Raw genomic sequence first — 72,089 nt, forward strand, 5'->3', positions numbered from 1 at the left:
AAATTATAGATATGACGGAGACGTATCACGCCGTTTTGACATCCATCTGCCAGATTTCATAATCGAAAAATGCAGCTATTGCTAACATGATTCTGACAGACTTAAGCATCGCTACGGGTGATAAAGTCTCATCGTAGTCAACTCCTTGAACTTGTGAAAACCCCTTTGCAACAAGTCGAGCTTTATAGACGGTGACATTACCATCCATGTATGTGTTCCTCTTAAAGATCCATTTGTTCTAGATAGCCTTTGGACCATCAGGTAATACTTCCAAACTCCATACTTTGTTTTCATATATGGATCCTATCTCGGATTTCATGGCCTGTAGCCATTTGTTGGAATCCGGGCCCACCATTGCTTCTCCGTAGCTCGTAGGTTCATTGTTGTCCAACAACATGACCTCTAAGACATGATTACCGTATCACTCAGGAGCAGTACATGTCCTTGTCAACCTACAAGGTTCGGTAGCAACTTGATCCGAAGCTTCATGATCACCATCATTAGCTTCCTCTTCAACTGGTGTAGGCTCCACAAAAATATCTTCTTGTATCGTGTTACTCTCTCGTTGAAGTGACGGTTCAGTAAACTCATCAAGTTATATCTTTCTACCACTCAATTCTATCGAGAGAATCTCTTTCTCGAGAAGGACCCGTTCTTAGAAACAAACCCTTTGCCTTCGGATGTGAGATAGAAGGTATACTAATACGTCTCCGTCGTATCTACTTTTCCGAACTCTTTTGCCCTTGTTTTGGACTCTAATTTGCATGATTTGAATGGAACTAACCTGGACTGACGCTGTTTTCAGCAGAATTGCCATGGTGTTGCTTTTGTGCAGAAATGAAAGTTCTATGAATGTCCTGAAAATTTACGGAGATTTTTTCTGGAATAAAAAAACAATACCTGCGCAAAGATCCACCGGAGGGGGCGTGCCAGTGGGCCACAAGCCCACAGGCCGCGGCCACCCCCCTAGGTCGTGCCGTGCAGGCTTGTGGGGCCCACGTGGCACCACCGCCCCCAATCTCAGCTCTATATCTTCTGTTTCTCTTGGAAAAAAAATCTGAGAGAAGGTTTCATCGCGTTTTGCGATACGAAGGCGCCGCCACATCCTGTTCTTCATCTGGAGGGCAGATCTGGAGTCCGTTTCGGGCTCCAAAGAAGGGAAATCGTCGCCATCGTCATCATCAACCTTCCTCCTTCAACAATTCCATGATGCTCTTCATCGTTCGTGAGTAATCTCATCGTAGGCTTGCTGGACGGTGATGAGTTGGATGAGATCTACTCCCTCCGTCCGGAAAAAATTGTCCCCGATGACATTTTGTGAAAACCCTCTCTGATTTCCTCCGACAAACCACTCGCTCCCCTGCTCGTCTCCCTCGAGCTAGAGCTTTCCTGCTCGTCTCCCCCGAGCCAGAGCTCCCCCGCGCTAGAGCTCCCCTACTTTACTCCTCCCTCACAGCTCTCCCGCGCATCGCCGGAGCTACCCCGACCCACGTCACCGCCGCGTTGCTCCCCCCTCCTCGTTACCCATGGCGAATCCTGGAGGGGAGAAGCTTGATTTTTTAGATCTGCTATTCAACGACGTCCTTCCCGAGGGAGGCGAGTCGGAGCTTCCCCTGCGCGTCGTTGACCACCACCTCATTGTCTGGATGCCGTCGATCGTAAAGCTGACACTGCGCGTCCCCAAGCACGGGACACGCCGACGGCCTCGATGTCGCCGCCACGGGCTCGCCGGTACCGCGCGTCCACGAGTGCGGGGCACGTCAACGGCCTCAACGTCGCCGCCACGGGCTCGCCGGTGCCGCAGCTAAACGAGGATGACGCTACCCTCCGCTGGCGACGCATGTCACCAAACGAAAACCTCACGGTCAGTTCCTTGTGACTCCATTGGGCGGGCTGCAGTGGCAGCAGAAGGTGGTAGGCGAAGGACAGTGGTTGCAGCAGGTCTGCGTGGTCGTCCCGCCGCCGGGGAACATCTGTGTGGTCCTGCGTGCCGAAATCAGAGAGAGGAGAGCGGCGGCCGGGGTTAGCAGCGTCAGCTGTGGTTGTCATTGGCGGGAGGAGCCGACCAGGCACGTGAGCAGGGCGACGAGGTCGAAGCTCCCGTCGAGGTGGCCGCCTTGGAGGAGCAGCCGGAGGTGGGCGGCGGCCTGCGGGGCAGCTGGGTGATACGTCTCAAACGTATCTATAATTTTTGATGGTTTCACGCTGTTATCTTGTCAACTTTGGATGTTTTGTTTACCTTTTGTATCTTTTTTGGGACTAACTTATTAACTCAGTGCCAAGTGCCAGTTCCTGTTTTTCTGTGTTTTTGACTCTTTTCAGATCTGATTTTGGAACAGAGTCCAAATGGAATAAAATCCCCAAAATGATTTTTTCCAACTTGGCTTGTATATTCCAATGATAGGCTTCCTCAAATTTGCCTTAGGTCTTCGTGAGCAAGCAAGTTGGATGCACACCCACTAGTTTTCTTTAAGAGCTTTCACATACTCTTAGCTCTAGTGCATCATTTGTATGGCAATCCCTACTCATTCACATTGATATCTATTGATGAGCATCTCCACAACTCATTGATATGCCTAGTTAATGTGACCATCTTCTCCTTGTTTTTCTTGCACCATCCATCACACTCCACACCACTTATAGTGCTAAGACCATGGCTCACGCTCATGTATTGCATGAGAGTTGAAAAAGTTTGAGAAGTAAAGGTGTGAAAACAATAACTTGGCCAATACCGGGGTTGTGCATGATTTAAATTTGTTGTGCATTGATGATAGAGCATAGCCAGACTATATGATTTTGTAGGGATAACTTTCTTTTGGCCTTGTTATTTTGAAAGTTCATGATTACTTTGCTAGTTTGCTTGAAGTATTATTGTCTCCACGTCATTAGCAAGCTATTGTTTTGAATCTAATGGATCTGAACATTCACGTCACATAAGAGGAGTTACAAAGGACATCTATGCTAGGTAGCATGAGAGCATCAAAAAATCATTCTTTATCACTTCCCTACTCGAGGACGAGCAGGAGTTAAGCTTGGGGATGCTTGATACGTCTCAAACGTATCTATAATTTTTGTTGGTTTCACGTTGTTATCTTGTCAACTTTGGATGTTTTGTTTACCTTTTATATCTTTTTTGGCACTAACTTATTAACTCAGTGCCAAGTGCCAGTTCCTATTTTTCTGTGTTTTTGACTCTTTTCAGATCTGATTTTGGAACGGAGTCCAAATGGAATGAAATCCCCAAAATGATTTTTTCCAGAACGGAAGAAGATCAGGAGGCTTGAGGGCCAAGCAAGTGGGCCCACAGGGAGCCCACAAGCCCTGTTGCCACGGCAAGAGGGAGGCCGCGGCAACCAAGCTTGTGGCATCCCTCGCGCCCCCGTGCCCTAGGTCTTTGGCCTATAAATTCCCTAAAAATCCAGAAAAAATCAGGGCGTCCACGAAAACACTTTTCCGCCGCCGCAAGCTTCCGTTTCCGTGAGATCTCATCTGGAGACCCTTCCCGGTGCCCTGCCGGAGGGGACTTTGGAGTTGGAGGGCTTCTTCATCAACATCATCGCCCCTCCAATGACTCGTGAGTAGTTCACTTCAGACCTGCGGGTCCATAGTTAGTAGTTGGATGGCTTCTTCTCTCTCTTGGATCTTCAATACAAAGTTCTCCATGATCTTCATGGAGATCTATCCGATGTAATCCTCTTTGGCGGTGTGTTTGTCGAGATCCTATGAATTGTGGATTTGTGATCAGATTATCTATGATATATATTTGAGTCTTTGTTGATTTCTTATATGCATGATTTGATATCCTTGTAAGTCTCTCCGAGTCTTGGGTTTTGTTTGGCCAACTAGATCTATGATTCTTGCAATGGGAGAAGTGCTTGGTTTTGGGTTCTTACCGTGTGGTGACCTTTCCCAGTGACAGTAGGGGCAGCAAGGCACACATCGTGTAGTTGCCATCAAGGGTAACAATATGGGCTTTGTCATAGATATGAGATTGTCCATCTACATCATGTCATCTTGCTTAAGGCGTTACTCTGTTCTTTTGGACTTAATACACTAGATGCATGCTGGATAGCGGTCGACGTGTGGAGTAATAGTAGTAGATGCAGAAAGTATCGGTCTACTTGTTTTGGACGTGATGCCTATAGACATAATCATTGCCATAGATATCGTCACGACTTTGCGCGGTTCTATCAATTGCTCGACAGTAATTCGTTCACCCACCGTCTACTTGCTTTCATGAGAGAAGCCACTAGTGAACACTACGGCCCCCGGGTCTATTCACACCTATCGTTTCCACTTTCGCTTTTACTTTTCTTTGTTACTTTGTTGCTTTCAGTTCTCACTTGGCAAACAATCTATAAGGGATTGACAACCCCTTCATAGCATTGGGAGAAAGCTCTTTGTGTTTGTGCAGGCACTTGTGATACTCCTTCACTGGATCGATACCTTGGTTCTCAAAACTGAGGGAAATACTTACCACCGCTGCGCTACATCACCCTTTCCGCTTTGAGGGAACACCAACGCAAGGCTCCAAGGCCGCGGGGAAATCATTTGCATAATTGCCTAGGGAGTCCCTAAAGGCGTAGCCGTAGCAGAAGGATTCCTGGTGCCGTTGCTGAGGAGTATCAAGACAAGAACAGTCTCCCGTCAGCACGTGTTTCTGGCGCCGTTGGAAGGTATTTTGTTGCCATAGCACTGGGTGGCAGGGCAATGGCGTAGGTGGAAGGTGGGCGGTGGGGCAGTGGAGTAGGTGGGTGGTGGGCGGCGGGGCAGTAGAGTAAGTGAGCGGTGGGTGGCGGGGCAGGTCGCCCGCCGTTTCTACGGCGGTTGGTCTAGCCGCGGGCGAAGGAGGAAGAAGCAGAGGAGGGGGATTAGCAAGAGATTTTAAACCACAAGGTTTGTTTTCCAAAATTAGAAATGAACTAGGCTGTGGACATCTTTTTCCGGACGGAGGGAGTATCATGTAATCGAGTTAGCTCTTGACGGGGATTGATCCCTAGTATCCACTATGTTCTAGATTGATGTTGCTACTACTTGGCTATGCTTAATGGTTGTCACTAGGGCCCGAGTGCCATGATTTCAAATCTGAACCTATTATGTTGTCGCCAATATATGTGTGTTTAGATCCTATCTTGCAAGTTGTAGTCACCTACTATGTGTTATGACCCGGCAACCCCGGAGTGACAATAGCTGGAACCACTCCCGGAGATGACCATAGTATGAGGAGTTCATGTATTCACCGCGTGTTAATGCGTTGATCCGGTTCTTTATTAAAAGGAGAACCTTAATATCCCGTCGTTTCCATTAGGACCCCGCTGCCACGGGAGGGATGGACAATAGATGTCATGCAAGTTCTTTTCCCTAAGCACGTATGACTACATACGGAATACATGCCTACATTAGATCGATGAACGGGAGCTAGCCACATATCTCTGTGTGTTATAGATGTTACATGATGAATCACATTCGTCATACTCATCCATCACCGATCCACTGCCTACGAGTCTTTTACTACTGGTCTTCGCTACATTACTTTGCCTAGGCTTGTCCCTTTCTACAAGAGGGATTGGGTCACTTTGCTGCTGCTGTCACTACTGTTGTTACTTGTTACTTTGCTGTTGTTGCTGCTACTGTTCCTTACTACTTCGCTGTTACTTGTTGCAAGACTTTGTTGGCGCCGTTGCTGAGGCTAGGTAAGCGGCACTAACATCCCGTCAACAAGGCTTTTTCTGGCACCGTTGCTATCGTACTACCTTGCTACTGATACTTTGCTTGCAGACACTAATCTTTCAGGTGTGGTTGAATTGACAACTCAGCTGCTAATACTTGAGAATATTCTTTCGCTTCTCCTTGAGTCGAATCAATAAATTTGGGTTGAATACTCTACCCTCGAAAACTGTTGCGATCCCATACGCTTGTGGGACATCAAGGCTTTTTCTGGCGCCGTTGCCGGGGAGGCACAACTATATTCTCTGAGTCACTTGGGATTGATGTCTGCTGATCACTATGAGGAATCCGAAGGATCCAAGAACTAAAATCCTACCTTCCACTACAAGGAGAGGTAAGGAATTGCCATCTAGCTCTGCACTTGATTCACCTTCAGTTTTGAGTAAGTTTGCGACTTCGCCTCTTGCTAGAAATCTTGATATGTCGCCTGTGCTTGATGATGCTACTTCTGCTGTCCATGATGCTATGCTAGATACTATGCCTGATGATGCTATGCTTGATACTATGCTTGATGATGCTATGCTTGATACTATGCCTGATGATGCTATGCTTGATACTATGCCTGATGATGCTATGCCTGATACTGCTTTGCCACTAGGTGCATTCCTTGATGCACAACTTGCTAGAGCTGCTGCTAGATGTGATGATACTTCTGAAACTGCTGATACTATTGAAGTAGAACCTGCTACTATGCCTGAATTGCCTGATACGCGCTATGTTATGGAGGGAGAGATAGCTGAGGAATTTCTTGCGTGTAAGGATAGCTATGATGTTGAGAAACTTCTGCGCAAGTGGAAAGAAAAATCTCTGAATGCTAGGATGAAATACGACCCGAAGTTTGCCACTTCGCCTATCTTTGTGACCGATAATGATTATGAATTATGTGTCGACCCTGAGTTAATCACTCTGGTCGAATCTGATCCTTTTCACGGTTATGAATCTGAAACGGTTGTAGCTCATCTTACCAAACTGCACGATATAGCCACCCTATTCACTAGTGAGGAAAAGATCCGCCACTACTATATGCTCAAGTTGTTTCCTTTCTCGCTAAAGGATGATGCTAAGACCTGGTTCACTTCTCTTGCTCCTGGTTGTGTGCGTAGCCCCTAGGATATGGTCTACTACTTCTCTGAAAAATATTTTCCTGCCCATAAGAAGCAAGCTGCCTTGCAGGAAATATACAACTTTGCTCAAGCTGAAGAAGAGAGTCTCCCACAAGCTTGGGGGAGGCTTATCCAGCTGCTGAATGCTTTGCCTGATCACCCTCTTGAGAAGAATGAAATACTTGATATCTTCTATAATGGACTTACCGATGCTTCCAAAGACCACTTAGATAGTTGTGCCGGTAGTGTTTTTAGGGAACGAACCGTAGAAAAAGATGAGATTCTGCTGAATAATATCTTGTGCAATGAGAATGCTTGGACTATTCCCGAACCACCTCCTAAGCCAACTCCGAAGAAAAGAGGTATTCTATTCCTCAGTCCTGAAGATATGCAAGAAGCCAATAAATCTATGCGAGAGAAAGGCATTAAATCTGAAGATGTCAAACATCTACCACCTATCGAAGAGATCCATGGTCTCGATAACCCGATACACGTAGTAGAAGTAAATTCTCTGCGTAGGTTTGATGAGAGTGATATTCCTTTTGATAAACCTGCTAGCTTATGCATGGATGAATTTGATAACTTCGTTGCCAAACAACAGAGTTTCAATGATTATGTTAGCAGACAATTGGAAAAGAATGCTCGTATGCTTAGTCATTTAAGTGCTTGTGTGGACCGAAATGTCAATGATCTTAAACTTCTGAGTAAACATGCCTCTATGGTTACTACTCAAGTAGAACAAGTACTTAAAGCTCAGAATGACTTTCTCAATGAGTTGAATGACAATGCCCTCAGAGTCGTCACTAGAGGCGGTAGAATGACCCAGGAACCCCTGTATCCTGAGGGTCATCCGAAGATAATTGAATAAGATTCTCAAGGAGTTAGCACTGATGCACCTAGTCATCCTAGAAAGAAGAAGAAAGATGATAGGAACCTGCACGCTAGCAACCCTATTGTTTCTACCCCTGAGAGTCCAAACGATGCCTCTATGTCTGATGTTGAAACACAATCTGGTGATGAACATGAGCCTAATGATAATATCAATAGTGATGTTCATGAAGATGCTCAGCCTAGTAATGAAAAGGATGTGGAGATTGAGCCTGTTGATCTTGATAACTCACAGCCTAAGACTAAGAGATACGATAAGAATGATTTCACTGCTAGGAAGCACGGTAAAGAAAGGGAACCATGGGTTCAGAAACCTATGCCCTTTCCTCCTAAACCATCCAAGAAAAAGGATGATGAGGATTTTGAGCGATTCGTTGAGATGATCAGACCTGTCTTTCTGCTGATGCGTTTGATAGATATATGCTCAAGATGTCTCCGTATGCTAAGTACATGAAAGATATTGTGACTAATAAGAGGAGGATACCTGAGGTTGAGATTTCCACCATGCTTGCTAATTGTACTTTCAAGGGTGGAACTCCTAAGAAACTAGGTGATCCCGGTGTGCCCACTATACCTTGCTCCATTAAAGGCAACTACGTTAGAACTGCGTTAAGCGACCTTGGAGCCGGTGTTAGTGTTATGCCTCTCTCTCTTTATCATAGACTTGAACTGGATAAGTTGACACCCACTGAAATCTCTCTGCAAATGGCCGACAAATCAACTGCTTTCCCTATCGGCATTTGCGAGGATGTGCCTGTTGTGGTTGCTAACACCACTATCTTAACAGACTTTGTTATCTTGGATATTCCCTAGGACGATGCCATGGCTGTCATCCTCGGAAGACCATTTTTAAACACTGTAGGGGCTGTTATAGATTGCAACAAGGGCAATGTCACTTTCCATGTCAACGGTAATGAGCATACGGTGCACTTTCCGAAGAAACAATATCGAGTACATTGCATCAATGCTATAAAAAAACTTCATTGATTCTTATCGGGAGCTTTGAATGCCCTATTCCTCGTGCCAAGATGAGGTATGATTTGCTTGTTGGGGAGATACACATCCCCATGAGGTGACCTAGGGACTATTTGGAAATTCTCCGTTCTCTTTTGCGATTCGAGAAAGTTATGTCGAGGGGATTTGATCAACCCCATTGACGGATTTCTTTCGATGACCATGAGATAGATGAATCGAGGAGTCACAAACCTCTGTTCCAAGCTTTCACCTTTGGATGCTTAGAAGAAAAATGATAGATTTAGTTTAGTTTTCCTTGTTTTCTGTTTTAGCGTCCGGTGGAAAAATACCCCGAAAATAGAAGTTCTCCAAACGCTGTGAAAATCTAGTATGATTTTTTCTAGAATATTTGAAAAATAATGGGACAAAGAGTCTGTCTGGGGGCCACACCAGTGGGCCACAAGCCCTAGGGGCGCGGGCACCCCCCTGGCCGCGCCACCCAGGCTTGTGGGGCCCACAGGCACCCCCTCCACTCACTCTTGCTCCCATCTGCTTCTCCTACCTCCAGAAAAATCGTTTCACAGCTCAAACCCGTGTTCTTGCTCCTGTTGCTGGGACTTTCGATCTCTTTGCTCAAATCACCATTCTCCGAACTGTTTTGGGGAAATTACTCCTTGGTAAGTGACTCCTCCATTGGTCCAATTAGTTTTTTGCTCTAGTGCCTTATACTCTGCGTATTTTTGCCGCCTTGGTGACCATGTTCTTTTGCTTTGCATGCTGATTCTAGCTGGTCCCAAGTAGTTTTGATGTGTAATATGGTCTCTAGGCACTTGTGGGAGTAGTTGCTACGAGTTTCATTGAGCCTTATTCACTTTTCCTTAGAATCACTAAAAAATTCAGAAATTTTCAGAGATAGAAAAGGGAAAATATGAGGAGGTTCTTGAGAGGCTCGTCAAGCCGTGACCCCAAGGATGATGGGAGTGAGAAGAAACCCAAGTATCCGGTCCCTCGAGTCGCGGAAGTTCGAGCGTGCGAGTGGCCAAGCGACGTGTTCTTACGCGCCGCTGGAATTTATGAGGACTTTTATCGCTTGGTGGAGAACGCAGGCCTTACCGCCTTCGTTGAAGATAAGTGTTCACAATACCTCCTCCTCACTAATATCTTCGTACAAAGCTTTAACTTCTATCCGAGGAATAATCCTCCTATGGTTGAGTTTAAACTTTATGATGTCCCCCAGCGCATGTCACTCCAGGATTTTTGCAATGTTTGCAAATTACCTTATGTTGGGGATATTCATGAACCTCGTCCACAGGACTTGGAAGCTTTTATCGGTACAATTGTTGTAGGAGAGGAGAGAGGAGTGTCTTTGCGCTAGAGCTGCTAGCATTCATTTTCCCGTGCTTCGGTACTTCTCACTATTCGTGGGAAAATGTTTGATTGGCCGTGGGAAAGCTGGGTCACTTAGTTCCCCAGATCTTGCGGTATTGCGCGAAGCCCTTTATAACGATAAAACTTATAGCTTGGGTGCTATAGTAGCTCAACAATTGAACCTTAACCGTTCTAACAGTGTTGTCTATGGAGGTATCTATGCTACCCGTCTTGCCAGACACTTTGAGATACCCATTAGATTGGAGGAGGAAGAAGAGATGCTTCTTCCTGAGAGATATCTAGATTACGATAGCATGGTTCGCCATGACTTTCTTGATAGACATATAGGTGGAAGGATGAATTATAACCTCGTATTTAGTCAGGTACTCGTGAGACTATTACTTTGCCTGCTCCTTCTTTGTTCAATCATCATGCAGGCAGGTACACTATTATGCCCTCGAACATCTATGCATATTGGGGCTTGTCCCAACCACAGGTGCCCGTGCCCGAGCCGCCAGTCGAGTACCAGACGCCAGTTTATCAGTGGGAGCCAGAGGAGCTCACACAACAGTGGCATCCTCAGTCCACTCCGAAGTACCCCGGAGCTGGTTATTTCCCTCCTTGGGAGTAGACCAAGTTAGGCCAAAAGCCTAAACTTGGGGGAGTACGTGTTCTCACCGACTTCACATTCTTGCTTATGCTTTCACTTTTTTAGCCGGTGTTCACACTTTGCCACTGTATCATCCATGTTAGTTTATTTTCTTTTTCTCGTTTTCTTTTCGTGTGTCTGTATAGTTTGAGAAAAAACCAAAAAGATTTTATTTTTCTTCTTTTGCTTGTTGGGAGCTTTCCCGTGTAGATAGTTTTACTTTTCTTTGGGTCAAGGTAGAAGACCATGGTTACAATGTTTAGTGGCCTTGCATGCATACCTGTTTAGCTTTCAAAGAGCCATATTACTTTCTCTTCTCCTTTGTGTTTGCCTGTAGATTCCAGCGTAGTCCAATGCACGAGCACTCTTATTATTGTTCACATCATTCGGTCGTGCAAGTGAAAGGCAATAATGACGATATATGATGAAGTGACTGAGCCTGGAAAAGCTGGTATGAACTCGATCTATTTTGTTTTTTTAAATATGACTAGCTCATCATGCCTGATTCTTCTTTGTTGTGAGAGAAACATATTTGCAATGACAACTTAGAGATCATAGTTGCTTATGCCATGCTTATTTAGCTAGGAGCTTATAATGGTTTGTCTTGGTTGCCAACATGAATGTTGAGATGACTATGATGTAGTATGATAGGATGGTATCCTCCTTTGAATGTTTCAAGTGGCTTGACTTGGCGCATGTTCACGCATGTAGTTGAAACAAAATCAGCATAGCCTCTATGATGTTCATGTTCATGGTGATTTATGTCCTACTCATGCTTGCACTCAATGCTAGTTAATCTCAATGCATTTTGATGACCGTTGTCGCTCTCTAGTTGGTCGCTTCCCAGTCTTTTGCTAGCCTTCACTTGTACTAAGCGGGAATACTGCTTGTGCATCCACCTCCATAAACCCAAAGTTGTTCCATATGAGTCCACCATACCTACCTATGTGCGGTATCTACCTGCCGTTCCAAGTAAATTTGCATGTGCCACTCTCTAAACCTTCAAGAAATAATCTGTTTTGCATGCCCGAACTGCTCATGTGGTGACAGGGGGCTATTGGTATCTTCCATGCTAGGCGTGTTATCCTCGATATGTGTTTATTCACTATCATTCACGAGAAAGGGGCCGGTAATTGGAATTCCCAGTTCCATACTCAAATCGAAAAGATAATTGCAAACAAAACTCCCCCAGGATTGATGTTGGTATGGACGGTACCCGAGGATTCGGCTAGCCGTGGAGTGTGATTGATTGGTGGTGGGGGAGTCAAAACTTTACTTTTCTGTTTGGGAACCGCCTATAGCATGTGTAGTGTGGAAGATGTTGAGAACTCTTAGTCATTGTGTTGACAATGAAAGCATGCCAACCAAAATTATTATCTCTGTTTTAAAAGCTTGAGCTCTGGCACCTCTGCAAATCAATGCTTCCCTCTGCGAAGGGCCTGTCTATTTATGTTCATGTTGAGTCATCCTCCTCTTACAAAAGCACCAATTAGAGAGCACCTCTGTTATTTTTTATGCTTTGCTTTTAACTGTGTTGAGTATGACTATGACTGGATCTTCATTGCCTTGAATTACAATGTTTAGTCAGCCCTTGGTCTTTGAAGGTGCTCTGCATTTATGTTTTGCGGTCTCAGAAAGAGCTAGCAAGATACCATCTATTCGTATTGCTTCATGTTGTTTTGATTGAAGTGTTGACGTTTGAGACTTATTATTATTTGCTCGCTAGTTGATTATGCCATTAATATGAGTTTACCGTGAGACCTAGATGTCATTTACTTATGTGGTTTGATTGTGATCTTGCTGAAATTCTGGTTGTGAGTTAGACATGGTTGCAACAACAAGATCAAACAGAGTTCGTCAAAGGTTTTCTTTTGTCTCTCTCATTTTGTCAACTGAGTTGCTTGAGGACAAGCAAGGCTTTAAGCTTGGGGGAGTTGATACGTCTCCGTCGTATCTACTTTTCCGAACCCTTTTGCCCTTGTTTTGGACTCTAATTTGCATGATTTGAATGGAACTAACCCGGACTGACGCTGTTTTCAGCAGAATTGCCATGGTGTTGTTTTTGTGCAGAAATGAAAGTTCTCGGAACGTCCTGAAAATTTACGGAGATTTTTTCTGGAATAAAAGAAAAATACATGCGCAAAGATCCACCGGAGGGGGCGTGCAGGCTTCTGGGGCCCACGTGGCACCACCGCCCCCAATCTCAGCTCTATATCTTCCGTTTCGCCTGGAAAAAAATCAGAGAGAAGGTTTCATCGTGTTTTGCGATACGGAGGCGCCGCCACATCCTGTTTTTCATCTGGAGGCCAGATCTGGAGTCCGTTTCGGGCTCCGGAGAGGGGAAATCGTCACCATCGTCATCATCAACCTTCCTCCATCGACAATTCCATGATGCTCTTCATCGTTTGTGAGTAATCTCATCGTAGGCTTGATAGACGGTGATGAGTTGGATGAGATCTATCATGTAATTGAGTTAGTTCTTGACGGGGATTGATCCCTAGTATCCACTATGTTCTAGATTGATGTTGCTACTACTTGGCTATGCTTAATGATTATCACTAGGGCCCGAGTGCCATGATTTCAGATCTGAACCTATTATGTTGTCGCCAATATATGTGTGTTTTAGATCCTATCTTGCAAGTTGTAGTCACCTACTATGTGTTATGACCCGGCAACCCCGGAGTGACAATAGCCGGAACCACTCCCGGAGATGACCATAGTATGAGGAGTTCATGTATTCACTGCGTGTTAATGCGTTGGTCCGGTTCATTATTAAAAGGAGAACTTTAATATCTCGTCATTTCCATTAGGACCTCGCTGTCATGGGAGGGATGGACAATATATGTCATGCAAGTTCTTTTCCCTAAGCACGTATGACTACATACGGAATACATGCCTACATTAGATCGATGAATGGGAGCTAGCCACATATCTCTCCATGTTATAGCTGTTACATGATGAATCACATTCGCCATACTCATCCATCACCGATCCACTGCCTACGAGTCTTTTACTACTGGTCTTCGCTACGTTACTTTGCCTAGGCTTGTCCCTTGCTACAAGAGGGATTGGGTCACTTTGCTGCTGCTGTCACTACTTCTGTTACTTGTTACTTTGCTGCTGCTACTACTACTGTTCCTTACTACTCCGATGTTACTTGTTGCAAGACTTTGTTGGCGCCATTGCCGAGGCTAGGTAAGCGGCACTAACATCCCGTCAACAAGGCTTTTTCTAGCACCGTTGCTATCGTACTACCTTGCTACTGATACTTTGCTTGCAGACACTAATCTTTCAGGTGTGGTTGAATTGAAAAATCAGCTGCTAATACTTGAGAATATTCTTTCGCTTCCCCTTGAATCGAATCAATATATTTGGGTTGAATACTCTACCCTCGAAAACTGCTGCGATCCCATACGCTTGTGGGACATCATATATCTAACTATTTCCTTTGGGTATTGTTTAGGGTTTAGGATTTAGGGTTACAGTTTAGGGTTCTATGAAGACGCACTTATCCGCTTTGGGATCGAGCTTATCAGGTTGAAGCCTTTTGACATAAGCATCGCAACCCCAAACTTTAAGAAACGACAACTTTGGTTTCTTGCCAAACCATAATTCATACAATGTCGTCTCAATGGATTTAGATGGAGCCCTATTTAATGTAAAATTGTAAATGCAACTGTTTCTAACACATAACCCCAAAACGATAGTGACAAATCGGTAAGAGACATCATAGGACACACCATATCCAATGAAGTACGATTGCGATGTTTGGACACACCATTACGATGTGGTGTTCCTGGTGGCGTGAGCTGTGAAACAATTCCACACTGCATTAAGTGCATGCCAAACTCATAACTCATATATTCTCCTCCTCAGTGAGATCGCAGGAACTTAATATTCTTGTTACGATGATTCTCAACTTCACTCTAAAACTGCTTGAACTTTTCAAATGTTTCAAACTTGTGCTTCAACAAGTAAATATATCCATATATACTCAAATCATCGGTGAAGGTGAGAAAGTAACGATATCCACCGCGCGCCTGAACACTCGTTGGACCGCACACATCAGTATGTATGATCTCCAACAAGTCACTTCCTCGTTCCATTGTACCAGAAAACGGGGATTTCATCATTTTGCCCATGAAGCATGGTTCGCATGTATCAAGTGATTCAAAATCAAGTGACTCCAAAAGTCCATCAGCACGGAACTTATTCATGAGTTTTACACCAATATGACCTAAGCGATAGTGACACAAGAAAGTGGTATTGTCATTATTAACTCTGCGTCCTTTGGCATCAATGTTATAAATATGTGTATCATCACTGTCGAGATTCAACAAGAATAAACCATTCACATTGGGTGCATGACCATAAAAGATATTACCCATATAAATAGAACAACCATTCTTCTCTGATTTAAATGAGTAACCGTCTCACATTAAACAAGATCCAGATATAATGTTCATGCTCAACGCAGGAACCAAATAACAATTATTTAGGTTCATAACTAATCCCCATGGTAATCGAAGAGCGAGCTTGCCAACGGCGATCACATCAACCTTGGAACCATTTCCCACACGCATCGTCACTTTGTCCTTTGTGAGCCTCCATTTATTCCGTAGTTCCTGCTCTAAGTTACAAATATGAGCAACCGAACTGGTATCAAATACCCAAGCACTACTACGAGAGCTAGTAAGGTACACATTAATAGCATGTATATCAAATATACCTTTGTTGATGTTGCCAACCTTCTTATCGGCCAGATACTTGTGTTCAGTTCTGCTTCTAGTGGCGAGTTCCCTTTCAATAGAAGCACTCAGTCTCAGGCCTGGGTCCAGCCTTGGGTTTCTTCACATGAGCGACAACTACCTTGCCATTCTTCTTGAAGTTACCCTTTTCCCCTTGCCCTTCTTGAAACTAGTGGTTTTATTCACCATCAACACTTGATGCTCCGTCTTGATTTCTACTTCCCCAAATTTCAGCATCGCGAATAGCTCGGAGATGGACTTGTTCACCCCTTGCATATTATACTTCATCACAAAGCTCTTGTAGCTAGGTGGCAGTGACTGGAGAACTCTGTCACTGATCGTATCGGGTGGAATCTAAACTCCCAGCCGAGTCAAATGGTTGTAGTACCCAAACATTATGAGTATGTGATCACTGATAGAACTGTTCTTCTCCATCTTGGAGGCAAAGAATTTATCAGAGGTGTCATACCTCTTGATCAGGGCATTTGCTTGAAAAACAAAGTTCAACTCCTGGGTCATCTCATATGCTCCATGACGTATAAAACGCCTTTTAAGTCTCGATTCAAAGACGTACAACATGGCGCACTAAACTATCGACTATTCATCAGCACGCGCCTGCGAGGCGTTCACAACATCCACATGCGACATGCTACTTGTAAACTGCGTTGGATTTTTATCCCCGAAGAGGAGAGGATGATGAAACATAGTAGAGTAAGTATATCCCCCAGTTAAGAAACCAAGGTTATCAATCCAGTAGGAGAACCAAGCAACACCCGCACCTGCACACACATAACAAACCTTTGCACCTAACGCAGACGAGAGGTTATCAATCTCTCGGCGATCAAGAAGCGAGATTAAATGATATATGATAGATTAATAGACTGATAAATAAATAATAAATAAAAAAGTGCAGCAAGTATTTTTGGTATTTTTGTATAAGTAAACGAGATTGATCTTATAATAAAAGTAAACCCGGGGGTCGTAGGATTCACTAGTGGCATCTCTCTCAAGAAAATAGCATACGGTTGGTAAACAAATTACTGTTGGGCATTTGATAGAAAAGAAAATAATTATGATATTATCCAAGGCAATGATCAAGATATATGCATCATATCCAAATCAAGTAGACCGACTCCTGCCTGCATCTAATACTATTACTTCACACATCGACCGCTATCCAGCATGCATCTAGTGTACTAAGTTCATAAGAACGAAGTAATGCATTAAGAACGATGACATGATGTAGTCAAGACAAAAGAAATATAAGAATTCATCCCAACTTGTTATCCTTAATGGCAACTACACATGTGTATCAACTCCCCTTGTGTCACTAGAACTGAACACCACAAGATCAAACCCATTACCGAGCACCTCTTCCCATTGCAGGAAGATCTAATCTAGTTGGCCGAACCAAACCAAAACTTTGGAGAAGAAATAAAAGGCTATAATAAATCATGCATAAAAGAGATCAGCAAAAAACTCAAATAAAACAAGGATAGATCTAATCCTAAACTGACAATTCATCGGATCCCAACAAGCATACCACACAAAGTCATTACATCAAATGGATCTCCATGAAGATCAAGGAGACCGTTGTATTGAGATACAAAGAGAGAGAGCGAGAGAGCCATCTAGCTACTAACTACGGACCTCTAAGGGTGTGGTGAACTACTCACGCATCATCGGAGAGGCGACAAGGTTGATGTAGAGCCCCTCCGTGATGAGTTCCCCCTCCGGCGGATTACCCGAGAAGGCCTCTAGATGATATATGGAGAGAATAGAGGCTTGCGGTGGCGAAAAAAGTATTTCATGGAATCCCTTGAGGGTTTTGGAATATTGCTGAATTTATAGTGGAGGAGGTAGGGCAAATGGAGCGTGGAGGGGCCCACACAACAACACGATGCGCCACCCCTCAAGGCACTCCCTGGTGTTGTGTGGGGGCCTGTGGCAAGATCTTCATTGTCCTCCAAGTTCCAGGTGATCCTTATCTTCAATAAAAAAATCCTCAACAAGTTTCAGGACGATTTGATCTTATCTGATATTGATTTCATGCGAAACAAAAACAAGGCAGAGAACTGAAACTGACATTTGGCACTAAGTTAATAGGTTAGTCCCCAAAAATAATATAAAAGGATAATAAAAAAATCCAATAATAATAATAATAATATCATAGCATGGAACATCCAAAAATAATAGATACATTGGAGACGTATCAAGCATCCCCAAGCTTAACTCCTCGAGTAGGAAAGTGATAAAACATATTTTTGATTGTGAATGCTACCCAACATACTTCAAGTTATTTTCATAGCATAGACACAAGGACTTATATGATTCAAAGCAATAGTCTATATTTGACATGAAGATATAGATACTCAAATGATGCTAACAAGCAACCATGCCTTTCAAAATAACAATGCTAAAGTAAATTATCCTTAGCCCATTATGCTCAATCATTGATCCATTCATGATGCACAGTCGAATATCAATCATACTCCATGCACACACATGACCACATGACCCCCTATTTGGTGCTTTTAAAGAGAAGGATGAGACTCAACATAAAATTAAATAGGAAGGCCCTTCGCAGAGTGAAGCATTGATTTACAGAGGTGCCAGAGCTCAAGTTTTAAAAGAGATAACAATTTATTTTGGATGGCATGCTTTTCTCGTCAACGAGAACAACTTAAGGTTCCCAACACTTCTCACATTGGATACATCATAAGCGTTTCCCAAACAGAAAGTAAATATTTTTTTGTATCTCTATTCCCTCATCATATTTTCACTGTCATCAAGACTTTGGTCTTTCTACTGTCACATCCAAGAGAATAATTGTTTTTGTTTTTTCGAGAGTTTTCTCTCTTTTGTAATTTTTGCAATTCGGGACTGGGCATCCCTAATACCGCCACACTCTCGTGCAATGACAAGTGAATAAACACTCATCGTGAGAATGACATATCCAACACACAAAAATTGGCCATCCCTCACCGCTTCACGAGCAATACAGACATACAAAAGAGAAATTATTTTTGATATTTTTTAGAGATGGCACATGCAAATTTACTTGGAACGGCATTGAAATACCATATATAGGTAGGTATGGTGGATACAAGTGAAAAAATAAGGTTTAAGGATAATGGATGTACAAGCAGTATTCCCTCTTAGTGCAAATTAAAGCTAGCAAAAAGATTGAAAAGTGCCCAACTAGAAAATCATAATGATGCACATGCATACATAAAACTAACCAACATCGAATAATACACCATAAGTAGGATATAACTTCATTGCATAACTATTGACTTTTCGTGCTTGCATAGGGAATCATAAACCTTAACATCACTATTCATACTAGAGCATAATTGACTCACTAACATAACTCACATATCATCATCTACATATCTCCAAAACTATTACAAAAAATCAAGTTTTTCATGTCCCATAAAAATTTTGTATGCTAGTTTGCATTATTCTACTTGAATGTTCATCACAAAGGTACCAAACATCATATCTTGTACCAATTACCAAGACAATTTTCACACTCTCAAAAAGTATATAAGTGAAGCAAGAGAACATGTTTCTTCAAAACATATAGCATTCTCAAATATATAAGTGAAGCATGAGAACAAGTTTCTTCAAAACATTCGCACCACCGTGCTCAAAAATATATAAGTGAAGCACTAGAGCAACCGCCAAACTTAACAAATTTAAGTAAGCACAAGAAGCAATTCTAACAAATTATGATAACGTGAGGCCATCTGAAGAAAATGTGTTCAGAGGTGATGATTGTGAAAAACTAATAAGAAAATACTCATATCATACAAGACGCTCCAAGCAAAACACATATCATGTGGCGAATAAAATATAGCCTCAAGTGTGTTAAGATAGTCGTTAGAAGAAACAGGGGATGCCTTCCGGGGCATCCCCAAGATTAGACGCTTGAGTCTCCTTAAATATTACCTTGGGGTGCCTTGGGCATCCCCAAGATTTGTCTTTTGCATCTCTTCATTCCTTCATCCATCGACGTCACACCCAAAACTTGAAAACTTCAATCACATAAAACTCAACAAAACCTTCATGAGATCCGTTAGTATAACCAAGCAAATTACTACTATAAGTACTGATGCAAACCCATTAAAATTTTATAATTGCATTATGGGTGCTGTATTATAACTTTCCCATGGCTTGAACCCCCCGATACAATCCATAGATTCATCAAAATAAGCAAACAATGCAACGAAAACAGAATATGTCAAAAACAGAACCGTCTGCAGCAATCTGTCGAAAATCCATACTTATGAAACTTCAAAAATTCTTAAAAATTAGGAAAACGCGTAACATTTATATATCAATCACACGTCAAAAATTTAGAGAGATTCGAATTTATGATGAATTTATAAAATTCCTGGACTGGGTGTCAAAGTTTCTGTTTTTCATAAAATTGCATTCACAAGCATCCATATCATACCAAAGGTCTTTCGTTGCACAAACACTAATTAAAATACATAAAACCAACTCAAAACAGAATAAAATAAAGGAAAATAGAAAGAACATAAAAAAGTATAAATTTATTTTATTCGTTGGCTTGCCTCCCAACAAGCGCTATCGTTTTACGCCCTTAACTAGGCATAAAGCAATACATGAAGTATTGTCATCCTTGGATTTAATAGAGGAGCTTTTGGCAAGAGGTTTTTCAAAAGCAATATAAAACACATCATCCAAGGGTATCTTGGCATTAGAAAGTTGTGTCTCCTCATAACCTCCTTGATTACCGGAAATGATCCAAGAAAATTGTTTATTGATGCCATTGAAAACTTGATGTATGATATGCATAGGAGGCACCTCCTTTTTTGTGTTCTCATCAAAAGTGTGATTATCATGAAAAATATGCCTCAACAGGTAATCCTTATCGTAAAGAATCTCATCTATTACGGGCTTCTCATGATTCATACCATAAAAATCAAAGATTTCCCTAGCTAATCTCACTATATCATCAAATTCATTCATGAGAACAAGGGTGGCTATATTCTTAGCCCTAGGTTTTTTTATAATAGGCAACTCATAAAATAATCTTTGCAAGGTGGGATGAGTGCGAATAAGTTTTCTTTCAAGTTTGAGCACCAAAAGAAAGATAGCATCACCATACTTAGTGGTTCTTTTAAGAATAGAAGCATCATCTAAAGGAAAATTTCTCACACAATTAAAGAACTCTTGGATAATATTTTTACCTAAGAGATTCCTGTGTCCCAACACAAAAACTTTAGCATCCAAATTAGTGGGGATTTCGATCCTCAGAATTTTTCCATCCTCACTTTTCTCCACAACAAATTTTCCATGGTAGCAAACAAATAAAGAGGCAAAGAAACGGCGAGAGAAAAGAGGCAAATAAAAGATGGCAAAGGAAAAGGAAAATATTTTTGTAATTTTTTAGAAGTGGGTAGAGGAAAACGAGAGGCAAATGGCAAATAAAGTAAATGCAAAGACTAGAGTTGATAGTGTAGGTACTTGGTAGTGGCACCACAGATTGGCAAGTTGATGATGTTGGCTCGATCCTCCCCGGCAACGGCGCGAGAAATTCTTCCTGCTACTGTAAACTGTGTTGGACTTTTATCCCCGAAGAGGAGAGGATGATGCAACATGGTAGAGTAAGTATTTCCCCCAGTTAATAAACCTAGGTTATCAATCTAGTAGGAGAACCAAGCAACACTGGAACCTGCACACACAAGCAAAATTTGCACCCAACGCAGACGAGGGGTTGTCAATCTCTCGGCGGTCAAGAAGCGAGATGAAATGATATATGATAGATTAATAGATTGATCAATAAATGAAAGATAAAAAAGTGCAGCAAGTATTTTTGGTATTTTGTATAATCTCTCGGCACCCAACGCAGATCTTATAATAAAAGTAGACCCCGGGGCCCTAGGATTCACTAGTGGCATCTCTCTCAAGAAAATAGCATGCGGTGGGTAAACAAATTACTGTTGGACAAATGATAGAAAGGTAAATAATTATAACACTATCAAAGCCAATGATCATGATATAGGCATCACATCCAAATCAAGTAGACCGACTCCTGCTTGCATCTACTACTATTACTTCACACATCGACCGCTATCCAGCATGCATCTAGTGTATTAAGTTCATAAGAACGAAGTAATGCATTAAGAACGATGACATGATGTAGTCAAGAAAAAATCATATAAGAATTCATCCGAACTTATTATCCTTAATGGCAACAACACTCGCGTATCAAGTCCCCTTCTGTCACTAGGACTGAACATCACAAGATCGAACCCATTACCGAGCACCTCTTCCCATTGCAAGAATATCTAATCTAGTTGGCCAAACCAAACTAACACTTCAGAGAAGAAATACAAGGCTATACTAAATCATGCATAAAATATATCAGCAAAGAACTCAAATAAAATAAAGATATATCTAATCATAAACTCATAATTCATCGGATCTCAACAAACACACCGCACAAAGTCATTACATCGAATAGATCTCCATGAAGATCATGGAGGTCGCTGTATTGAGATACACACACACACACAGACAGACAGACACACACACACACACACAGAGAGAGAGAGAGAGATACTACCTACACACGCGTAGGTCTGTGGTGAACTACTCACGCATCATCGGAGAGGTGGCAGGTTGATGTAGTGCCCCTCCGTGATGAGTTCCCCCTCCGGCAGAGTATTGGAGAAGGCCTCCATATGGGATCTGGCGAGAACAGAGGCTTGTGCCGGCGGAAAAAGTATTTCGTGGACTCGCTTGAGGGTTTTGGAATATTGCTGAATTTATAGTGGAGGATGTAGGGCAAATGGAGCGTGGAGGGGCCCACAAAACATCAGGGCGTGCCACCCCCCTAGGCGCGCCCTGGTGTTGTGTGGGGCCCTCCGGCAAGATCTTCCTTGGCCTCCAAGTTTGAGGTGATCCTTATCTTCAATAAAAATCCTCAAAATGTTTTGGGACGATTTGATCTTATCTGATATTGATTTCCCGCGAAACAAAAATAGGGTAGAAAACAGGATCTGACACTTGGCACTAAGTTTATAGGTTAGTCCCCAAAAATGATATAAAAAGATATAAAATGATAATAATAATATCATAGCATGGAACAAGCAAAAATAATAGATACGTTGGAGACGTATCACGACACCGGAGGGGGTGGCGCACCAAGCGGCGCATCAAGGTCACAAGCCTTTGTGAAGCCGTGAGGATAATCTTCAGATTACGGACCCAGTCCACAAAGTTACTTCCATCATCTTTCGGCTTATCTTTCTCTAGGAACACATTAAAATTCACGGGAGCTACTACGTGAGCCATTGATCTACAACATAATTTGCAAAAGACAACATAGACTATGTTCATGATAATGAGTTCAATTAATCATATTACTTAAGAAACCCCACTCAAATCAACATCCCTCACGTTGTGTGAGTGTAACATGATCCAAATTCACCAACCCAAGTCCGATCATCATGTGAGATGAGGTGGTTTCAATGGTGAGCATCTCCATGTTTAGGGGTGGGCATATTAACCGATGACCGATGTACCGAACCGAAAGAACCGGGACCGAAACCGAATGAACCGAACCCGAAAAATTAGGTTTTTAATTCGGTTGTTAAATATGCAGAACCAAAATTATCTCATTAAATTCGGTTTTCATACCTAATTAACCGAATAGACTAAGAAAACCGAAAACATGCAACAAACCTCGCTTCCCCTTGTGTTTCGTATCGTTGGTACCTAGCGAAGCTTTTTTTTCTAAAGCGCCCTAGTCCAGCTCGCTAGCTAGCCTCTGTACCGCTACAAAAAAAGTTACCTAGCATGTGTAGGCATTTCCTTGTTTAGCTGAAAAATATAGATTAATGTTTCTTAAAAAGTACATGCTCGTTGTTATGGCCTAAAACTAGTACTTGGTTGCACACTTGCACTGGTCAACTTTATGTTTAGTACCACCTCGAATATGTATTGAGAAAGAACGTGTGGGTAACACTACAAATACTACTAGTAGCTAGCCATCCACCTACTCAATGCAACTTGCTGTCACAACAAATCGTGGTAGGATAAAAAAGCTCTTCTGTCTTGTTCAGTTGTAACCCAGAACCGAACCGAATTTTCGGTTCTAAAATAATTTGGTTTCTTAAATGTGAAGGAACCGATCGGTCTGTGTTTTCTAAAAAACCGAAATTCTTATTAACCTGTAGAGCCGAACCGATCGGTTCGGTTAGACCGAATGCCCAGTCCTATCCATGTTGATCATATCAACTATATGACTCATGTTCGACCTTTCGGTCTCTTGTGTTCCGAGGACATGTCTATACATGCTAGGCTCATCAAGTTTAACCTAAGTGTTCCGCATGTGCAAAACTGGCTTACATCCGTTGTATGCGAACGTAGAGTCTATCACACCCGATCATCACAAGGTGCTTCGAAACAACGAACCTTCGCAATAGTGCACACTTGGGGAGAACACAATTTTATCCTGAAATTTTAGTGAGGGATCATCTTATAATGCTACCGTCGTCCTAAGCAAAATAAGATGCATAAAAGGATTAAAATCACATGCAAATCATAAAAGTGCTTTTAATCTCCATCTCCAAAGCACGGGCATGATCTCCATCGTCACCGGTATGACACCATGATCTCCATCATCGTGTCATCATTTGGATTGTCGTGCCAACTATGCTTCTACAACTATTATAACTCATAGCGATAAACTAAAGCAAAAATTGCACAAATAAATTAAAGACAACCCTATGGCTCCTGCCGATTGCTGTACTCATCGACATGCAAGTCGTGATAATCTATACAAAACATGATCATCTCATACATCACATATATCACATCATGTCTTTGGCAATATCACATCACAACATGCCCTACAAAAACAAGTTAGTCGTCCTCTACTTTGTTGTTCTAAGTTTTACGTGGCTGCTATGGGCAACTAGCAAGAACCTTTCTTACCTACGCAAAGCCAGAACAGTGATATTCAAGTTGCTATTTAACCTTCTACAAGGACCGCCTCTATTGAATCCGATTCGACTAAACTAGGAGAGTCAAACACCCGCGAACCATCTTTATGCAACCAAGTTACATGTGAGTCGATGGAACCGGTCTGTTGTACATGGACGAGAAAGGTTGGTCCGGGCCGCTTCATCCCACAATACCACCGAATGAAGATAAGACTAAGGAAGTAAGCAATCTTCACATCAACGCCCACAAACACTTTGTGTTCTACTCGTGCATGTTATCTACACATAGACCTAGCTCATGATGCCACTATTAGGGAACGTTTCATGGGAAACACAAATTTCCTACGAACACCCAAGATCAATCCATGGAGATGAACAGCTATGAGAGGGGAGTGCATCTACATACCCTTGTAGATCGATAAGCGGAAGCGTTGAGAAACATAGTTGATGTAGTCGAACGTCTTTCCGATTCAATCACAATCCGTCCCGCGATCCAACCATGATGCGTCCCCATCAAGCGCCGAACGAACGACACCTCCGTGTTCAGCACAAGTACAACTCGATGACGCCTTCACCACCTCGATTAGCGAGCGAAGGTAATGTAGTAGATGAGTTCTCTGGTAGCATGACGACATGGTGGCGGCGGTGGTGATGAGGGCTTCACCAAGCCCTATCGCGATCGTGATGGTGGAGAAGTACTACGAGAGAGAGAGAGATGAGGGCTGTGTCGTGGCTTATGGTGTGGCTGCCCTCCCTCTCCTCTAGCATATATATGGGCAAGGGAGGAGGGGCCGGCACCCTAGGGTTTCCCCTAGGGGTGGGGCGACGGCAAGTGGTGCCTTGGCTCTCAAGGAAAGAGGGGCCACGACCACCTCTGGGCCAGCCCAGCCCCTTGGCCTCATGGCCCTCTGGTGGGAGGGGCAGCCAACCCACCAGGGGCTAGTGCGCCACCTCTCACAGCCAATGGGGCCCTCCGAGGCGGGTGGACCTCCAGAACACTTCCGGAACCTCTGTCACAAAACCACTATTTTTTGAAACTCTTCCGGAACTCGAATACCAACTTCCCATATATCAATCTTTACTTACGGGCCATTCGGAAGCTCCTCATCATGTCCGGGATCTCATCCGGGACTCAAAACAATCTTCAATCACCAACATAATAACTCAACAATACTATATTGTCATCGAACGTTAATCTTGCGGACCTTGCAGGTTTGAGAATGATGTAGACATGACCGAGACACCTCTCCGGTCCATAACCAATAGCGGGGCCTGGATGCCCATATTGGTTCCTACATATTCTACAAAGATCTTTATTGGTTGAACCACGATGTCAAGGATTTAGCCAATCCCGTGTGCAGTCCCCTTTATCCATGGGTATGTTACTTGCCCGAGATTCGATCATCGGTATCTCCATACCTATTTCAATCTTGTTACTGACAAGTCTCTTTACTCGTTTCGTAATACAAGATCCCATGACTAACTCCTTAGTCACATTGCTTGCAAGATTATTGTGATGTTGTACTACCTAGTGGGCCCTGAGATTCCTCTCCGTCATACGGAGTAACAAATCCCAGTCTCGATCCATGCCATACCAACAAACATGCTCGAAGATACCTATAGAGCATCTTTGTAATCATCCAGTTATGTTGTGACGTTTGATACAAAGAAGGCATTCATCTAGTGTAAGGGAGTTGCATGATCTCATGGTCTTAGGAACAGATACATTGACATATAGTAAGCAATAGCAGTAAACTTAGTGATACGATCAAATGCTATGCTTACAATTCGAGTCTTGTCCATCAAATCATTTTCTTAATGATGTGATCTCGTTATCAAATGACAACTTATGTCTATGGCTAGGAAACCTTAACCATCTTTGATCAACGAGCTAGTCTAGTAGAGGCTTATTAGGGTCATTGCGTTGTCTATGTATCCACACATGTAGTTGAGTTTCCAATCAATACAACTATAGCATGGATGATAAACAATTATCATGAACAAGGAAATATAATAATAACCACTTCATTATTGCCTTTAGGGCATATTTCCAAAACTAGATGCTATGAAGAAGGCCCTGGCATGGTAGGAGCTAGAACCTGAAGCCGTGACGAAGACCCTGGCAAAGCAGCAACAAGAACGTGAACTTGTGAAGTATCTCCTACCACATGCACGTCATAAACTTGAATTTGTCAACTTTACCCTTTGAGAACAATAAAAAATATGCTTTGAAGGTGTCAAGAATGACATGCCAGAGCAACATGATAATATTGACAATCTAAATTTGGGCAAATTAGATGAGCATAAACGTATTCAATATATCAACACTTGCCTACAAGAGCAAAAGGAAAAACTTGACTCTATACCATGGTTGGTTATTGTAATGTCTCACACAGTCTCTTTGACAATTCTTAAGTTTGCGGTTTAATAAAAGCAAAGAGATCTCATTTTGCACTCAAATTCAAATTTATTAAAATTGTCAAACATTACAATTTTGTATCAAATATGCCTGCCAATTTTGCAACATAAAACAAATTGACTGCGTCTAAAAACTGCGAAGGTTATGGGCGTCGTCACTAGTGTATAGCCCCACATGTAAGAAGACACGTCACCCATGTATGGACCCGCTTGACAACATCCATGTCAGCATTAAATTAGATCCACATGTCAGAGTGGATGACCAATCCAATAAGACATCAACACAGAAATAACAATGTATGGCCCCACATGTAAGCAACCATGTCAGCATCTTCTCGGCTCATATGTCAATAGGATTGACCGGTCAAAGCTGACGTCGACTTATTAGTGATGGGACCCTCGGCGATACAACCTAGGGCAGACCCACATGAAAGCAACCACGTCAGTAATTGTGGGCCCCATTTGTGAGAATCATTGATCGGTCAAACCCGCGAACCGATCACTAGTGACCGATTATCGTCATAAAAAACAATCTTAGACAACATATTGGCCTATCATAGCTGACATTCTAGGGCGTCACCAAAAATGGTCATCATTGCCAATTTTGGGTTCATCACCTAAGACATGATCATGCGTGACACAGGAAGTGGTATCGTCAATATCTTATTTTTGATAATGGCTCTTCAGTGATTGTGGGGGTGATGGTCGGAAAACGTCTCCAGGACATTTCCCATGATAAAAAATGTTTTTAAGTGTCACAAGTGAAACATCGCAAAATAGACGGGATTTTGTAGTGGTCGCGCAACCAATCCATGCACCTCACCGGTCAGCCGACGATGAGCTCTTGCCATGAGAATGCTATTTTCGAAACTCCATTTCATTTTCCCCATGTCTTCTCCCCGAGCGTCTCACCACCACAACAACCCGGTATGTACGCGCCTCGAACTAGGCCTCTCTGCCGCTGGAATCCGCGCGACGGGGGGGGGTGGGAGGGCTCGAATTTCTCCTATGGTTGGTCCGCCGGTGGGTCTCCTGTGGGGTAGAGACGTGATCGCTGCTGTGGAGCGGCATTGGGTCCCTGGGCGCGCTATGGGGAGGGAAGACGAGAGTCCCCTCATGAGTGAAAAATTTATAAGATCAATATATGGCTTTTAAGTTTTTTTTTTTGAGAAAACTTGCTTAACCAACAAAAGGGTATCATACTTTATTCCTTTAGCAATGTTGGCTAGATGAATTGGTTCGTGCATGTGAGCTCCTTCAACGCGATCATGGTTCGAGTCTTTCACTATTTTTTCTAGACGAAATGTTGCATGCAACGAAACAATCGAAAATGAAGGGGTATTTTTCTGAGTTATGGGTAGCATCGTCGGCAATTACTATCAACTTCAGGATAGGCCAAAAAATCAAAAACACGCACCATCGTTTAAGACACACACAAAAAAAGATATAGATGAAAATGCGGTAACTTTCAATAATAATAAAAAAGGGCCCACAAGTTGCCCAATCCGAGGGCTGGCCAGACGACCGATCCATGCACCTGACCGGCCATCCGACGCCCAGCTCTGGCCATCCGAAGGCTATTTTGGGAACTCCATTCCCTTTTCCCCGTGTCTTCTCCCCACCCCACCCCACCGGCCCACGCCGACCACCACACCACAGCGACGCGCCCCCCGCACCCGCTGCGACTGGACTGGACTGGACTGGAGTGGAGCGCACTCCAGTGGAGACAGCTGCGGACCAGGCCCTCCGATCCGCCCGCGCCCACGCCCGCCGCAGCCCCCTATGGTCCCGCCGCCCGCCGGACCGCCTCGCCGCCGCACCAACCCGGTACGTACTGTACGCGCCCCCAAACCAGGCCTCTCCGCCGCTGGAATCCGCCAGGGGCCGCCAGATCCGCGGGGGGATCGGCGCTCCAATTTCGCCTAGAGTCGGTCCGTCGGCGGGTCTCCGTTGCGGGAGAGGCGCGATCGCTGCGGCCGAGCGGCATTGAGGTCCCTGGGCCCGCGCCGTGGGGCGCTCAGTTGAAGCTCCCATTTTTACCGCCTAAACCTGTTGCAAACGCACATATAGCTCGCGCGTGCGTACCACCACATCTCCAGTTCTCTGTACTCGTTTCGGTTTCCCAGTCCGATAGGGAAACGTCTGTTCTCCCTTCCGCTTGCTCTTTTGGATTTTGGAAACGGGGGAGGTAACGCTGAAATTAGACCGGGGCGTAGTCAATGACCAAAGGAGTTACCATCAGTTGTGCTTAGTATATATATACAGTGCCGATCTTGCTTTGTTGCGTTTCTACATGAGGGGAAAAAACAGGTTTTTCGATTACTGCATCATCCTCTGTTGCTCCTTGCTGTTTCTTGATTTGGGGAAACTCACGAAGCAGCTAATTCTCCTGGGCTGTGGAACCTGGGAACTGGTCCTGATAATCTTTGTGCAGGTGCTGTGTATTCAGATGTTGTCGATGAACACTTAGTGTTCGTTCGGATTCTTTGGTCTAAGCTGTGGATTATTTTTGTTTTGTTAGTTCTGATCTAGTAATTTTGTTGTTGTCCACCATTCAGCCCAGCGTTGCATTGCACTATTTCATTTTGTTTGCTGCACATGTACGATTTCAGCTGAAATCTGTAACTGTGCCGCCAGATTGTTTGTTGTGTTACTTTGTTCTTAGTTATTTATATGCAGAAGTAGCTGTGTGTGTTTATGCCACTCCAGATGAAGTTTTCTTGGTCCGTGAATTACCCTGCTAGTATCTACATGCCATTATACAACCATTCACTGAAGTGTTTTTTGTTGCGCATCGGCAACCTTGCTTTTCTTCTGCTGCTAGTTAGATCGCACTCCTGGTGGTTAGAGATCTACCGCCTTTCATGTCAGATATGCACACCTCTGATTCATAGGGCTTCCGCTGACAGATTTGCAATACCTGACTTAAGTTCCTTACTTCTGCTGCTTTGGTCTTGCAGGTAATAACATGTTCAGTGCTCTGAAAGTTTCAGAGTCATAATTCCAAGTCAGCTCAATGACCTCATTTGGTGTCGCACCGGCATCTGGGCTGAGAGATGCTGGTGGTAGTAGTGAAGTAGATAGATTGCCGGATGAAATTAGTAATATGAGGATAAGTGATGAAAAGGTATGATCATACATTGTTATGGTCTTTCTGTTTACAGTGTTAAGTCGGATTTGCTGGAAATTTAGACTCGATCTAATTTGTTCATTGTCGCAGGAAGTAGAGGCAACAATCATCAATGGGAATGGAACAGAAGCTGGTCATATTATAGTCACAACTATCGGAGGCAGAGATGGCCAAAGGAAGCAGGTAGAGATGCAGCTTAAATATTGCTTACTTGACTTAAGGTGTCTAAAGCTTCTGATACTTGCATTCAATTTTTGTGAATGGCAGACAATAAGTTACATGGCTGAACGTGTCATTGGTCAAGGATCATTTGGTGTTGTGTTCCAGGTATGTTTGCAAGGGCATTTAGAACTGCTGCTTCTTGACTTTCTTTGTATAACACACAACTTTACTTCTGGCTTGGCAGGCAAAATGTTTGGAGACAAGTGAGACAGTAGCTATCAAGAAGGTCCTTCAGGATAAGAGATACAAGAACCGTGAGTTGCAAATGATGCGTCTACTTGACCATCCAAATGTCGTCTCTCTGAAACACTGCTTCTTCTCAACCACTGAAAAGGATGAACTCTTTCTGAATCTTGTGCTTGAGTATGTTCCTGAGACAGTCCACCGTGTCATCAGACACTACAACAAGATGAACCAACGCATGCCACTGATATATGTGAAACTATATTCTTATCAGGTAACCATTAACTCCAGTGCTAGGTTTCCTTTAGCTTGATGTGTGGTGCTGCCTTACTGATGCAACTCGACAAGCTAATAACTTCTGTATTGAATTGGACATACTATTGGCAAGCAAATAGCTTCTGTATTAAACTACTTTTGATACACTCCCTCTGTTCCTTTATACCCAGCGTGTTACTTCTTTTCATTTTTCCCATGTTACCCAGCTGGTTAAAATCTGAACCAATGCATGCGCCGCATGTATACTTTGATTGGAGAGCAAAGCGGCCCAAACCAATGCATGCACTGTAATTTATTTTCCTTGGTATGTGTGCTGAATCTTAGGTGATGGGTAATTAGGAATGGAGGGAGTAGTTTAGTGTCTCAGTCTTTCAGATTATCGATCCTATTTTGCATTGTTTGGCTTACTTGGTGAACTACTGAACTTGACAAAAAAAAGGGCGGGATACTGCCTACTGCTTTTGTATGCAAATTTTTTATCCATCCTGATTGAGAAGTTCCTATTTTAGTAATTGCGCTTCCAATATGTCAAACTCAAGTGGACCTGGTTTTGCTTCTCTAAAAACATATATGAATACCCTTATTTAAAATATAAGTTCTCCAGACTCCAGCCCAGTTACTTTGCATAATTTCCTTATTTCCTTATCTATTTAATTTGACAGATTTGTAGGGCACTGGCTTATATCCATCGCACTGTTGGTGTTTGCCACAGGGACATAAAACCACAGAATCTTCTGGTAAGTTGAAGACATCATTTCCTGTCTGTGAACTTCTTTTTGAGTGGTTCCATATAGGGTATAATTTATTCCATCTTCTGCACAAAGGTAGTTGGTGTTTGGACTTCCCCATTCCCCTCTAGTTGCCCAATATTACCTTCGCACCAAAATATAAGATGTTTTTGTAGGCTAGGTAGTACCAAAGATCAATGTCTAGTACATCTGTGTTGCCCTATATTGACTAATCCCATACTGCTCTTAACAGTAGTTAACTAGTCACTGTGATTTCATTTATGATGCTGTTTATCGTTCATTTGAAAGTTCAGGATTAGTTCTAAAACACAAAAAACTTCTTACCATCTTAATTTCTAAGCATGCAACCATTAGACGATGGACGGGAATATCTGGTGAACGTTCGCTGGGCCGGATGGCAATTACAAACGAGTTGCCTGGCAAATTTAGTTATAGGGGGGGGGGGGCAGTTTTTTCCAAGAGAATGCATTTTTCTCAGGAAACTGCCATTGCTTGATCACAATCGAACGTCTTAGGCACCTCGATGTATCTGAGCCATTATTTGCAATGTACATCACCAGCTTCTCATGCCTCCCTCTGGATTCACAAATTTTCTTCTTTTTACCAGGTTAACCCACACACTCATCAGCTGAAGATCTGTGATTTTGGAAGTGCAAAAGTTCTGGTATTTACCTTGACCATCCTTGATACTGTTGTATTGAGCCTTCGTGATATTGTTGTGTTTGAGCTTAGGATATGCTGTTTAGCATTTTACATTCTTCTACAGGTGAAAGGCGAACCCAATATATCATACATCTGCTCTAGGTACTATAGGGCACCAGAGCTTATTTTTGGTGCTACTGAGTACACAACAGCAATCGACATCTGGTCTGCTGGATGTGTTCTTGCTGAACTTCTGACAGGACAGGTGAACTTGAAAATCAGCAGTCCTAATTATTTTCTTATTAAGAAACACTGAATAAAAATAATCTTGGTCAAGGAGAAATCATGAATCTCACATTTATATCTGGTCTGATTAACAGCCTCTGTTTCCTGGTGAAAGTGGAGTTGATCAACTTGTTGAAATTATCAAGGTGATTCCACTGCTTAATGTTACCATCTATTCGTACTGTTGTGTGCCATTCATTCTCAAGTTTGCAATGGTTGTTGCAGATTCTGGGCACACCTACAAGGGAAGAAATCAAATGTATGAACCCGAACTACACAGAATTCAAGTTTCCCCAAATCAAGGCCCATCCATGGCATAAGGTACGGCTCTCTGAATGGAACTTTGGTGCTTGCAAGTTATTGTATGGTAAAATTTTGGTGCTGATATATGACAGTTTTCACCTAACTGCAGGTATTCCACAAGCGAATGCCGCCTGAAGCAGTGGACCTGGTCTCCAGGCTTCTTCAGTACTCACCGCACCTTCGGTCCTCAGCTGTGAGCGCATTTGTACCCTGCAGTTTCCACACATCAGAACACGGTTTCAAGTGTCTGAATCTCTAACACCACATTTTGATGTTCATGCAGCTGGACGCCCTGATCCATCCGTTCTTCGACGAGCTCCGGGACCCAAACACACGCCTCCCCAACGGCCGGTTCCTACCTCCCCTCTTCAACTTCAAGCCTCACGGTAAGCACACGACACACATCGGTCGGCCACATTACACCAACATCGACCGATCATCACCGATTTTCTTACGGTTTCGTCTGTTGCGTTCATCAGAGCTGAAGGGGCTTCCAATGGAGATTGCAATGAAGCTGGTCCCCGAGCACGCGAGGAGCCAATGCCCCTTCCTAGGGCTGTAGGGTCTGTCTTGTTGGCTACATGTGCATTGCTGTCTGTCATGCTAGCGAATAGCGCTCCTACGTCCTACCTAGAGACCAGGCGTTGGAACAACTGAACATGATCATGTGGGTGGTGTCTTTGCTGTTGCTTTGGACGGTTTGCGTGTGGTCTTGAACTGCCAGGACAAAGAGTCCGAATGACCGAGTAAGTGAGGATTGCAGTAACAGAAACGCAGTAATTATGGCTATGCTTTGATGAATTATGTTGAAGACGATGATGATGTCGGTGCCATCGACTCTTGTCCGAGTTAGAATGGGCGTCCAAAAAGTTATGAGATGGCATGAAAATATTCAACGAACAGAGTGATTGCGTCCATCATATGGTGAAATTTCGAATCCTGATTTAATCGATGTAGCTAGAAGAAAAACATTATCGCAGATGAGGCCACCATGTTCATTTTCCTTGGGACATACGCCATTGGCTCTAGCAACAGGCTACACATATGCGCAGACAAGAACGGGTGACCATACAGCAGTTGCAGCTCCCCCCTGCCTGTTCGTTGAGACTGCTCCATCGACATTAACTTTCATCAGTCCAGCCGGCGTGGCGATCCACTGTTGAGGTCCGGGCGAAGATGGCGATCCACTGTTGAGGTCCGGGCGAAGATGCCCTAACATTTGGTATTGCAGGCGCTGTCAGCGCTAATTACCCCAACTCTCCCAGAAAAGTGTTGACAAAGGAGATAGTTTGTCGTGGACTCTGAAAAATTCCTTATATATAGCCTTTCGTCGAGCATACCAAGTCGACCAAAGCATGACCACCATACGAGTGAAACTTGCATGTGATAACGACTCCTTCTTGTCAAAGATCTAGTTCCTAGCACTAGGATCCATGTTCTCTGCCATTTTAGCCACCAAAGATTCTTCAGATAAGGCCCAGATGCATCTTGACATGGTGCATGACAAGAGGGCGTGGCGCCAAGAGTCCTCACATCCGCACAAGGGACATGCACTCTGCTCTGCCATGTTCCGGTGCTGCAACACATCCGTAGTGGGTAATGAGTGCCGAGCAAGCCTCCATAAGAAAACTCTGACTTTTGATGGAACTGCAGTTTTTCAAAGCATCGTCCATGACTCCTGCCCTTCCTTAGGAACCGAAGGGCCTGAACGCCCCTGAAGAAACTCTTCCCTCTCCGGTTTAGTTGTTACCAAAAATTTATAAGCTGAACGAACCGTGAATCTTCCATGTTTTTCCGGTGCCCAAGCCCAGAAATCAACCATGTTTCGGGTGCACACTGGGATTTTCAAAATTGCCTCGGCGTCCACTGGGAGGAAAACTGACCGAACCAACTCTTCGTTCCAAGCTGGCAAACCCGGAGATAGTAATTCAGCAACTAACCGTGCAGGATTTTCAACGAGGGAAGTTATTGGCCTGAGCGATGTCTCCTTTGGGATCCAATTCTGTCCCCATATCTATGTTGTTTGTCCATTGCCAATCCGCCTAATCAACCCCTGGCTGAGCACATCTCTTCCCTCCACTAGAGCTCGCCAAATCTATGACGACCTTGATCCAATCTTCGCTTCAAGAATTGTTGAGTTCGGAAAATATGAGGCCTTTAGAATTCGAGCACTCAAAGCCGTTGGTTCCTCCAGAATCCTCCACACTTGCCTAGCTAGCAGTGCCAAATTGAAAAGCTCCATATCCCTAAACCCGAGTCCACCAAGGTATTTTGGCCGTGTCATCACGTCCCATGCGACCCAATCTGGTTCGCTCACCTTGTTTGCAACCCCACCAGAACTTCCGAATAATGGATTTGATATGATCACATAAACCTCTTGGCAATTTGAAGCAGGACATCGAGTACACTGGGATAGCATGTGCCACTGACTTGATGAGAACATCCTTGCCTCCTGCCCATAAACATTTACTCATCCAGCCTTTTACTTTTTCCCACACGCGGTCACTCAAATACTTGAAGGTACCCATCTTCGAGTGCCCCACATCCGTCGGCAGCCCCAAGTACCTATCGCTTAAGGACTCATTAGGCACCTGAAGATACCCTTTAACATCACTTCGAACTGTATCTGGGTATCCTTTAGTGAAGAAAATGGATGATTTATCTCTACCTAGTACTTGTGGATGTGTTGTTTTCACTGTTGGCACATCCTGCCCCCTACCCTACCAGTGATATGTGTAATTTAGTCCCTTGTTTCAGCCAACTGACTAGTAGTTGACTATTAGGTATATTTCGACGAAACATTTTTTATGCCAACTTTTATGCTATACGGTGCAACTATGTTACTACATGGTGCAACTTTAATACCACATGGTGTAACTTATCTCAAAACCAATTTTAAAGCTACATGATTCAATTTTTATGATGTTGCAATCTAGCAACCCATGATAACCAACATATTGTGATGTGCAATTAGTTTACTCCCCGACCAACTTCCTGGTGGTCAATATGCAACCCTCCTCCCAACTCGTGAATGTGTAGTTTTTCACTTTAGGCACACTCTGTCCACCTACCCTATCCGTGATTTGTGCAACTTTGTCTTTTGTTTTAGCCAACTTCCTATGGCTCAATGTGCAACTCCTCCGTCCACATGTAAATGTGTAGTTTCAGTTGGCAGGTGCAACATATGGAGTTGCACATATTCTGCTACGAGTTAACCACGGTAACAGACGAAGTTGCACATATCATTGTCAGGGGTAGTTGAATGATGGGAACTGCATATTCATGAGGATAGTGAAAAGTTATATATAAACAAAGCACTAAAATTAGACATCTAGGAGGGGTGGTTTGGATGAGGTGCGAGCGAGGAAAACTACACAATAATGAGGGTACGGGGGAAAGTTGCACATTACCGTTTGGAAGTTGGCCATGCTAGCATCCGAAGTTGCAAATCCACTGCTAGTCAGTTGATCGAGACAACAAACTTAAAAACTGCAAATCCAGGGGCAAGGAAAAAGTTGCACATCAACTACTAGGCAGTTGGCCGAACCAACAAACGAAGTTGCACAACTCACTGTCATGGATAGTTTGGGGTGAAGGTGCCATCAGTGAAAATTGCACGTCTATTTGTAAGGGAAAAGTTGCACATCGGTTGCTAGTCAATTGCACCAAACTGGGATTAAATTGCATAATTTTTTTCACTGAAACATACCCATGCGGGATCTAGTTTTAAAAAGCACTCAGTGTGTTCGAACGATGAAAACGGATTTTAGGTTTGATGTTTTACTCAAGAGTTATGAATTTCTTTTAGAAAAAAATAAAAACCCGAATGAAATGCATTCCCGTATGTTTGCATATGTGAAAACTGCACGTCCACGAATAGGGAGAAAGTTGCACATCCACGGTTAAGAGTTACACATCGATGACTATACAGTTGCACAAAAAGGTGGGTACATTGCATACAAAAAAGTTCGTCGAAACAGACCCATATGAGATCTAGTTTCGAAGAGGACGTCGCGAGGAATCCTACGGTTAAAGCGGATCTTAATTTCGATATTCCATTCAAAAGTTATGACATTTTGAAATAAGCTAAACTCCTAATTAAATACGTTCACACATGCCTTATGGATGTTTTTTAATCTTTTTTTCAAAACACGTTGCATGAAGCTTTTCGTAGCGAGTATAACGAAATCTTTCTGATTTGTTTGATGGGACACGAGCTTACTAATAAAAGAAGAAGGCTGCTTTGGAGCACTAACGACCGGTCGGCCGCTCGCTATACGCGTCCAAAAAATATTGGAGAGGGACCGTGTGTGACGGATTGTCCAATAATCCTAGTCCTACGAAAAGTGCTACATAGGCTTAATTAACCTCCCCCGATTTTAATCGGGTCTGCCCCAGCTGCTAATCCTGACCCAATTAACAATTTCCACATAAAATCTGAACGTAAGATTACGTATGTGTGGCATTGCTTCCGATTGTGTTCGGTCGTCACCGTCCTCCTTGAAAGCACAATCCAGCTCTCAGTAGTCAGCGCTTGATCGTCCTCGAACGCATGATCGTCGATCTCTTCATATAACGTCTTTTGCCCTTGTCCATGAATGTTTCGGCAACCATCAGTTTGTCGAGCTCTCAATAGTCAGCGCTTCGTCGTCCTTGAATGTGCCATCGTCGGTCTCTTCCTAAAATGCCTTTTGTCCTTGTCCATGAATTTTTGGCAGCCGTCAGCTTACGGACATTCTGCAGAGCAGCTGGGGCACACCCTGGTCAAAATTGTGTGTGTGTGGGGGGGGGGGGGGGGATAAATAAGGCTATGTACAACCTTTCATAGGCGCAGGATTAAATAAATCGGACCCTTCATATCCGTCTCAAACGCTTGGTTAGGTCGTTCGGTCACTGACCGGTCACAAAAAACCGACCCAAGCGGAGCTCTTAAACTACGGACAAACATCCGGACTGACCAACACCCCTCATATCCAGCCCAAATATAGGGCGGATATGAGGCGGTTCGGGTGCGTCCGCCATGTCAGCCCGGCTAACAGCTGTCCCACCTGACACCACAAAATCCCCCTCCAGAGCAAACCCTAACTCATTTTACTCCGCTCCTTGGCTCCCCCTTACTCGAATGCTTTCATCGTCAGCCAATTCGACAACAGCTCCATAGACGGCGAGGAGTTGGCGCTCCGTATCACGCTCGAGTGCTCGCGGGTCGATACAGGCGGTCGCTCCGGGTCCGGTGCGACGCCTCATGTAGCCAGTCGCCACAACGCTAACGCGGGCCCTTCCTGCCCTGCGAGTGGATCTGCAAGGCCTGCCCAATCTGCTCCGTCCGTCCTATGACCTCCTCCACCTCCGGCTCTACTCCGCGCGGGCAGCGGTGGGTTCTAGTGCCCGCTTGACAGGTGTCGCAAATGCAGACTTTGGCGCCGCGGATGCGGACTACGGTGTCGGAGGCACCTGCCGCAAGAGGCAGAGGGCAAGGGAGATGGGTAGGGTCTGTTGTGGCTGTGCAGTCCGCTCGACGCCATTGCGTGATGCCAATGTTCGACGAGGAGGAGCGTCTCCTCCAGTGGGTGTAACGCCAGTCACTTACCACGACGGAGATGGATACCGCCAGCTCTGGAGGATCAACGCCAAGCAGCTTTGTGTTGGAATTATGCCCTAGAGGCAATAATAAATATAGTTATTATTATAATTCCTGTATCAAGATAATCGTTTATTATCCATGCTATAATTGTATTGAATGAAGACTCATTTACATGTGTGGATACATAGACAAAACACCGTCCCTAGCAAGCCTCTAGTTGGCTAGCCAGTTGATCAAAGATAGTCAGTGTCTTCTGATTATGAACAAGGTGTTGTTGCTTGATAACTGGATCACGTCATTAGGAGAATCACGTGATGGACTAGACCCAAACTAATAGACATAGCATGTTGATCGTGTCATTTTGTTGCTACTGTTTTCTGCGTGTCAAGTATTTATTCCTATGACCATGAGATCATATAACTCACTGACACCGGAGGAATGCTTTGTGTGTATCAAACGTCGCAACGTAACTGGGTGACTATAAAGATGCTCTACAGGTATCTCCGAAGGTGTTAGTTGAGTTAGTATGGATCAAGACTGGGATTTGTCACTCCGTATGAACGGAGAGGTATCTCGGGGCCCACTCGGTAATACAACATCACACACAAGCCTTGCAAGCAATGTAACTTAGTGTAAGTTGCGGGATCTTGTATTACGGAACGAGTAAAGAGACTTGCCGGTAAACGAGATTGAAATAGGTATACGGATACTGACGATCGAATCTCGGGCAAGTAACATACCGAAGGACAAAGGGAATGACATACGGGATTATATGAATCCTTGGCACTGAGGTTCAAACGATAAGATCTTCGTAGAATATGTAGGATCCAATATGGGCATCTAGGTCCCGCTATTGGATATTGACCGAGGAGTCTCTCGGGTCATGTCTACATAGTTCTCGAACCCGCAGGGTCTGCAAACTTAAGGTTCGACGTTGTTTTATGCGTATTTGAGTTATATGGTTGGTTACCGAATGTTGTTCGGAGTCCCGGATGAGATCACAGACGTCACGAGGGTTTCCGGAATAGTCCGGAAACGAAGATTGATTTATAGGATGACCTCATTTGATTACCGGAAGGTTTTCGGAGTTACCGGGAATGTACCGGGAATGACGAATGGGTTCCGGGAGTTCACCGGGGGGGGGGGGGGGCAACCCACCCCGGGGAAGCCCATAGGCCTTGAGGGTGGCACACCAGCCCTTAGTGGGCTGGTGGGACAGCCCAAAAGGGCTCTATGCGCCAAGAAGAGAAAATCAAGAGAAAAGAAAAAAAAAGGGAGGAGGTGGGAAGGAAGGGGGACTCCCTCCCACCAAACCAAGTCCAACTCGGTTTGGGGGGGGGAGTCCTCCCCCCTTGGACTCGGCCGACCCCCTTGGGCTCCTTGAGCCCCAAGGCAAGGTCCCCTCCCTCCCACCTATATATACGGAGGTTTTAGGGCTGATTTGAGACGACTTTTCCACGGCAGCCCGACCACATACCTGCACGGTTTTTCCTCTAGATCGCGTTTCTGCGGAGCTCGGGCGGAGCCCTGCTGAGACAAGGCCATCACCAACCTCTGGAGCGCCGTCACGCTGCCGGAGAACTCTTCTACCTCTCCGTCTCTCTTGCTGGATCAAGAAGGCCGAGATCATCGTCGAGCTGTACGTGTGCTGAACGCGGAGGTGCCGTCCGTTTGGTACTAGATCGTGGGACTGGTCGCGGGATTGTTCGCGGGGTGGATCGAGGGACGTGAGGACGTTCCACTACATCAACCGCGTTCACTAACGCTTCTGCTGTACGATCTACAAGGGTACGTAGATCACTCATCCCCTCTCGTAGATGGACATCACCATGATAGGTCTTCGTGCGCGTAGGAAATTTTTTGTTTCCCATGCGACGTTCCCCAATAGTGACATCATGAGCTAGGTTCATGCGTAGATGTCTTCTCGAGTAGAACACAAAAGTTTTTGTGGGCGGTGATGTGCGTTTTGCTGCCCTCCTTAGTCTTTTCTTGATTCCACGGTATTGTTGGATTGAAGCGGCTTGGACCGACATTACTCGTACGTTTACGAGAGACTGGTTTCATCGTTACGAGTAACTCCGTTGCTCAAAGATGACTGGCAAGTGTCGGTTTCTCCAACTTTAGTTGAATCGGATTTGACCGAGGAGGTCCTTGGATGAGGTTAAATAGCAACTCATATATCTCCGTTGTGGTGTTTGCGTAAGTAAGATGCGATCCTACTAGATACCCATGGTCACCACGTAAAACATGCAACAACAAAATTAGAGGACGTCTAACTTGTTTTTGCAGGGTATGCTTGTGATGTGATATGGCCAATGATGTGATGTGATATATTGGATGTATGAGATGATCATGTTGTAATAGAAATATCGACTTGCACGTCGATGGTACGGCAACCGGCAGGAGCCATAGGGTTGTCTTTATACTAACGTGTGTGCTTGCAGATGCGTTTACTATTTTGCTAGGATGTAGCTTTAGTAGTAATAGCATGAGTAGCACGACAACCCCGATGGCAACACGTTGATGGAGATCATGGTGTGGCGCCGGTGACAAGAAGATCGTGCCGGTGCTTTGGTGATGGAGATCAAGAAGCACGTGATGATGGCCATATCATGTCACTTATGAATTGCATGTGATGTTAATCCTTTTATGCACCTTATTTTGCTTAGAACGACGGTAGCATTATGAGGTGATCTCTCACTAAAATTTCAATACGAAATTGTGTTCTCCCCGACTGTGCACATTTGCTACAGTTCGTCGTTTCGAGACACCACGTGATGATCGGGTGTGATAGACTCAACGTTCACATACAACGGGTGCAAAACAGTTGCGCACGCGGAACACTCGGGTTAAGCTTGACGAGCCTAGCATGTGCAGACATGGCCTCGGAACACATGAGACCGAAAGGTCGATCATGAATCATATATATGATATGATTAGCATAGGGATGCTTACCACTGAAACTATACTCAACTCACGTGATGATCGGACTTGAGCTAGTGTAAGTGGATCATGAACCACTCAAATGACTAGAGAGATGTACTTTTTGAGTGGGAGTTTAGCGAATAATTTGATTAAGTTAAACTCTAATTATCTTGAACATAGTCTAAGTCCACTTTGAATATATTTGTGTTGTAGATCATGGCTCACGCGACAGTCATCCTGAATTTCAATACGTTCCTAGAGAAAGCTAAGTTGAAAGATGATGGAAGCAACTTTGTAGACTGGGCTCGTAATCTTAAGCTATCTTACAAGCTGGGAAGAAGGATTATGTCCTTAATGCTGCGTTAGGAGATGAACCACCCGCTACGGCTGATCAGGATGTTAAGAACGCTTGGTTAGCACGTAAGGAGGACTACTCAATAGTTCAATGTGCAGTCTTGTATGGCTTAGAACCGGGACTTCAACGTCGCTTTGAGCGTCATGGAGCATTTGAGATGTTCCAGGAGTTGGAGTTTATCTTTCAGAAGAACGCCCGGATCGAGAGGTATGAGACCTCCGATAAATTCTATGCTTGCAAGATGGAGGAAAACTCATCTGTCAGTGAACATGTGCTCAAAATGTCTGGGTACTCAAACCGTCTAGCTGAGCTGGGGATTGAACTCCCGCAAGAAGCTATCACTGACAGAATCCTTCAATCGCTGCCACCAAGCTATAAAGGCTTTGTGTTGAACTACAACATGCAAGGGATGAACAAGTCTCCCGGCGAGTTGTTTGCGATGCTGAAAGTCGCAGAGTCTGAACTCCGTAAAGAGCATCAAGTGTTGATGGTGAATAAGACCACTAGTTTCAAGAGAAACGGCAAAGGCAAGAAGGGCAATTCGAAGAAGAGCGGCAAGCCTGTTGCCAATCCGACGAAGAAACCCAAAGCTGGACCTAAGCCGGAAACGGAGTGTTACTATTGCAAGGGTATGGGTCACTGGAAGCGCAATTGCCCCAAGTATCTGGCAGATAAGAAGGCGGGCAAAGAAAAATCAGGTATATTTGATATACATGTTATTGATGTGTACTTAACCGGCTCTTGTAGTAGTGCCTGGGTATTCGATACCGGTTCTGTTGCTCATATTTGCAACTCGAAACAGGAACTGCGGAATAGGCGAAGGCTGGCGAAAGATGAAGTGACGATGCGCATAGGAAATGGTTCCAAGGTTGATGCAATCGCCGTCGGCACAGTGTCACTTCAGTTACCGTCAGGATTAGTGATGAACTTAAATCATTGTTATTTGGTGCCTGCGTTGAGCATGAACATTATATCTGGATCTTGTTTATTGCGAGACGGTTACTCTTTTAAGTCAGAGAATAATGGTTGTTCTATTTCTATGAGTAACATCTTTTATGGTCATGCACCGAATGTGAGAGGATTGTTCATATTGAATCTTGATAACGATACGCATATACATAACATTGAGACCAAAAGAGTTAGAGTTAACAATGATAGCGCCATATTTTTGTGGCACTGCCGCTTAGGTCATATTGGTGTAAAGCGCATGAAGAAACTCCATGCTGATGGACTTTTGGAGTCACTTGACTTTGATTCACTTGACACGTGCGAACCATGCCTCATGGGCAAGATGACTAAGACTCCGTTCTCAGGAACAATGGAGCGTGCAAGTGACTTGTTGGAAATCATACATACCGATGTGTGTGGTCCGATGAGCGTGGAGGCACGCGGCGGATATCGTTATTTTCTCACCTTCACTGACGATTTAAGTAGATATGGTTATGTCTACTTGATGAAGCACAAGTCTGAAACATTTGAAAAGTTCAAGCAATTTCAGAGTGAAGTGGAAAATCATCGTAACAAGAAGATCAAGTTCCTACGGTCTGATCGTGGGGGTGAATATCTGAGTTTCGAGTTTGGTGCTCACTTAAGACAATGTGGAATTGTTTCACAGTTAACACCGCCTGGAACACCACAGCATAATGGTGTGTCCGAACGTCGTAATCGTACTCTATTAGAGATGGTGCGATCTATGATGTCTCTTACTGATTTGCCGTTATCATTTTGGGGCTATGCATTAGAAACAGCTGCATTCACTTTAAATAGGGCACCATCAAAATCCGTTGAGACGACACCATACGAACCGTGGTATGGCAAAAGGCCAAAGTTGTCGTTTCTTAAAGTTTGGAGATGTGATGCTTATGTCAAAAAGCTTCAGCCTGAAAAGCTGGAACCCAAAGCGGAAAAGTGCATCTTCATAGGTTACCCAAAAGAGACAATTGGGTACACCTTCTATCTCAAATCCGAGGGCAAAGTGTTTGTTGCTAAAAACGGAGCTTTTCTCGAGAAGGAGTTTCTCTCGAGAGAATTGAGTGGGAGGAAGATAGAACTTGATGAGGTTGTCGAACCTCTCATCCCTCTGGATGGTGGCGCAGGGCAAGGGGAAACCTCTGTCATTGCGACGCCGGTTGAGGAGGAAGTTAATGATGATGATCATGAAACTCCAGTTCAAGTTTTTGTCGAACCACGCAGGTCGACGAGACCACGTGCTGCTCCAGAGTGGTACGGTAATCCCGTCTTATCAATCATGTTGTTAGACAACAATGAACCTGCGAATTATGAAGAGGCAATGGTGGGCCCAGATTCCAACAAATGGCTGGAAGCCATGAAGTCCGAGATAGGATCCATGTATGAGAACAAAGTGTGGACTTTGGAGGTACTGCCTGAGGGCCGCAAGGCCATTCAGAACAAATGGATCTTTAAGAGGAAGACGGACGCTGACGGTAATGTGACCGTTTATAAAGCTCGACTTGTGGCAAAGGGTTTTTCACAAGTTCAAGGAGTTGACTACGATGAGACTTTCTCACCCGTAGCGATGCTTAAGTCCGTCAGAATCATGTTAGCAATAGCTACATTTTTCGATTATGAAATCTGGCAGATGGATGTCAAAACGGCGTTCCTTAACGGTTTCCTTAAGGAAGAGTTGTATATGATACAACCCGAAGGTTTTGTCGATCCTAAGAATGCTAACAAGGTGTGCAAGCTCCAGCGATCCATTTATGGACTGGTGCAAGCATCTCGGAGTTGGAACAAACGCTTTGATGAGGTGATCAAAGCATTTGGGTTTATACAAGTGGTTGGAGAATCTTGTATTTACAAGAAAGTGAGTCGGAGCTCTGTGGCGTTTCTAATATTATATGTGGATGACATATTACTGATTGGAAACAACGTAGAGTTTTTAGAGAGCATAAAGGATTACTTGAATAAAAGTTTCTCTATGAAGGACCTAGGAGAAGCTGCTTACATTCTGGGCATTAAGATCTATAGGGATAGATCAAAACGCCTGATAGGACTTTCACAAAGCACATACCTTGATAAAGTTTTGAAGAGGTTCAAAATGGAACAGTCCAAGAAAGGGTTCTTGCCAATTCTACAAGGTACGAGATTGAGTAAGACTCAGTGCCCAGCAACTGATGAAGATAGAGAGCATATGCGCTCCGTCCCCTATGCTTTAGCCATAGGTTCTATCATGTATGTGATGCTGTGCACTAGACTGGATGTTAGCCTGGCCATAAGTATGGCAGGTAGGTTCCAGAGTAATCCAGGAGTGGATCACTGGACAGCGGTCAAGAATATCCTAAAGTACCTGAAAAGGACTAAGGAGATGTTTCTCGTGTATGGAGGTGACGAAGAGCTCGTTGTAAAAGGTTACGTCGATGCAAGCTTTGACACAGATCCGGACGACTCTAAGTCGCAAACCGGATACGTATTTATTCTTAATGGGGGTGCAGTAAGCTGGTGCAGTTCCAAGCAAAGCGTCGTAGCAGATTCTGCATATGAAGCGGAGTACATGGCTGCCTCGGAGGCGGCTAAGGAGGGTGTCTGGATGAAGTAGTTCATGACGGATCTTGGAGTGGTGCCAAGCGCACTGAATCCAATAACCTTGTTCTATGACAACACTGGTGCCATTGCCTTAGCAAAGGAACCACGGTTTCACAAGAAGACCAGACACATCAAACGACGCTTCAACCTCATCCGCGACTACGTCGAGGGAGAGGACGTGAATATATGCAAAGTGCACACGGATCTGAATGTAGCGGACCCGCTGACTAAACCTCTTCCACGGCCAAAGCATGATCAACACCAGAACTGTATGGGTGTTAGATTTATTACAATGTAATTCCCATGGTGATGTGAGGGCTAGATTATTGACTCTAGTGCAAGTGGGAGGCTGTTGGAATTATGCCCTAGAGGCAATAATAAATATAGTTATTATTATAATTCCTGTATCAAGATAATCGTTTATTATCCATGCTATAATTGTATTGAATGAAGACTCATTTACATGTGTGGATACATAGACAAAACACCGTCCCTAGCAAGCCTCTAGTTGGCTAGCCAGTTGATCAAAGATAGTCAGTGTCTTCTGATTATGAACAAGGTGTTGTTGCTTGATAACTGGATCACGTCATTAGGAGAATCACGTGATGGACTAGACCCAAACTAATAGACGTAGCATGTTGATCGTGTCATTTTGTTGCTACTGTTTTCTGCGTGTCAAGTATTTATTCCTATGACCATGAGATCATATAACTCACTGACACCGGAGGAATGCTTTGTGTGTATCAAACGTCGCAACGTAACTGGGTGACTATAAAGATGCTCTACAGGTATCTCCGAAGGTGTTAGTTGAGTTAGTATGGATCAAGACTGGGATTTGTCACTCCGTGTGAACGGAGAGGTATCTCGGGGCCCACTCGGTAATACAACATCACACACAAGCCTTGCAAGCAATGTAACTTAGTGTAAGTTGCGGGATCTTGTATTACGGAACGAGTAAAGAGACTTGCCGGTAAACGAGATTGAAATAGGTATACGGATACTGACGATCGAATCTCGGGCAAGTAACATACCGAAGGACAAAGGGAATGACATACGGGATTATATGAATCCTTGGCACTGAGGTTCAAACGATAAGATCTTCGTAGAATATGTAGGATCCAATATGGGCATCCAGGTCCCGCTATTGGATATTGACCGAGGAGTCTCTCGGGTCATGTCTACATAGTTCTCGAACCCGCAGGGTCTGCAAACTTAAGGTTCGACGTTGTTTTATGCGTATTTGAGTTATATGGTTGGTTACCGAATGTTGTTCGGAGTCCCGGATGAGATCACGGACGTCACGAGGGTTTCCGGAATAGTCCGGAAACGAAGATTGATTTATAGGATGACCTCATTTGATTACCGGAAGGTTTTCGGAGTTACCGGGAATGTACCGGGAATGACGAATGGGTTCCGGGAGTTCACCGGGGGGGGGGGGGGGCAACCCACCCCGGGGAAGCCCATAGGCCTTGAGGGTGGCACACCAGCCCTTAGTGGGCTGGTGGGACAGCCCAAAAGGGCTCTATGCGCCAAGAAGAGAAAATCAAGAGAAAAGAAAAAAAAAGGGAGGAGGTGGGAAGGAAGGGGGACTCCCTCCCACCAAACCAAGTCCAACTCGGTTTGGGGGGGGAGTCCTCCCCCCTTGGACTCGGCCGACCCCCTTGGGCTCCTTGAGCCCCAAGGCAAGGTCCCCTCCCTCCCACCTATATATACGGAGGTTTTAGGGCTGATTTGAGACGACTTTTCCACGGCAGCCCGACCACATACCTCCACGGTTTTTCCTCTAGATCGCATTTCTGCGGAGCTCGGGCGGAGCCCTGCTGAGACAAGGCCATGACCAACCTCCGGAGCGCCGTCACGCTGCCGGAGAACTCTTCTACCTCTCCGTCTCTCTTGCTGGATCAAGAAGGCCGAGATCATCGTCGAGCTGTGCGTGTGCTGAACGCGGAGGTGCCGTCCGTTCGGTACTAGATCGTGGGACTGGTCGCGGGATTGTTCGCGGGGCGGATCGAGGGACGTGAGGACGTTCCACTACATCAACCGCGTTCACTAACGCTTCTGCTGTATGATCTACAAGGGTACGTAGATCACTCATCCCCTCTCGTAGATGGACATCACCATGATAGGTCTTCGTGCGCGTAGGAAATTTTTTGTTTCCCATGCGACGTTCTCCAACAACACTACCCGCGCTACCCTCCATGCTGCCTTCTTCTTCCTCGACCGGATCCCCACTTGAGACTGCATAATGCCAGTTCGTCCACTCCTGCATAAAACACAGTCGACAACGTCAGTCGGTGAGACAAGAAAAGCAATAAAACTGAGAAGGTTAAAAGCACTCGACAACATGTACTCACCTCATTCGTAGGAGGATTTTGGGCGCGGAAGGCCTTCACCCGCCGAGCTCCCACGGGGTTATCACATGTGCCCGTGATGCTGCGGACCAACGCACCCACGGTCTCCTCGCTCACGTCTTCAGGATGGGACCGAGTGGTATCCGAAGGCCCCGTGTAATGCCACATTGCGTGGTCTCGGGCCTGGAACGTCTGGATGCGTCGACCCAGAAAAGTCTCCAACAGGTCCATGCCGGTGACTCCGTTCTGGACGACGGTTATCAGCGCGTCGATCAAAGGCTGGATCTGGGCTTTTTCTCCCTTAGAGAGCACTAGCTTCCTGGGAGGGCCCGGACGGTCTAAACTAAAGGGTGGTAACCCACTCGGAGCATTCGGGCAGGCAATGTCCTGGCAATAGAACCAGGACAATTGCCAGTTCCTAACCGACTCGGATAGCTGAAGGGAGGGATAACTACTTTTTGTTTTCTTCTGAAATCCTAAACCCCCGCAGAGCTGGAGGATGTGTGTCTTATCATCAGACTGGCTAAGTTTCTTAACCGTTTGAGATCTAGCAGAGAAAACATATTTGAAGAGCCCCCAGTGGGGAGGACATCCTATGAAACACTCGTAGAGGGTGATGAATGCGGAAAGATGAGCTATCGCATTCAGCAAAAGTGATGGAGCTGCGCCCCGAAGTAGTTCATAATACGTCGGAAGAAAGGATGGGGAGGCAGGGAGAAACCTCTGGCCACGTGGCTGAGCAGCAGGACGCGCTCCCCCTCCCTCGGCGCCGGCTCCATCTCGCCTTCCGGAAGCCTCCAAGACTTATCGACGACCATGCCGTGCTCCACCAGCTCCAGCACATCGGCCTTCCTCACCGTGGAGGGGAGGAAGTCCCCCTGGATCCAGCCCGCCGGCAACGCCCGCTTCCGCCGCTGAGTGGAGGCCGCCCCCTTCTTCTTCTTCTTCGCCTCAAGATTGCTGGTCTGCCCCTTCGTCATGGCGAGGGCGACGGATCCGCAAAGGAGGAGGGGAAGGAGGAGGCTAGAGGTGTGCAGGGAGTTGTGGGGAGGCGAGATCAATGGGAGGAAGACGAGCAGCGCAACAGGAAGGTCCGCTAGGAAGGCTTTAAAAGGCCTCCGACTGAGTCACCTACAGGTGGGCCGAAGATCTTATCCTCCCAACCGGCTGCTGCAATATTAGTGGAGAAGATCGCGGCACGGTAATCGAGGAGGCGAAATCTACTCGATGGCGATGACGTCATCCCCGCTGAGCGCGCGACAACCGAAATTTGAGAATCCCGGAAAATCCAGCGCTGTCAGTATGAACGGTCTCGTCGAAAGATTCCGCGGAAGCAATCGGTCCCTCACGTTTCGTTTCACTTGCATATTCACTCGGATCACTAGCCGCAAAGATAAAATGGATCGAGGCAGACAACGCTAAGATCACCTCAATACCAGCCGGCTCCAAACTCCAGACATCACTTCATCGTTGCAGCCCCGATCCATTCGGGGACTAATGATGGGGTTATAGTCCCAGGGTAGGGTCATAGGTCTGCCCTATAGGTCCTACCCAAGGACTACCCTTCATAGGGGACAAGGCCCTTAGACAGTTCCGACTGGACTAAGGACGCCCCCATCATCCAGTCGGTGACGGTCCACTCGGAGCATATCTAACGTGCCGACTGGAATCCACTCTGTACATTGTAACCTCCCAGGAGGGCAACGGTCATACGTTTTCATACACCATAACTAGCAGTTAAGGCTTACGTTACTAGTAACGCCAGCATTTACTCGCCACTACTCCACCCCTGTCCACTGGACCATTATGAAGGGCAGCGCACTCTATATAAGCCGCCCTTCACCACTGGTACAGGGGTTGACACTTGTTGTAATCCCTTAATACACTCGACACAAAGCTCCCAAGAGCACTGAGACGTAGGGCTTTTACCTCCACCGTAGAGGGGCCTGAACTCATACATCCTCGCCGTAGCTAAGGCTCTGCCCATATACTTTCGTACCCCGTACTTCTACTGTCATACTTATACCCACGACAGGTGTGAAGCTCCTGAACAGAACAAGAGTCGGTGTCAAGAATAACACGACAACTAGAATCAGTAAGTTGGGAAGCGGAGAAGAGATTCATGGTAAGACGGGGAACATGAGAAACACTAGGAATAGAAAAAAGGAGTAGAAAGAGTGCCATGACTAGCAACATGAAGAGGAGTGCCATTGGCAGTGAGAACATTAACAGGCGAATCAAGAGGTTGAAGAGAAGACAACACGGAAGAATTAGAAGTCATATGAAAAGAAGCTCCAGAATCCAGAACCCACGAAGATGTACCTGACTGAGTAGGTGCCGATGGTGATGAAGGGGTGGGAGCTATCACAGCTACAGCGGAACCCGTTGATGAAGAGCCAGAAGAAGCCAGGAGGCGCTTGAGTCGGATAATGTCCTGTTCAGTGAGTGACCGAGACGAGGAAGATGCAGGACTCCCACTAGAGGAAGAGTGCCTCTAGTCTCGTTGTTTCTGGCGACAATTAGCCTCTGGGTGGCCTAACGTGGAGTAGTAGCCACAGACTGTATCACAGCGCGATCGGCCCTTCTCAGTATAAGGAGGGCGACCCATTCCCCCTGCGGGTGTGGGCAGGAGTGGCGGTGCAGATGGCACAGCAACTCGGACAACCAACACAGAGGGAACTGCAAGCAACCCAGCAAAACGAAGGCGAGTCTCCTCAGCATGAAGCTGAGCAAGAACCTCTATGATAGGAACACGGCCTCGAGTAAGCAAGTGAGTACGCCGAGGCTCAAACTCATAGCGGAGCCGAGCTAAGAACTCATGGACACGCTGAAACTCCAAGTCAGACCGCATAGTCTGGCAACAACGGCAAGCGCCACACACAGCTGCCCGAAGAGAGTCAAGCTGGCACCAGATGGCGGAACTCTATGTGTAGAACTAATTAACAGAAGAGCCACCTTGCTAAAGAGCATGCTCCTGACGCACCACATATAGGTAGAGAGCATCACCAGAGGGCTGATAGAGTTGACAAAGATAAGACTACATTGTTGCAATAGTGCCGAGACCCATGAACTCCGAGGCAAACTGAGGGAGTGTTGGAATTATGCCCTAGAGGCAATAATAAATATATTTATTATTATAATTCCTGTATCAAGATAATCGTTTATTATCCATGCTATAATTGTATTAAATGAAGACTTATTTACATGTGTGGATACATAGACAAAACACTGTCCCTAGAAAGCCTCTAGTTGGCTAGCCAGTTGATCAAAGATAGTCAGGGTCTTCTGATTATGAACAAGGTGTTGTTGCTTGATAACTGGATCACGTCATTGGGAGAATCACGTGATGGACTAAACCCAAACTAATAGACGTAGCATGTTGATCGTGTCATTTTGTTGCTACTGTTTTCTGCGTGTCAAGTATTTGTTCCTATGACCATGAGATCATATAACTCACTGACACCGGAGGAATGCTTTGTGTGTATCAAACGTCGCAACGTAACTGGGTGACTATAAAGATGCTCTACAGGTATCTCCGAAGGTGTTCGTTGAGTTAGTATGGATCAAGACTAGGATTTGTCACTCCGTGTGACGGAGAGGTATCTCGGGGCCCACTCGGTAATACAACATCACACACAAGCCTTGCAAGCAATGTGACTTAGTGTAAGTTGCGGGATCTTGTATTACGGAACGAGTAAAGAGACTTGCCGGTAAACGAGATTGAAATAGGTATGCGGATACCGACGATCGAATCTCGGGCAAGTAACATACCGAAAGACAAAGGGAATGACATACGGGATTATATGAATCCTTGGCATTGAGGTTCAAACGATAAGATCTTCGTAGAATATGTGGGATCCAATATGGGCATCCAGGTCCCGCTATTGGATATTGACCGAGGAGTCACTCGGGTCATGTCTGCATAGTTCTCGAACCCGCAGGGTCTGCACACTTAAGGTTCGACGTTGTTATATGCGTATTTGAGTTATATGGTTGGTTACCGAATGTTGTTCGGAGTCCCGGATGAGATCACGGACGTCACGAGGGTTTCCGGATTGGTCCGGAAACAAAGATTGATATATAGGATGACCTCATTTGATTACCGGAAGGTTTTTGGAGTTACCGGGAATGACGAATGGGTTCCGGGTGTTCACCGGGGGGGGGGGGGGGCAACCCACCCCAGGGAAGCCCATAGGCCTTGGGGGTGGCGCACCAGCCCTTAGTGGGCTAGTGGGACAGCCCAAGAAGGCCCTATGCGCCACAGGAAGGAAATCAAAGAGAAAAAGAAAAAAAAGAGGAGGTGGGAAAAAGGGGAAGGACTCCACCTTCCAAACCTAGTTGGATTCGGTTTGGAAGGGGAGGACTCCCCCCCTTGGCTCGGCCGACCCCCTTGGGGCTCCTTGAGCCCCAAGGCAAGGCCCCCCCTCTCCCACCTATATATACGGACGTTTTAGGGCTGATTTGAGACAACTTTGCCATGGCAGCCCGACCACATACCTCCACGGTTTTACGTCTAGATCGCGTTTCTGCGGAGCTCGGGCGGAGCCCTGCTGAGATTAGATCACCACCAACCTCCGGAGCGCCGTCATGCTGCCGGAGAACTCATCTACCTCTCCGTCTCTCTTGCTGGATCAAGAAGGCCGAGATCATCGTCGAGCTGTACGTGTGCTGAACGCGGAGGTGCCGTCCGTTCGCCACTAGATCGTGGGACGGATCGCGGGACGGTTCGCGGGGCGGATCGAGGGACGTGAGGACGTTCCACTACATCAACCGCGTTTCTTAACGCTTCTGCTGTGCGATCTACAAGGGTACGTAGATCGAATATCCCCTCTCGTAGATGGACATCACCATGATAGGTCTTCGTGCGCGTAGGAAATTTTTTGTTTCCCATGCGACGTTCCCCAACAGGGAGGACACCCACAGTGAGAACAACAGCATCCCGAGCATCATCGTTGCACCACTGAGTGTAAGCATACATATCATCCCGGTAGATAGAAAGAGCATCTGAATAAGCAGATACCTGTTGATCATAAGCATCGACCGCAACATCATCAAGAGCCTTGATTGCACCCCGATCAGCCTGGGAAGCATTGGCAGCCAGAACAGGTGGCACCGGTGGGATAGGAGCCACATGAGCAACAGGGCATGGCGGGCAGGGGAGTTCACCGGAGAGAACGCCCCACAACAGAAGACCACACATGTGGATACGCATGAAGCCCACAAACTCAGGATAGTTGCTGCCCTCGAAGATCACCGATCACTAAGGAACAACAATCCAGCTCGAAGAATACATGATGAGCGCTCTGCTTTCTTCTTCTTCTGCTTCTTTTTTTTGGTCAACCCAAATCTGGATCGGGCTCGAGCTCAGTGGCGGCGGTGACGGCAACCAGTTGGGGCAGGAAGAAGCTGCGGCTGGAAGAGCAGCAGCCCGACAGGGAGTGGCCGGCGGGCGGCCGGACGAGGAGGGGGCGACAGCAGCCGCAGATAGCAGCCGCGCGACAGCAGCAGCTGCGCTAGGGTCGAACGAGCAGGGGGCGGCGGCAGCCGAAGAGAGCAGCAGCCGCGTGAGGGCAAGGCGCAATAAGCGGCGATGGATGCAGACGGGGCCGACGGGGCTAGGCGTGAGGCGGCCGAACCCGACAAAAGCAGGCGGGGCGGGGGCAACCAAGGGCGTCGCCAGGCAAAGAGGCGGCCGGCGAAATAGAGCAGAAGCTGCCTGAAGCAGCCCGATGAGGGGAGAACGGCGAGAGCGGCCGGACGAGGGGAACCGGAGTGACCGAAGCAGCTAGCAGCGACGGCGGCGGTGGAGGGATAGAGCACGGGGCTGCAGCGTGCAGGAGGAAAACCTAAGCATCTGATACCATGTTAGGAATGAGCAACTAACATTCACAGGGGGCCAAGGGACAATACTTATACAGGTGGTAAAAGGCAAGAAAACCCCTGATACAATGGAGATATACACCAAACACATCTAACACTATGAACACCTTTTCAAGCACCAGTGGTGAGAGCTGCTACCTCTTGAGCTTGCGTTGGTTTTTCCCTTGAAGAGGAAAGGGTGATGCAGCACAGTAGCAGTAAGTATTTCCCTCAGTTTGAGAACCAAGGTATCAATCCAGTAGGAGTATCAAGGCAAGCCACCAATGTACCTGCGCAAAAACAAACAAACTTGCACCCAACGCTATAAAGGGGTTGTCAATCCCTTCACGATTAATTGCAAGGTGAGATCTGAAGGTGGAAAGTGCAACAAAGTAAAAGTGTAGAGCTGAAAATATGATGTGAAGTAGACCCGGGGGCCATAGTGTTCACTAGAGGCTTCTCTCATGATAGCAAGTATTACGGTGGGTGAACGAATTATTGTCGAGCAACTGATAGAATCGTGCAAAGTCATGATGATATCTAAGGCAATGATCATACATATAGGCATCACGTCTGAGACAAGTAGACCGATACTGTCTGCATCTACTACTATTACTCCACACATCGACCGCTATCCAGCATGCATCTAGGGTGTGTTTGGTTGCTGTCATGGGCTGGAATGTCACGGGTCGGACCCGTTCCTAGTCCTCGTTCCTGCGTTTGGTTTACCAACTAGAACAGAACCCACTCATTCCACTTTAGGGAATATTCCACTCAGATCCGGAACGTGCTAGTACCACAAAATTGACGGAATCACACGGAACGGCTCGTCTCGCGCAACTCGTCTCCTCCTTCCCCAGCTGCGCCGCTCGAGCTCCTCCTTCCCCAGCTGCGCCGCTGGACCCCTCCCTCTCTGCTGCTGCGCTGCGCCGCCGGCCCCCTCCCTCTCCGCTGCCGCGCTGCGCCGCCGGCCCTCACCCTCCCTCTCTGCTGCGTCGCCGCGCCGCCGGCCCCTCCCTCTCTGCTGTCGCGCCACACCGCCGGCCCCCTCCCTCTCTACTGCCATGCCGCGCCGCCGGCCCCCTCCCTCTCTGTTGCCGCACCGCGCCACGGGCCCTCTCCCTCCCTCTCTGCTGCGTCGCCGCGCCGCCGGCCCCCTCCCTCTCTGCTTCCGCGCCGCGCCGCCGGCCCCCTCCCTCTCTGTTGCCGCGCCGCACCGCCGGCACCCTCCCTCTCTGCTGCCGCGCCGCGCCGCCGGCCCTCTCCCTTCCTCTGTGCCGCGTCGCCGCCGACCCTCTCCCTTCCATTTTTCATTCCTTGCCTCCCAACCAAACACTCGAACGGAACCATCCCGTTCCACTTTTTAGCTCGTACCAACCACAGGAACGGAACCGACCCGTTCCTCTGGAATGGAACCATTCCATTCCATGACAGTTGGTTCTCCAACCAAACACACCCCTAGTGTATTAAGTTCATTACAAACAAAGTAACACCTTAAGCAAGATGACATGATGTAGAGGGATAAATTCATGCAATAGATATAAACCCCATCTTTTTACCCTTGATGGCAACAACACGATGCGTGCCTCGCTACCCCTTGTGTCACTGGGTGAGGACACCACACGGTATGAACCCAAAACCAAGCACTTCTCCCATTGCAAGAATTATAGATCAAGTTGGCCAAACAAAACCCACAACTCGAAGAGAATTACAAGGCTACAAAATCATGCATATAAGAGATCAGAGGAGACTCAAATAATATTCATAGATAATCTGACAATTCATCGGATCTCCACAAACACACCGCAAAAGAAGATTACATCGGATAGATCTCCATGAAGATTATGGAGAACTTTCTATTGAAGATCCAAGAGAGAGAAGAAGCCATCTAGCTACTAGCTATGGACCCGAAGGTCTGTGGTGAACTACTCACGCATCATCGAAGAGGCAATGGTGTTGATGAAGAAGCCCTTCGTGTCCGAATCCCCCCTCCGGCAGGGCACCAGAACGTGCCCCAGATGGGATCTTGCGGAGACATAAGCTTGTGGTGGCGGAAAATTATTTTCGTGGCTCTCTTTGGCAGTTTTGGATTTTTGGAGAATTAATAGGCGGAAGAAGTAGGGCAAAGGAGCCACGGGGGGCCCACAAGCCTGCTAGGCGCGCCCCCCAGGCCGCGGCTAGGGGGATTGTGACCTCCCCCGGGGTCCTTTGCCTTGGTTCTCAAGCCCCCTGCGTATCTTCTGTTATGGAAAAAATCGTTCCACAGGTTTTATTCCGTTTGGACTCCGTTTAATATTCTCCTCTGAAAAAGGTAAAAAACATGGAAAAACAGAAACTGGCACTTGGCACTGAGTTAATAGGTTAGTCCCAAAAAAGATATAAAATAGCATATTCATAAATACTAAACATCTATAGTTGACAAGATAATAGCATGGAACCATAAAAAATTATAGATACGTTGGAGACGTATCAAGCATCCCCAAGCTTAACTCCTGCTCGTCCTCGAGTAGGGAAGTGATAAAGTCTGAATTTTTGATTTGGAATGCTACCTAACATGTTTGTCCTTTGTAACTTCTTTCTTTTGACATTAATGTTCAGATCCGTAAGATTCAAAACAATAGTTTACTATTGACATGAAAACAATAATACTTCAAGCAAACTAGCAAGGCAATCATGAACTTTTCAAATAACAAGGCCAAGGAAAGTTATCACTACAAAATCATATAATCTGGCTATGCTCCATCATCCCCACACAACGAATTTAAATCATGCACAACCCCGGTATTGGCCAAGTAATTTTTTTCGCACTCTTACTTTCTCAAACCTTTTCAACTCTCACGCAATACATGAGTGTGAGCCATGGATATAGCAATATAGGTTGAATAGAGTGTGGTGGAGGTTGTGAGGCAAAAAGGAGGAGATGGTCACATCAACTCGACGTATCAACGAGCTAAGGAGATGCCCATCAATAGATATCAATATGAATGAGTAGGGATTACCATGCAACAGATGCACTTAGAGCTATAAGTGGGTGAAAGATCAAAAGAAGAACTAGTGGGTGTGCACCCAACTTGCTTGCTCACGAAGACCTAGGGCAATTTTGAGGAAGCCCATCATTGGAATATACAAGCCAAGTTATATAATGAAAATTCCCACTAGTATAAGAAGTGTCAAAACAACAGACTCTCTATCATGAAGAACATTGTGCTATTTTGAAGCACAAGTGTGGAAAAAGATAGTAGCATTGTCCCTTCTCTCTTTTTCTCTCTGTTTTGTTTGGGCTCTTTGGCCTCTTCTCATTTCTTTTTGGTGGGCATCTTTTTTTTTATTTCCTCACATGGGACAATGCTCTAATAATGATGATCATCACACTTTTATTTACTCACAGCTCAATGCTTAGAACAATGACGACTCTATAGGAAATGCCTCCGACAGTGTATCGGGATGTGCAATGATCTAGCATGGCGTATGATGTTGAAACATCTCGCTAGCTATCTTACGATCATGCAATGGCAATATGAGAGTGACGACACAAGTCATGAGACGGAACGGTGGGAGTTGCATGGCAATATATCTCGGAATGGCTATGAAAATGCCATAATAGGTAGCTATGGTGGCCGTTTTGAGGAAGGTATATGGTGGGTTTGTGCACCGGCGAAAGTTGCGCGGTACTAGAGAGGCTAGCAATGGTGGAAGGTGAAAGTGCATCTATACCATGGACTCACATTAGTCATGAAGAACTCATATACTTATTGTGAAAGTTTTATTAGTAATAGAAACAAAGTGCTAACCACATACTCCTAGGGGAAGGGTTGGTAGGTGTTAACCATCGCACGATCCCGACCGTCACACAAAGGATGACAATCAATAAATCAATTATGCTCCGACTTCCTAACATAGCGGTTCATCATACGTGCATGCTACGGAAATCACTAACTTCAACACAAGTATTTCTAGATTCACAACACCCTACTAACATAACTCTAATATTACCAAATCAATGTCTCAAAACTAATTGTGAGGAATCAAACTTCTGTTACTAATCAGTGCACTTGATATATGGAAGTTTTTATTATATCCTCTTTGGATGCCTATCATCTTTAGGACTACTTTCATAGCACAAGCCAATTACCAAGTTACTTAGAGAGAGCACTCTCAAAAAGATATAAGTGAAGATCGAGAGTTTTTTATTTCTTAAAAATATGACACTGCCGTGCTATAAAAAGATTTAAGTGAAGCACTAGAGCAAAATTATCTAGCTCAAAAGATATTAGTGAGGCACATGCGAGCTAAATTGCCTAACTCAAAAGATATAAGTGAAGCTCAATGAGTATTCTAGCAAATTCAAGATGAGTGCATGTCTCTCTCAAAACGATGTGCAACAAGGATGATTGCGACACAACAAAAAAGAAAAGACTCCTATAATACACGATGCTCCAAGCAAAACACATATCATGTGGCGAATAAAAATATAGCTCCAAGTAACGTTACCGATGGATTGAAGACGAAAGAGCGGATGCCTTCCCGGGGCATCCCCAAGCTTAGGCTTTTTGGTGTCCTTGAATTTGGCTTGGGATGCCTTGGGCATCCCCAATCTTGAGCTCTTTCCACTCTTTATCCCATTGTCCGTGAGAACATCACCCAAAACTTGAAAACTTCACAACACAAAACTTAAACAGAAACTCGTGATATCATTAGCATAAGAAAACAAACTATCAACTCTTTAGGTACTGTAGTAAACTTGATTTATGTTTAGATTGATGTTAGATTAATGTATTCTCACTTTTCCATGGCTAGTACCCCCCGATACTATCCATAGTTTCATCAAAATAAGCAATCAACACAACAAAAACAGAATCTGTCAAAAACAGACTAGTCTGTAGCAATCTATATACTTCATATCTTCTATTATCTCAAAAATTCTGAACAATTATGACAATTAGGGAAATTGGCATGTCAACCAGAAGCAAAAAGAATCAACTCAAAATCTCTTTCTGGATAGGAACTAAAAATAATTTCGTGAGTGCAAAGTTTCTGTCTTTTTCAGCAAGATCAAACAACCATCACCAAAACTAGTCATAAAGGTTTTACTTTTCTCAAGCATAAAAAGAAACACAAAAAACACAATCATAACAGAATTATGATGGTGTGGACACAACAAAACAGAAAACAAAAATCAAAGATAAATTCATTGGGTTGCCTCCCAACAAGCGCTATTGTTTAACGCCCTTAGCTAGGCATTGATAATTCAATGATGCTCACATAAAAGATAGCAATCGGACACAAAGAGAGCATCATGAAACATGTGACAAACATATATAAGTCTAACATACTTCCTATGCATAGGCATTTTATAGGAAAACAAATTGTCAAGACAACCAATGGCTACCATATGCAAGGAAGAAGAAAGATACAAAACCAATCTCAACATAATGAGAGGTAAAATAGTAACATGAAAGTTTATACCACAATATTTTCCTCTCTCATAACATTACATGTGGGATCATATTCAAATTCAACAATATAGCTATCACATAGGATATTCGTTTCATGATCCACATGCATGCAAAGTTGACGCTCTTCAAAAATAGTGGGATTATCATCAACTAAAGTCATGACTTCTCCAAACCCACTTTCAATATTATTGCAAATATCATATTCACCATGAGGCTTAAACAAATTTTCAAGATCATAAGGAAAATCATTACCCCAATCATGATCATTGCAATAAGTAATGGACATAGCAAAACTAGCATCCCCAAGCTTAGGGTTTTGCATATTTTTAGCATGATTGACACTAATAGGATTTATAGTGAAACCATTGCAATCATGCTTTTCATTCAAGGAGACCTCGTGAATCACTTCATAAATTTCTTCATCACGATTTTCAGATTCACGCATCTCAAGCAAAACTCCATAAACATAGTTGATGTCCGACAAGCGTATGGGATCGCAACAGTTTTCGAGGATAGAGTATTCAACCCAAATTTATTGATTTGCTCACAAGGGGAAGCTAAAGGATATTCTCAAGTATTAGCAGCTGAGTTGTCAATTCAACCACACCTGAAAGATTAGTGTCTGCAAGAAAAGTATCTGTAGCAAGGTAGTAAGATAGCAACGGTACCAGGAAAAGCTTTGGCAATTCCCAGCAGTGGCGCCAGAAAAGGCCCTGTTGACGGGATGTTAACGCCAACAAAGTCTCGCAACAAGTAACATCGGAGTAGCAAGTAACAGCAGTAGCAGTAGCAGCAGCAGCAAAGTAACAAGTAACATCAGTAGCAACAACAGCAAAGTGTCCCAATCCCTCTTGTAGCAAGGGACAAGCCTAGGCAAAGTAACATAGCGAGAACCAGTAGTAAAAGACTCGTAGGCAGTGGATCGGTGATAGATGAGTGTGACAGATGTGATTCATCATGTAACAGCTATAACACGGAGAGATATGTGGCTAGCTCCCGTTCATCAATCTAATGTAGGCATGTATTCCGTATGTAGTCATACGTGCTTAGGGAAAAGAACTTGCATGCCATCTATCGTCCATCCCTGCCGTGGCAGCGGGGTCCTAATGGAAACTACGTGATATTAAGGTTCTCCTTTTAATAAAGAACCGGACCAATGCATTAACACACGGTGAATACATGAACTCCTCATACTATGGTCATCTCCGGGAGTGGTTTCGGCTATTGTCACTCCGGGGTTGCCGGGTTATAACACATAGTAGGTGACTACAACTTGCAAGATAGGATCTAAAACACACATATATTGGCGACAACATAATAGGTTTAGATCTGAAATCATGGCACTCGGGCCCTAGTGACAAGCATTAAGCATAGCCAAGTAGTAGCAACATCAATCTAGAACATAGTGGATACTAGGGATCAATTCCCGTCAAAAACTAACTCGATTACATGATAGATCTCATCCAACTCATCACTGTCCAGCAAGCCTACAATGAGATTACTCATGAACGATGAACAACATCATGGAATTGTCGATGGAGAAAGGTTGATAATTACGATGGCGACGATTTCCCCTCTCCGGAGCCCGAAACGGACTCTAGATCTGCCCTCCAGATGAAGAACAGGATATGGCGGTGCCTTCGTATTGCAAAACACGAGGAAACCTTCTTTCTCATTTGTTTCCAGGCGAAATGGAAGATATAGGACTGAGATTGGGGGCGGTGGTGCCACGTGGGCCCCACAAGCCTGCATGGCGCGACCTAGGGGGTGGCCGTGCCGTGTGGGCTTGTGGCCCACTGGCACACCCCCTCACGTGGATCTTTGCGCAGGTATTTTTCTTTTATTCCAGAAAAAGTCCCCGTAAATTTTCAGGACATTCCGAGAACTTTTATTTCTGCACAAAAACAACACCATGGCAATTCTGCGGAAAACAACGTCAGTCTGGGTTAGTTCCATTCAAATCATGCAAATTAGAGTCCAAAACAAGGGCAAAAGAGTTCGGAAAAGTAGATACAACGGAGACGTATCAATAGTCAAGTGCACTCAACTCACTAGCAATTGGTTCAACATAGTTGGATCTCTTAAAGAGATTAGCAAGTGGATGTGGATCCATATCAATAGATTTTCAGCAAGCGAAGATGCAAGCATATTGAAGGCACATAGCCCACAAGCAAAGGAAAGGAAAATGAAAAAGGCAAATATTTTAGTAAATTTTTGTTTTTCAGAAGTGGGGGAGAGGAAAACGAGAGGCAAAAGGCAAAAATGTAAATGCAAGAGATGAGTTTGCGATAGTTACTTGGATAAGCTTCACTTAGAATAGTCCCCGGTGCCAGAAATTGACACGTTGAAGGGAGACTATTCTTGACTTGATACTCCCCGGCAACGGTGCCAGAAATTCTTCTTGCTACCTCTTGATCTTGCGTTGTTTTTTTCCCTTGAAGAGGAAAGGGTGATGCAGCACAGTAGCAGTAAGTATTTCCCTCAGTTTGAGAACCAAGGTATCAATCCAGTAGGAGTATCAGGGCAAGCCACCAATGTACCTGCGCAAAAACAAACAAACTTGCACCCAACGCTATAAAGGGGTTGTCAATCCCTTCACGATTAATTGCAAGGTGAGATCTGAAGGTGGAAAGTGCAACAAAGTAAAAGTGTAGAGCTGAAAATATGATGTGAAGTAGACCCGGGGGCCATAGTGTTCACTAGAGGCTTCTCTCATGATAGCAAGTATTACGGTGGGTGAACGAATTACTGTCGAGCAATTGATAGAATCGCGCAAAGTCATGATGATATCTAAGGCAATGATCATATGTATAGGCATCACGTCCGAGACAAGTAGACCGATACTGTCTGCATCTACTACTATTACTCCACACATCGACCGCTATCTAGCATGCATCTAGTGTATTAAGTTCATAACAAACAGAGTAACGCCTTAAGCAAGATGACATGATGTAGAGGGATAAATTCATGCAATAGATATAAACCCCATCTTTTTACCCTTGATGGCAACAACGCGATGCGTGCTTCGCTACCCCTTCTGTCACTGGGTGAGGACACCGCACGGTATGAACCCAAAACCAAGCACTTCTCCCATTGCAAGAATTATAGATCAAGTTGGCCAAACAAAACCCACAACTCGAAGAGAATTACAAGGATACGAAATCATGCATATAAGAGATCAGAGGAGACTCAAATAATATTCATAGATAATCTGATCATCAATCCACAATTCATCGGATCTCGACAAACATACCAGAAAGAAGATTACATTGGATAGATCTCCATGAAGATCATGGAGAACTTTGTATTGAAGATCCAAGAGAGAGAAGAAGCCATCTAGCTACTAGCTATGGACCCGAAGGTCTGTGGTGAACTACTCACGCATCATCGGAGAGGCAATGGTGTTGATGAAGAAGCCCTCCGTGTCTGAATCCCCCTCCGGCAGGGCACCAAAACGTGCCCCAGATGGGATCTTGCGGAGACAGAAGCTTGCGGCGGCAGAAAAGTACTTTCGTGGCTCTCTCTGGCATTTTTGGATTTTTGGAGAGTTTATAGGCGGAAGAAGTAGGGCAAAGAAGCCACGGGGGGCCCACAAGCCTGCTAGGCGCGCCCCCCAGGCCGCGGCTAGGGGGCTTGTGACCTCCCCCGGGGTCCTTTGCCTTGGTTCCCAAGCCCGTGCGTATCTTCTGTTATGGAAAAAATCATTCCGGAGGTTTTATTCCGTTTGGACTCCGTTTAATATTCTCCTCTGAAAAAGGTCAAAACACGGAAAAAACAGAAACTCGCGCTTGGCACTGAGTTAATAGGTTAGTCCCAAAAAAGATATAAAATAACATATTCATCCATACAAAACATCCAAAGTTGACAAGATAATAACATGGAACCATCAAAAATTATAGATACGTTGGAGACGTATCAAGAGCCGTTGGTGACCGTCGCCGGCGACCATTGCATGACATCACCTGGAACCACCGCGTGCTGCTCCATGGCAACACTGAGCACGACAAAAAGCTTCAGTGCAGCAACTTCCATGGGCGGCACAACAGGCGCGAAGCACTGATATGTCTCAAACGTATCTATAATTTTTGATGGTTTCACGCTATTATCTTGTCAACTTTGGATGTTTTATATACCTTTTATATCTTTTTTGGGACTAACTTATTAATTCAGTGCCAAGTGTCAGTTCCTGTTTTTTCTGTGTTTTTGACTCTTTTCATATCTGATTTTGGAACGGAGTCCAAACGGAATAAAATCCCCGAAATAAATTTTTCCAGAACAGAAGAAGATCGGGAGGCTTGAGGGCCAAGGCAGGGGCCCACAGGGAGCCTACAAGCCCCGTTGCCGTAGCTAGGGGGGGGGGGGGGGCGCGGCAACCAAGCTTGTGGCCTCCCTGGCGCTCCCCTGCCCTAGCACTTTGGCCTATAAATTCCCTAAAATCGCAGAAAAAATCAGGGCATCCACGAAAATACTTTTCCGCCGCCGCAAGCTTCCGTTTTCGCGAGATCTCATGTGGAGACCCTTCCCGGTGCCCTGCCGGAGGGGACTTTGGAGTTGGAGGGCTTATACATCAACATCATCGCCTCTCCAATGACTCGTGAGTAGTCCACTTCAGACCTACGGGTCCGTAGTTAGTAGCTAGATGGCTTCTTCTCTCTCTTGGATCTTCAATACAAAGTTCTCCATGATCTTCATGGAGATCTATCTGATGTAATCCTCTTTGGCGGTGTGTTTGTCCAGATCCGATGAATTGTTGATTTGTGATCATATTATCTATGAATTATATTTGAGTCTTTGCTGATTTCTTATATGCATGATTTGATATCCTTGTAAGTCTCTCCGAGTCTTGGGTTTTGTTTGGCTAACTAGATCTATGATTCTTGCAATGGGAGAAGTGCTTGGTTTTGGGTTCATACCGTGTGGTGACCTTTCCCAGTGACAGAAGGGGCATCAAGGCACGCATCGTGTTGTTGCCATCAAGGGTAACAAGATGGGCTTTCATCATAGATTTGAGATTGTTGATCTACATCATGTCATCTTGCTTAAGGCGTTACTCTGTTCTTTTGGACTTAATACACTAGATGCATGCTGGATAGCGGTCGACGTGTGGAGTAATAGTAGTAGATGCAAAAAGTATCGGTCTACTTGTTTTGGACGTGATGCCTATAGATATAATCATTGCCTTAGATAACGTCATGACTTTGCACGGTTCTATCAATTGCTCGACAGTAATTCGTTCACCCACCGTCTACTTGCTTTCATGAGAGAAGCCACTAGTGAACACTACGGCCCCCGGGTCTATTCACAACTATCATTTCCACTTTCACTTTTATTTTGCTTTGTTTACTTTTTGCTTTCAGTTCTCACTTTGCAAACAATCTATAAGGGATTGACAACCCCTTCATAGCATTGGGTGCAAGCTCTTTGTGTTTGTGCAGGTACTTGTGACTTGAACGCTCCTCCTACTAGATTGATACCTTGGTTCTTGAACTGAGGGAAATACTTACCGCCGCTGTGCTACATCACCCTTTCATCTTCAAGGGAACACCAAGGCAAGGCTCTAAGGCCGCGGGGAAATCCTTTGCATATTTGCCAAGGAAGTCCCTATAGGCATAGCCGTAGCAGCAGGATTCCTGGCGCCGTGCTAGGGAAGGTCTGTTGTCGCAGTAGCAAGCACCGATGACGCCTTACGACACTCCATAGAAGCCCCGACAGAGTTACATTGCAGCCCCGACCGAGCTTCATTGCAACTGCGGCGCGTTTCATTGCAGACATGACGGATCTTCATTACAACTCCGACTGTCTTCATTGTAGGTCTGGCGTGCTTCATTGCTGCCCCGATGGAACTTTAAGGCCCGCGCGGTGCTCCATTGCATCCACGGCGACGCACCATCTTGTTTGCAGCACCGCGAGTGCGTCTCGCGAGATGCCAATTGATGACCCACAAGTGTAGGGGATCTATCATAGTCCTTTCGGTAAGTAAGAGTGTCATACCCAACGAGGAGCAGAAGGAACTGACAAGTGGTTTTCAGCAAGGTATTCTCTGCAAGCACTGAAATTATCGGTAACAGATAGTTGTGTGGCAAGATGATTCATAGCGAGTAGCAAGTAACAATAGTAACAAAGGTGAAGAAAGATGGCCCAATCCCTTTTGTAGCAAGGGACAAGCCTGGACAAACTCTTATAAGAGGTAAAGCGCTCCCGAGGACACATGGGGATTTATGTCAAGCTAGTTTTCATCAAGTTCATATGATTCACGTTCGCTACTTTGATAGTTTGATATGTGGGTGGACCAGTGCTTGGGTGCTGCCCTTACTTGGAAAAACATCCCACTTATGATTAACCCCTCTCGCAAGCATCCACAACTATGAAAGAAGAATTAAGACAAGTCTAACCATAGCATTAAACTAGTGGATCCAAATCAGCCCCTTACGAAGCAACACATAAACTAGGGTTTAAGCTTCTGTCACTCTAGCAACCCATCATCTACTTATTACATCCCAATGCCTTCCTCTAGGACCAAATAATGGTGAAGTGTTATGTAGTCGACATTCACATAACACCACTAGAGGAAGAACAACATACAACACATCAAAATATCGAACGAATACCAAATTCACATGACTACTTATAGCAAGACTTATCCCGTGTCCTGAGGAATAAAAGTGACTACTCACAAAGCATAATTATATTCATGACCAGAGAGGTAATGAATAGCATTGAAGATCTGAACATATAATCTTCCACCTAGTAATCCAACTAGCATCGACTACAAAGAGTAATTAACACTACTAGCAACCTTACAAGTACCAATCGGAGTCGCGAGACGGAGATTGGTTAGAAGAGATGAACTAGGGTTTGGAGATGAGATGGTGCTGATGAAGATGTTGATGGAGATGAGTCCCCTCCGATGAGAGGAGTGTTGGTGATGACGATCGCGACGATTTCCCCCTCCGGGAGAGAAATTTCCCCGGCAGGACGGCCCTGCCGGAGCTCTAGATTGGTTCTGCTCAAGTTCCGCCTCGCGGCGGCGGCGGCTCCTCCCAAAAGCTTCCTTATGATTTTTTCTGGAACGAAACCCTCCATATAGCAAAAGATGTGCGCCAGAGGGGCAACAGGGGGCCCACAAGCCACCCAGGCCGGGCCTGGCAGGCTTGTGGCTTCCTGGTGGCTCCCCTCCGGTACTTCTTTGGCCCAGTATTTTTCATGAAAGCCAAAATAATTCCTCGTTGATTTTCACGGCTTTTGGAGTTGCGTAGAATAGGTATCTCAAACTTGCTCCCTTTTCAGACCAGAATTCCAGCTGCCGGCATTCTCCCTCTTCATGTAAACCTTATAAAATAAGAGAGAAAAGGCATAACTATTGTACCGTGAAGTGTAATAACAGCCCATAAAGCGATAAATATCAACATAAAAGCCTTATGCAAAATGGACGTATCAACTCCCCCAAGCTTAGACCTCGCTTGTCCTCAAGCGGAAGCCGAGATCAATAAATATGCCCACATGTTTGGAGATAGAGGTGTCGATAAAACAAAGTACGGACATGCAGGCATCATGATCATAATTAGAACAACAATATCTTCATATAATCTCTTATGCTAAAGTGACAATTCCTTCACAATGTAAAATATGGATCAAGAACCTTATTGAGAATTAACAATCAATAGTCTTTAGTCACTGAAGCAATTGCAATTTATCATAACATCGGAAAGAGTCAAATAAGAGCTTGTAAAGCAAATCCACATACTCAATCATCATTTCGTCCTCTACAATTGCTAAAACTCACATGGTACTCATGAGATCAAAGTTTCAGTTGGACACAGAGAAAGATAGGGGCTTATAGTTTCGCCTCCCAACTACTTACCTCAAGGGTAATGTCAACAATAATAATACATGAGTACTTACTTACAAGTTGACATATGAATATAGATCTTTCCCTAGCACATGACGTCAGCCAAGACAAAGGCGAAATAAGGGATTGGTGTCGATCACCATGACTCTTTTAGGGACAAAAAGTAAAGGTACAAGATAGGCCCTTCGCAGAGGGAAGCAGAGGTTGTCATGCGCTTTTGATGTTTGGATGTGTGGCCTCTTAGTGTGAAGGAACGTCACTTTATATTGCCTCCTGTGATAAAGAACTTTATTATGCAGTCCGTCGCTTTTATGTCTTCCTCATCACAGGTTCGTACAAAGCTTATTTTCCACACACTAATAGATCATGCATATTTAGGGAGCAAATTTTATTGCTTGCATCGATCACAACTTACTTGAAGGATCTTATTCAATCCATAGGTAGGTGTGGTGGACTCTCATGGCAAAACTGGGTTGAAGGTTTATGGATGCACAAGTAGTATCTCTACTTAGTGCGGAAGTTTTGGCTAATATGAGGTGGAAGCAAGCGTCACATGCTAAGGGATCTCTAGTCATATAACATTGTTCGGAACCAAGCAAACATAATTCATTATGGTGTCTTCCTTGTCCAACATCTGCTTCTAAGCGCGTAATAGTTTAATGAGTGTTCCCAATCATAGATGGTGCCCAAGATGATATATTTATATGTGAACCTCTCTTTCCTTATTACTTCCCATTAGTTGTAACAATGACCAAGGTCTATGTTTGTCCACCCACAACAAGTTTCAATCAACATTATTTATATATGTGAAGCCATCACTTCCCATAAGATCAATACATGATCTTTCATGCTTTTGTTGTATTATCATTCTTTCCTTTGGATCATGGCATGAGGCAAGGCCCTTAACTAAAACACTCTTTATTATATGACTCACAAACTCGATTACATCGGGGGTGACACAAAGCAAAACTCAAACCTAGAACATACTAAGAACTTTACTCTACTAGAGAAAGATAAAACCGAAAAGGATCGAACTAAGAAAAAGGTAAAAGCAAAAGATGTGATGGTGATACGATACCGGGGCAACTCCCCCAAGCTTGGCGCAAGCCAATGGGATTGCCCATACCCGTGCTTAGTTGTCTTCCTTCGAGGGTGATTGTGGTGGAGTTGTTGCAACCTGGGTTTGATCCTCCGTCTTCCAAGGCATAGGTGCTCCATCATGGAAAGATGATCGAGTCTTTGGAATCCTCAAATCTGCAGCCAACCGTATTGATTTAAATCTATACTCATACTCACAGTTTTGGTTCTGCAGGTCATAGATCTGGGCTTGGAGGTGATCAATTCTATCATAGAGCCTGGAGAGGTGCTTCTCGATGTCATTGGCATCAATCTTGTGCTTGTTGGTGAACTCCGTGATCATCATGTGGTTGGCGTTGAGTCCGTGTTCCACTATCCCTTGGCACTTGAAGATTTGCTGCTCCATTGCTTCGAGCCTCGCCTCCATGCTTCCAGTCTTCTTGGGCCCCTCAACATCACGGATGTGCAGCACCCCCCTCATGCATCTCGATAGATTGAGGGTGTTGCAGCACTCCCGCGAGGTAGGGATTGATGACCTTCTCGAAGAACTTGTCCTTCGGAGCTTTTGGGGACGCCATAGCGATCTAGATCTGTCTGCACAACAGCTCAAAACAAAAAAAGAGGGAATTTGCGTGATACGAGGGTCAGACCTTTCGGGAGAATATATAATGATTTTTTCCCGACCAAAAGGAGTACTCCGCAAGAAAATGGAGTCCAGGAGGCACACGAGGTGACCACAAGCCACTGAGGTGCGGCCAGGGGGTAGGCCGGGCCTGGCCGGCTTGTCGCCTCCTCGTGCGCTTTCCGGACTACTCTAAAATTTTCTATTTTTCTAAAAATTCCAAAACGGAGGAAAATTGCTACTCGAAAAGTTTTGGAGTCGGTTTACTTACCGAATCACATACCTCTTCGTTTTCAGAGTTTGAAACAGGCTGATAAATATCCCTTATGTACTCCTCCGGGGTTATGGTATTAATAATATTGCTTTCAACATTTACGGGAGTATGAGATATAATGCTTGATTTTTTGCCCATTTACAACTCTCGGAAAATTACCTTCCGTGTTGTTGATGTTGATGGCACCGGAACGATATACTTCCTCAACAATGTAAGGACCTTCCCATTTAGAGAGAAGCTTGCGTGCAAAAAATCTTAAACGAGAATTGTAAAGCAAGACATAATCACCTACATTGAACTCACGCTTTTGTATCCTTTTATCATGCCACCTCTTAACCTTTTCTTTGAACAACTTGGCATTTTCATATGCCTGAGCTCTCCATTCATCAAGTGAGCTAATGTCAAATAACCTCTTCTCACCAGCAAGTTTGAAATCAAAGTTGAGCTCTTTGATTGCCCAATAGGCCTTATGCTCTAGTTCAAGAGTTAAATGACATGCTTTGCCGTAAACCATTTTGTACGGAGACATGCCCATGGGATTCTTATAAGCAGTTCTATAAGCCCACGGTGCATCATCAAGCTTCTTAGACCAATTTTTTCTAGACCTATTAACAGTCTTTTGCAGAATTAGTTTAATCTCTCTATTGCTTAGCTCTACCTGACCACAGTACTGAGGATGATAGGTCGATGCAATTCTATGGTTGACATCATACTTAGCAAGCGTTTTACGGAAAGCACCATGAATGAAATGTGAACCACCATCAGTCATCAAATATCTAGGGACTCCAAATCTAGGGAAAATAACTTCTTTAAGCATCCTGATAGAGGTGTTGTGATCAGCACTACTAGTTGGGATAGCTTCTACCCACTTAGTAATGTAATCAACAGCTACTAGGACATGAGTATATCCGTTGGACTTTGGAAAAGGTCCCATATAATCAAAACCCCAAACATCAAATGGTTCAATGACAAGTGAATAATTCATAGGCATCTCCTGACGTTTACTGATATTACCTATTCTTTGACATTCATCACAAGACAAGACAAACTTACGGGCATCCTTGAAGAGAGTAGGCCAATAGAAACCTGATTGCAATACCTTGTGTGCAGTTCTATCTCCCGCATGGTGTCCTATGTAAGCCTCAGAGTGACACTTCTGTAGGATATCTCCCTGTTCATGCTCAGATACACAACATCTAATAACACCATCTACTCCTTCATTATAAAGGTGAGGATCATCCCAAAAGTAATGTGTCAAATCAAAGAAGAATTTCTTCTTTTGCTGGTATGTGAAACTAGGTGGTATATATTTAGCAACAATATAATTTGCATAATCAGCATACCACAGTTTACTACGTGAAGCATTGATGACATTCAATTGCTCATCAGGAAAGCTATCATCAATAGGTTGTGGGTCATCAAGAACATTCTCCAACCTAGACAAGTTATTTGCTACGGAGTTCTCAGCACCCTTCCTACCAACAACATGCAAATTGAATTCTTTTAGCAAGAGAACCCATCGGATAAGTCTAGGTTTAGCATCTTTCTTTTCCATAAGATAATTGATAGCAGCATGATCAGTGTGAATAGTCACCTTGGAATCAACAATGTAAGACCTGAACTTTTCACATGCAAACACGACTGCTAAAAATTCCTTTTCAGTAGTAGCATAGTTTCTTCGGGCACTGTCTATAGTTTTACTAGCATAATGAATAACATTCAATTTGTTATCAACTCTTTGTCCTAGAACAACATCAACAGCATAATCACTAGCATCGCACATAATTTCAAAAGGTATGTTCCAATCAGGTGGTTGCACAATAGGTGCAGTTATCAAGGCTTTCTTAAGTATTTCGAAGGCTTCCTCACAATCATCGTCAAAAACAAAAGGAATATCCTTTTGCAAGAGATTGGTAAGAGGCCTAGAAATCTTAGAGAAGTCTTTAATGAACCTTCTATAGAAACCAACATGACCAAGGAAACTTCTTATACCTTTAATGTCTGTAGGGCATGGAATTTTCTCGATCGCATCAACCTTAGCCGTATCGACTTCAATACCTCTTTCAGAAATTTTATGTCCTAAGACGATGCCCCCATTAACCATAAAGTGGCATTTCTCACAATTCAAGACAAGGTTGGTATCTTTACATCTCTGCAAAACCCGATCAAGGTTGCTGATGCAATCATCAAAAGAAGACCCGTAAACAGAAAAGTCATCCATGAAAACCTCAACAATATTTTCACAAAAGTCAAAGAATATAGACATCATACATCTTTGAAAGGTAGCAGGTGCATTACATAAGCCAAAAGGCATACATTTATAAGCAAAGGTACCGAAAGGGCAGGTAGAAATGGTTTTCTCTTGATCAGATTGTGCAACAGGTATTTGGGAGAAACCAGAATAATCATCTAGAAAGCAGAAGGGTGTGTGTTTGGACAATCTTTCTAGCATTTGGTCAATAAAAGGCAAAGGGTAATGATCTTTCGTAGTGGCCTTATTCAATTGCCTAAAATGAATCACCATCCTATAGCTAGTAATAATCCTCTACGGGATCAATTCATCTTTATCATTAGGGACAACGGTAATACCTCCCTTCTTAGGGACGCAATGCACCGGACTTACCCAATCACTATGAGCAACATGACAGATAATACCTGCTTCCAGGAGCTTTAGTATTTCTTTTCTTACTACCTCTTTCATCTTAGGATTTAATCTCTGTTGATGATCAACAACTGGTTTGGAATCAGGATCGGTTTTAATTTTGTGCTGGCATAGAGTGGGACTAATGCCCTTAAGATCATCAAGAGTATATCCAATAGCAGCACGGTGCTTCCTCAGAGTTTTCAATAATTTCTTTTCTTCATGCTGTGAAAGGCTAGCACTAATAATAACAGGATATATCGCCTTTTCATCAAGATAGGCATACTTAAGAGTATCAGGCAACTGTTTAAGCTCAAACACAGGATCACCCTTTGGTGGGGGTGGATCTCCAAGCAGCTCAACAGGCAAATTATTCTTAAGGATTGGATGTTGTTCAAAGATAACTCTATCTATCTCGTTCCTTTCATCCATATGCATATCATTTTCATGCTCAAGCAAGTATTACTCTAAAGGATCAGTAGGAGGCACATCAATAGAAGCTAGAGCAATACTTTCATCCTTACCAGACACCTCTTTTTCATGAGGTTGTCTACCAAACTTGGAGAAATTGAACTCATGTGACACACCTTCAAAGCCAACAGTGACAGTTTGCGTCTCACAGTCAATATGAGCATTGACGGTATTGAGGAAAGGTCTGCCAAATATGATGGGACAAAAGCAATCTTGTGTGGTAGCAAGAACGAAAAAATCAGCAGGATACTTAGTTTTACCACACAAGACTTCAACATCTCTAACAATTCCCAAAGGGCAGATAGTATCTCTATTGGCAAGCTGAATAGTGACATCAATAAGTTCCATCTCGATAGGTGCAATCTCGTCTTTAATTTCATCATATAAAGATTGAGGTATTGCACTAACACTAGCACCCACGTCACATAAACCATGATAACAATGATCTCCTAT

At 44.6% G+C, this 72,089-nt stretch overlaps 1 protein-coding gene across 1 annotated transcript; it reads left to right on the plus strand.

Moving 5' to 3' along the window:
- Positions 1-28,474: 28,474 nt before the first annotated feature.
- On the plus strand, positions 28,475-33,448 carry LOC123394911 (shaggy-related protein kinase alpha). The gene is made up of 13 exons (XM_045089796.1): positions 28,475-28,666; positions 29,800-29,966; positions 30,060-30,152; positions 30,237-30,296; positions 30,376-30,648; positions 31,313-31,387; positions 32,007-32,063; positions 32,166-32,306; positions 32,422-32,472; positions 32,552-32,647; positions 32,739-32,822; positions 32,913-33,015; positions 33,109-33,448. The coding sequence occupies exons 2-13, from the start codon at positions 29,856-29,858 to the stop codon at positions 33,189-33,191; spliced, it is 1,227 nt and encodes a 408-aa protein (XP_044945731.1). The 5' UTR covers positions 28,475-28,666; positions 29,800-29,855; the 3' UTR covers positions 33,192-33,448.
- The last annotated feature ends 38,641 nt before the right edge of the window (positions 33,449-72,089 follow it).

The sequence above is a fragment of the Hordeum vulgare genome, chromosome 5H (genome assembly GCF_904849725.1).
Source record: "Hordeum vulgare subsp. vulgare chromosome 5H, MorexV3_pseudomolecules_assembly, whole genome shotgun sequence".
NCBI lineage: Eukaryota > Viridiplantae > Streptophyta > Magnoliopsida > Poales > Poaceae > Hordeum > Hordeum vulgare.

Excerpts from the sequence above, each read along its gene's own strand:
- LOC123394911 (XM_045089796.1), top strand. The coding sequence starts at position 29,856 with ATGACCTCATTTGGTGTCGCACCGGCATCTGGGCTGAGAGATGCTGGT. Across the intron at positions 30,153-30,236 it reads GAGATGGCCAAAGGAAGCAG|ACAATAAGTTACATGGCTGA; the intron begins GTAGAGATGCAG and ends TGTGAATGGCAG. Across the intron at positions 32,823-32,912 it reads CGCACCTTCGGTCCTCAGCT|CTGGACGCCCTGATCCATCC; the intron begins GTGAGCGCATTT and ends ATGTTCATGCAG.